The sequence below is a fragment of the Ochotona princeps genome, chromosome 16 (genome assembly GCF_030435755.1).
Source record: "Ochotona princeps isolate mOchPri1 chromosome 16, mOchPri1.hap1, whole genome shotgun sequence".
Lineage (NCBI taxonomy): Eukaryota > Metazoa > Chordata > Mammalia > Lagomorpha > Ochotonidae > Ochotona > Ochotona princeps.
Window position 1 is genome coordinate 21,213,320 of NC_080847.1, and position 70,654 is coordinate 21,283,973.

General features: G+C 46.8%; 2 protein-coding genes across 6 annotated transcripts; one reads left to right on the top strand and one right to left on the bottom strand.

Annotated features, from left to right (window-relative positions):
* Window positions 1-18,196: 18,196 nt before the first annotated feature.
* PRSS54 (serine protease 54) lies at window positions 18,197-34,240 on the top strand. Of its 4 annotated transcripts, none has more exons than XM_058674951.1 (6): window positions 18,197-18,332; window positions 19,118-19,209; window positions 19,941-20,116; window positions 28,544-28,798; window positions 29,721-29,852; window positions 33,468-34,240. In XM_058674951.1, exons 2-6 carry the CDS (start codon window positions 19,152-19,154, stop codon window positions 33,975-33,977), a joined length of 1,131 nt encoding a protein of 376 aa, XP_058530934.1. In that variant the 5' UTR covers window positions 18,197-18,332; window positions 19,118-19,151; the 3' UTR covers window positions 33,978-34,240. The 4 variants fall into 4 exon arrangements, with proteins under 4 accessions (XP_058530934.1, XP_058530932.1, XP_058530931.1 ...); XM_058674949.1 differs by having other exon boundaries at window positions 18,198-18,332; window positions 19,938-20,116; XM_058674948.1 differs by lacking the exon at window positions 18,197-18,332 and adding an exon at window positions 18,860-18,992 and having other exon boundaries at window positions 19,938-20,116.
* Window positions 34,241-34,374: 134 nt separating this feature from the next.
* On the bottom strand, window positions 34,375-59,317 carry CCDC113 (coiled-coil domain containing 113). Of its 2 annotated transcripts, none has more exons than XM_058674953.1 (9): window positions 59,053-59,317; window positions 52,393-52,519; window positions 51,442-51,603; window positions 47,749-47,904; window positions 46,893-46,973; window positions 44,843-44,998; window positions 39,749-39,856; window positions 35,497-35,652; window positions 34,375-34,518 (listed from the first exon to the last, which is right to left on the bottom strand). In XM_058674953.1, exons 2-9 carry the CDS (start codon window positions 52,483-52,485, stop codon window positions 34,462-34,464), a joined length of 969 nt encoding a protein of 322 aa, XP_058530936.1. In that variant the 5' UTR covers window positions 52,486-52,519; window positions 59,053-59,317; the 3' UTR covers window positions 34,375-34,461. The 2 variants fall into 2 exon arrangements, with proteins under 2 accessions (XP_058530936.1, XP_058530935.1); XM_058674952.1 differs by lacking the exon at window positions 59,053-59,317 and adding an exon at window positions 53,855-54,050.
* Between the last annotated feature and the right edge of the window lie 11,337 nt (window positions 59,318-70,654).

A 70,654-nucleotide genomic window follows, 5' to 3' on the forward strand; every position in this document is an offset into this window, starting at 1 on the left:
TCCTACATGGGAACAGGTACCCAAGCACTTAGGTCATCCTCCTTTGCTTTCCCAGGCCATTGGCAGGGAACTAGACTGGAAGCAGAGCAGCTGGGACTTGAACCAGCGCTCATATGGGATGCTGGCCCTGCAGACAGTTGTTTAAGCTGCTGTGCCTCGTGAACTTCTTGAAGCACTCCTGCACCATGTATGCACAAAATACCACCTTGTTCCCTTCCTTTGTACTTCATTTTGTGTCAGTTTCCTTCCAACATCTCTCCCAGCTGTGCCTCCTACAGCCCTGAGCCTTTTGTGTCTACAGATTGCTTCCTCCCGGGATCTACTGCTAGCCCCAGTGAGCCCAGATTCAGCGCATGCTCATTGAACCCTTCCTCAGTGCCAAGCCCACCCTACACATGGCCATGTTTCATCTGTATAACAGTAGTCTGCAGCGGGTACTACTACTTCTTTCCCTTTACAAATTAAAAGCTTACCCAGGATCTCATCCAACCAGAGGCTGATCTCAGACTCAGAACTCAAGTTGCTTGGGTTTCATTCCTTGTGCTCTTAACCACTAATCCATCCTGCCACCTGCTTTTTAAAGAACAATGAATGCTTGAGCCAGAAATTGAATTAATACTTTTTTTTTTTCTACAGAAGCTTAGATTTGGAAAGGTTTTCCATATCTACTAATTGATTTTTCACTATCTCAAAACATTTGCCAATCTAATACAAGTTCTCAAAGTTCCCACACAGGGAAATGCAACTTCCACAGCCCCGGGATGTTCTGCTAGCTGTATTTCTATACTGCTGTGTCATCTTTCACCTCTCTGTTTGACAATGCATTGGCGCTGCTTCATAATATAGCAGTGCACGTGGCTCTGTGTCAGCATTTCTGAGTCACAGCCGTGTACCTATAACAACCCAAATGACATATGCTCCAGTGGGGTCTGACTCACTTATCTAAGCTTCATTAACTTGACGAAATGGATTTTATAATGCTAAGGAGGCCTCTGAGCTTTGATTTTTGTTCCCCTTCTATTTATATAACCATAAGTTGAAAATTATTCTTATGATTTCATATGACCTAGATCATTGCCTAACTCTTCTTCTTTCACCTTGAAATTTCTCCCAAGTGTAGTCTTCCCTTGCTGTCTTCCCCTCCTACTTCTCTGCCCTCTAGGCCTTCTCTCTGGCTTCCGTTCCCTCTGTGACCCATCATCTCCTGCAGCCTTTCTGGATCTTGCCTTGCTGACCTGTCTGAAGTACGCATTGTTGGGTACAGCTCCACTCTTCGTGATGTCTTCTCTCTTCTTGCATTCCAGGATAGCATTTTCCTTTGCTTTTAGCCATTAGCTTTTAGTCCCTCTTGCTGGCCACATGTTTACCCCTCTCCTCCCATGGGATATATTGTCCTTGCTTTCCCTTTCCTCTCTAGCTCACACACCCTCTTGGGCTTATCTAGCGCCCTGGCTTCCAACTTGCCCCACCGAGGGGGTCACTCCTAGGTTGATGTCTCCTGAGCTCACACTCATTCCAGTCACCTGTCAAGCACTCCCAAGTGGACAGCCATGTACATTTAAACTCTACCTAGTCCCCAGTGTAAATTAATTAACTTCCTTTATTCTTGTCTCTATCAAAGTGCTATCTCCCTATTGCTCAAATGGTATTTAAATATTTTTCATCCTTTAAGTCTCAACATTCAGCCAGTCACTATGTCTTGCTGTTTCTAATTTCTAAACATTACAAAATCCATCTTCTCCCTGAGTATTAATCATTTCTTGCTTGAAATACTGAGTTAGTCTCCTAAATATTCCCCTAGTTGAACTTAACATCTGTTTCCTATTCCATGAGTCTATTCTTCACCCCACTGTGTAATGTAATGAGAATAGATCTTAGAATCCCTCATGTCCACCTTTATTTGATGTGGCATTCAAGGAAACATACCCTATGGACCAAAAGTAATTTAAAACACTTTCAAAAATTGCTTCTAGGCCTGGCTTTTGGGTCTTGAACATGCTGGGATGCCATATGGGCACCAGTCCATATCCGGCGGCCCCACTTCCCATCCAGCTCCCTGCTTGTGGCCTGGGAAAGCAGTGGAGGATGGCCCAGAGCTTTGGAACCCTGCACCCAAGTGGGAGACCAGGAAGAGGCTCCTGGCTTCAAATGGGCTCAGCTCCAGTCATTGCAGCAGCTTGGGCAGTGAATCATCGGATGGAAGATCTTCCTCGCTGTCTCTCCTTCTCTCTGTATATCTGCCTTTACAATAAAAATAAAATAAAATCTAAAAAAAATGACATTCAAGGAGGAACAATAGCCATTAGTGGGCAACAAAGCAAAAATGCACCCTCTCCTCAGTCCTCATCAACACTATACTGGAAGCCCTAGCCAATGTAAAAGAAAAGTAAGTAAAGCAAATACTTATAGAGAAGGAAGAAATACTACTTTGCTGGTTTGTAATGATGTAACTACCTATGCAAAAAATATGAAAGAAGATACCCCAAAATTCCGGAAAATTAATGAGTGACTGTTATGATAGGATACAAGTATGTCAGTACAAAACATGAAAGCCAATCATTTTTCTATGAACCAACAAGGAAAAAGTATAATATGAACAAAAACATAATACTTAATATTAATCTCAAAAGTGAAATAGGTATAAATATAACAAAATACATGTAAGATCAATATGAGGAAAACTGTAAACTCAGATGAAAGAAATTAGAGAAGAATAAACAATTGGAAAGAAATTCCATGTTCATGGATACAGGCTTGATATCATCAGGAAGTCAGTTCTCCCCAACTCTATCTACATATTCAAGACAATCATAGCCAAAATGCCAGCAGGTTAGTTTGTACATATGTGCAAACTGATTCCAAAATTTATATGGAAAAATAAAAGATACAGAATAGGCAACACAATATTAAAGAACAAGTCAGAGAACAGACTTTGGAAGTTATTATAAAGCTAAGGTAATTAAGGCTGAATTTTTGGTGAAAATAGACAAATGTGGGCCTGAAGCAGTAGCCTAGTGGCTAAAGTTCTTACCTTGTATGCGCATGGATCCTGTAGGGTGATGGTTCGTTTCCTGGCTGCTCCACTTCCCATCTAGCTCCATGTTTGTGGCCTGGGAAAGCAGTAGAGGATAGCCCAAAGCCTTGGGACTCTGCATCTGTGTGGGAGACCAGGAAGAGGCTCCTGGCTCCTGCCTTCAAATTGGCTCAGCTCCAGTCATTGGGGCCATTTGGGGAGTGAACCAGTGGATGGAAAATCTTTCTCTCTGTCTTTCCGTCTCTCTGTAAAATTTGATTTTGCAATAAGAATAATTAAATCTTACAAAAAATAGGCAAATATATTAATGGAACAGGATAGAGATCACAGAAACAGACCTACATAAATAGATGCTAGGAATAAATTCATCTTTTGACTAATTGTTGACAAAGGAGGAAAGGTAAAACAATGCAAATGAAGACAGTGCTTTCAACAAATTATGTTAGAACAACTGAGCATCCATATGAAAAAATTAATCTAGGCACAGACCTTACACTCTTCAGAAACGTTAACCCAAAATGGTTCACAGACCTAAACGTAAAATGAAAAACTAGAAAACTTTTATAGTAAAGGAAAAAACCCATCTGACTTGGGGAATAAAAGTGACAGTAACAGTAGGCGACAACAAGGACAGAAAACACTAGGTTATAGTTATAGTGCTGATGGTGAACGATCCAGTCACTGTTTTGTCTCCTTCTTTCCTCCCCTCTTCTGGAATGTGCTTGTCTGTCTCAGCCAGCCATGTGATTTAAAGCAGAGCTGACAGCTAGACTCCCTGACTCCTGGCTGTGAGTAACTGGGCTGCGGGCAGCTCCCTGTTCTTTATCCTCCTGCATCTGGGTAAGTCATGCTGCCCCCATCCTGTTCACTGCTGACTGGGCCAGGAGTGGACATTTCTAAGGTGAGGTCAGTCGGGACCCTTTCTGGGATTTATCAATGTGCAGCGAAGGATGCTGAAAGATGTGCAGAAGGCTCACTCCTCTGATAGTTTCTATTTGTTTATGATAAAATACACATCACACAAAATTTACCATTGAACTCATTTGAAGTTTAACAAGCCTCAGGACATTCACACTGTGGAGTAAGTAATTTCTGGAATGCTTTCATATGGTGCGATCATGGAGGATGCACACTATTTTTTTTTTTTTATTGGAAAGTCAAATATACAGAGAGAAGGAGAGACAGAGAAGAAGGTCTTCTATCCACTGATTCACTCACCAAGTGGCCGCAGAGGTTGGTGCTGGGCCGATCCGAACTTAGGAGCCAGGAGCTCTTCTGGGTCTCCCATGTGGGTGCAGGGCCCCAAGGTTTTGAGCTGTCCTCCACTGCTTTCCCAGGCCACAAGCATGGAGTTGGATGGGAAGCAGGGCTGCCAGGATTAGAATCGGCTCCCACATGAGATCCCGGTGCATGCAAGCCAAGGACATTAGCCGCTAGGTTACCGCACCAGGCCCAGGATGCATGCTATTAAAATCTCTTCTGCATGAAGGTCAGCTCAATGGCTCAACTGGCTAAAACTCCACCACCCAGCGCAGGCATCCTATATGGGTGCCGGTTCATAACCCAGCTGCTCCACTTCCACCTGTGGCCTGGAAAAGCAGTGGGGGGTGGCCCAAAGTCTTGGGACCCTGCACACACATGGGCGATTGGAATAAGCTCCTGGCATTGGATTAGCTAAACTCTGGCCATGTGGCCTTTGAGAAGTAAACAAGCAAACGAAAGACCTTTCTCTCCTCAAGTTTGTCTTTAAAATAAAAATAAGTCATTTTTAAAAACTCTTCTGCATGGACTCAAAAAATGTTTTTGCACCAAAATAAGCTTATCTTTAAATTCCATTTATCTCACAAGCTTTTTGAAACATTCTGTATAGCCAAAAACAAGACAAAGTGAAAGAAATTCTTGGATTGCTTCATTTTCTAGCACTTAAAATGTCGAGTGTTAGGATGCTTTATTTCCTTGGTCCTGCCTCGTGCACTCCTATGACTTAGTGAGGTCAGTGTGGCTAGTCCTTTCTCCAGGGGGAAGAAAACAAAACCCCGGGTGGCTTGTGAAGGTTCTCACTTCACTCCAGGACAGAAACCCAACTAGATCGCAAAGTTGTCAGGTTTCTGTCCTGCGCTTATAAACCTATTCTGTGGGTTTATTTCTTAGTAGGATTAATTCAGCTGCTTCTTCAGCAGGAAAGAATCTGCCGGTCAGATGCCTGGCAGGTGTTTCTACTCCTTGGGATGCAACTTGAGGGCCTTATTTCCAGAACTGATGAAGGACACGGAGGATGACAAAGACATCAGTAACCTGCACTAGACCTTCATCTCTACAAAATCAGGAAACCCTCAGTGAAGCAGAGGGAACACAAAAGTCTTGGAAGAGGGCCCGGCGCGATAGCGTAACGGTTAAAGTCCTCGCCTTGAACGCGCCAGAATCCCATATAGGCACCAGTTCTAATCCCAGCAGTCCCGTTTCCCATCCAGTTCCCTGCCTGTGGCCTGGGAAAGCAGAGGAGGACGGCCCAAAACTTTGGGACCCTGCACCAGCATGGGGGACCCAGAAGAAGTTCCAGGCTCCTGGCTTTGGATTGGCTCAGCTCCAGCCTTTGTGGCCTTTGGGGAGTGAACCATTGGACAGAAGATCTTCCTCTCTGTCTCTGCTCCTCTCCATATCTGCCTTTCCAATTAAAAAAAAAAAAAAAAAAAAAGTCTTGGAAGAGACGCAGGCTCTGGCCTTGGTTCTGATAGGGCAGGGCTCTAAGCAGAAGTGGCCATGGGCTCCCAGGCAGCCAGGTTTGGGGAAGTAAGCAGCTTGCCTTGCGTTTTCTCAGGGGTTAAAGTCTTGCTAAAAGGTGCTGGGTGCATCCAGCCCTTGTGATTTGTTGGGTGGTACTCTGAAAATTGCTTGTCTCTGTTCCTAATTTTAGAGCCAGCAGCTGTCATTGCTTTGTTCTAACAACTCAGTAATTTTCCATTTCCCATGCTTACACGCGTCCCTTTGTGCACAGACTCGCTCCGCAAAAACGTAGACCTCAGCCTCATCACCTTTCCCACCCCAAGGAAGGACGTGCATGTCACCTGCTCTGTCATTTAGCTTTTTTTCTTTTTCAGTTCTGTAGTGTAGTGATCACTTTGAAGAAAGAAAATTTCACCTGCATACACTCTACCTTTGCAACATAAACCTTTTTACACGAGGCCACACAGAGGGGGAAGGATTCAGTGCTTTCCAGCTCCATAGCAGGAGTGGACTTCTGTTGTTTCTATCTGTCCAATTACTTTTTAGGACTCATGGATGTTACTAGAATCCCTTGCAGGTATTTTCTAAATCATGTCATAACTTTTTAATTTTGATTTTGCATTAGCCTTTTTAATTTTGATTTTGCATTACTCCAAAATAATCTACACAGTGGTGAAGGGGTTAAAGTGAACAAAACAGGACTGGCCCTGTGGTAACTGCTGAAGTGGTTCCTGGGACCATGATAGGTCTTTAGGCTACTCTCTCCACCTTTCTGTATGCTTGCAATTCTCCACAACACTTTAAAATACAATTATTAAAAATACACTTATCTTGGGGCTGGCACATTGGCCCAGTAGGCTTTGGGTCATCCTCAACTGCCTTCCCAGGCCACAAACAGGGAGCTGGATGGGAAACGGGACCACCGGGATTAGAATCAGTGCCAATGTGGGATCCTGGTGCATGCAAGGTGACCACATTAGTCACTAGGCTATCGAACTGGGCCCTAACCCTGCATGTGTTGTTAAAAATTTCTATTACAGGGCCTAAGGCAATAGCCTAGTGGTTATATCCTTGCCTTGCAACCACCGGGATCCCATATGGGTGCTGGTTAGTGTCCTGGCTGCCCTACTTCCCTTCCATCTCCCTGCTTGTGGCCTGGGAAAGCAATCAAGGATGGTCCAAGGCCTTGGGACCCTGGCACCTGCGTGGGAGACCCAGGGGAAGCTCCTGGGTTCAGACTGGCTCAGCTCCAGCCATATCAGGCACTTAGGGAGCGAACCAGCAGATGGATCTTCCTCTCTGTCTCTCCTCTCTGTATATCTGCCTTTCCAATAAAAACAAATAATTTTTTTTAAGTTTTATTCATTTTATTACAGCCAGATATACACAGAGGAGGAGAGACAGAGAGGAAGATCTTCCGTCCGATGATTCACTCCCCAAGTGAGCCGCAACGGGCTGATGCGCGCTGATCCGAAGCCGGGAACCTGGAACCTCTTCTGGGTCTCCCACGCAGGTGCAGTGTCCCAATGCATTGGGCCGTCCTCGACTGCTTTCCCAGGCCACAAGCAGGGAGCTGGATGGGAAGTGGAGCTGCCGGGATTAGAACCGGCGCCCATATGGGATCCCGGGGCGTTCAAGGCGAGGACTTTAGCCACTAGGCCACGCCGCCGGGCCCAAAACAAATAAATTTTTTAAAAAAATCTCTATTGTATAAATCAGTAAAACTAATGCTTCATAAAGTCAAATTACACGCTACTGTAAAGACTTGAATTTTTTTAATACTTCACCAAAGTTCAAACCAAAAAGACCTTAATTTACTGAGAGTATAGACAGCAGCTGTAAATAATAATCTAATGGAAAAAAATGACCATTTCACATATACACAGTCAATTTGAAAGCAAACATGAAGAGTCAGGATTTTAAAAAACTTGCAAATTACAAACTACCCCATAATAAAAACTGTGTTTGGGGGCTGAAAATGTTAACTTGTGTAGACACAAGTAACTTTATGGACGCCATGAATAAAGGACAAGCATATGAATACTTTGGGGGTTAAGCAGAATGTTCAGGAAATTGTTCTGGAACCTTCTGCTAGCTCTGCCAGCAGGCTTAACACAATGCTGCCATCCATGTTTCCAGTCCTCTCTCCTGGTCACATGCTCCCTTCCTAGGCTTTTGCTTTCCAGAGTACAAACTACGTGCTCTAAGGCGTGATGGAAGCCTCTGTAGCCTGTTAAAATCCCAAGAGTAACAATCTGATCCGAGATGACCTTGCCCAACACCGCTTCCTTTTTCTCATGAATCATGCTGGTAGCACCATGTCTGCCCCTTGACTTCAATCCAGGTATTCTGAGGACACAGGGTCACCCCGCAACAGGGACATCAACCCTGCAGGGTCTGCTGAGTAGCCAGGGTCAGGACATCCAGGGTCATGTCTCCTGGGAATATTTATGTCACTCAGGCTCTTGTATTCCTCATCAGAGCAAAACACAGATACTACCCAACAATTACAATGCAGTTTCTCATCAAATACTACACTTAGCAATCCAATTCATCTCAGCGTTTAATGTAACAGTCACATTTCCTGCTTGAAAAGGATGTAGGATTTCTTTTTTTTTAAAGATTTACTTATTTATATAAGAAATTCAGATTTACAGAGAGAGGGAAACACAGATTAAAAAAAAATTCTTTCATCTGTTGGTTTATTTCCCAAATGGCCACAACAGCCAGAGCTGAGGTGACCTGAAGCCAGGAGCCAGAAACTTCTTCCTGGTCTCCTGCACAACTGCAGGGTCCCAAGGCTTTGTTCTGACTTCAACTGCTTTCCCAGGCCACAGGCAGGGAGCTGGATGGGAAGTGGGGCAGACAGGATATAAACCTGTGCCTATATTGGATCCTGGCACATGCAAGGTGAGGACTTTAGCCATTAGGCTATCACACCAGGCCCAGATGTAGGATTCCTAATCCATCAGATGGAAAACCCATTTTAGGGGACTATATTGCGCTGTCAGATTGTCAGGCTGCTTTTGGATATGACACAAAAAAACACAAGTAACAAGAAAAATTTGGGAAAACTGGACTGCAATGAGCATTTCAGATTTCTGTCTCAACAGACACTGACAAGACTGAAAAGACAACTCATGGGATGGGAGAGATTATTTCTAAATTATACATCTGAAAAGGGTGCAACAGCCAGAATACCTGGAGAACCCCTACAGCGCAACAAATGAAAACTGCAACTAGCTGGATTTTAAAATGAGCCATGGGATCAGTAGGGTGGCATAATATACTAACCTTCCGCCTGCAGCACTGGCATCCCATACAGGCACCACCAGTCCATGTCTCGGTTGCTCCACTTCCAATCCAGCTTCCTGTTTATGACCCGGGAGAATAGCAGAGGATTGCTCATGCCTCTGGGTCCCTGTACTCAAGTGGAAGACCAGGATGGCACCATGGAGGCAGTGTCTTAACCTGATAAGCCACAACACTGGCCTTGAAAGATGCTTTTACAACCTTAAAATGGAAAAGTTTCCCAAAGTAGACTCTTACAGCACTCTTGCAGGAAAAAAAAAAAAAAAGATAAGGTTTGTGTTATACAGGTTAAAAGACACATGGAAAACATATTTCATTGTATGTTTTAAAAAATGACAAGTTGGGAAAAACAGATCTAACTTAAAGAATTTATTTACTACATGATTAATGAGAAGCCCAACAAATCCATAGAAAAATGGGCAAAAAAGAACAAGAGGCAGGCCCAGGAAAAGAAGCAAAAATGGCTCATGAGATCTTTACTGAAACAGCTTGTGAGCCCTTCCTGAGAGGGAAGCATCCACACTCATTCTTTCATGTGTCAGAGTGGCAGACACAGGGAGAGATCATCACATTTTGACTCTTTCGGGAGAAAGTTATCGAACTTGGGTTCTAGGCCAGGAAAGCAGGCAGGACTAACACAATTCTCAATATTGACAGAGCTTTGGGCCGAGGGAAAGTTACGGAGGGGCAGGCAGAGCGAAGACAACCGTAAGAGCTAGGTTAAGGGAGGGGGGGCTTCGTGGCAGGCAAGACGGAGTGAATGCTGGGGGCAGCGCTGGGGGGGGGGGGGACCCTGTGGTGTGGAACATCCAATCAGATGCCTGGCATTTAAAAAATGTCAGAGCTGGACTGATCTGAAGCCGGGGTCCAGCAGCCCCTTCCGGTTCTCCCACACTGATGCAGAGGCCCAAGCACTTGGTCATCCTTGTTACTTTTCCTGACACATTAGCAGGGAACTAGATTGGAGGTGGAGCAGCTGGGACCCAACCCGCGCCCTGTGGGAACCTGGTGCCAGAGGTAGAGGCTTAAAGTGCAACACTACGGCGCCGGTTCCAAGGTCCACATTTCCACCCGTGAGACAGGCTGTGATGCGGAAAGAGCCTTCAACTAAATAGTCCAGACATGAAAATTCTGGAAATTCACCAGTCCTTTGGTTTTCAGATCTAAGTTCTGTCAGTGCCCAGAGAAAAAAAAGAACTCTGCAGACGGGGTCTTTAGACACCGTGTTCTGCTCCACGGAGCTGGCCTCTGTCCCTCCCGCAGCGAGCTCTGCCGCTGCGAACCCCACCCGTGCCCGCAACGGTGACCGGCGGCCAGGTCCCCCGCTTCCCACTGCACGTCAGCTCTGTCCCTTCCAACTCCAACGTGGACCCTGGCAGCTCCCACCCACCTGTCCTCAGGGCTAGCACGCAGAAACACCGGGCGCCGGCGGCCCGGGAGGGTTCGCCTCACACCGCGTCCGGCTTTGCGAGGCGCTGAGGCGAACGCAAACCCAGTAAAGCCCCAACGCTCTCCACAGCCGGCCAGGGACAGGCCCGCTCCCTCCGTCCGGTTTAAACAAGCGCTGCGCGCCTTCCCGCCGGCTCGCGTCACGGGGCACGACCGCCGCCTGGCGGCCGAGAGCATCATCGCACGGAGCACCGGGGTGGTGCCCGACTGGCCGGGGAGAAGGAGTGAATGAGCGTGAAGGGGGACTTTCCGTTCCTCCTTCAGATTTACTCCTGCAAATTTGGGCGGCTGCCCTGCATTCTCTGAGATGGGAGTCACCTGGCGGTTGAGCTTCCACGCCTTCGCCGCCATGCTGTGGTTCATTGGCTCAGGGCAGGGGTGGAGGCCACTGCTGACCCTAAGGATCTGCGGGAATCAGAAGGGGGCTTGGCGGCTCTAGAACTGGCATCCTGCTCATCTGCCAGCCCCTGGGGGAGGCGATGTGCCCTCCCTCTCGCCGGCAGGAAGATGTTTTCAGGAGGAAAGGGGCACAGAGGGCTAACAGACGCCTGCGCCCCAGGTTTGGGGTTTTCAGCGTTCTTGCTCTGCTTCCGACCCCGTTTGCTGCTGCTGCCGCCCTGCGCTTGGCTCCCCAGCACCCACATTGGAGACCTGGATGGCATTCCTGGCTCCTGGCTTTGGCTTGGCTTGGCCTGGCCTAGTGGCCATTTGGAGAGCGAACCACTGAAAAGAGGATCTCTGCTACACTTTCAAAAAAATAAAATCTCCCCCTCCCCCACTGTCCCCAAAATGGGAAAGACTTGTCGTTAATCTGTTAAAAGAGCTGGGGGAAGCCAGGTGGGGAACCCGGGTCCCCAGCCTCGCCACAGCGGCTCAGATAACTGCGTTTTGAAATGCAACGCTGTGTCTTGTGTTTATAGCTGAGACAGTTTTAACTCCATATGTTTGTTTTGTCTAAATCATACCTTGCTGTTGAAGAAACATGGTGCTGTATCTCTTTGTTTTGGTTAAACAAGCTTAAATATTTGTTTCGAGTGATACTTGACTCGTTATGTCTGCTGTTTTTCTTAAAACAATGTGACACACAAAAAAATTCATTTAAATATTCATAACTAATTGCTAAATCTCGACCTGTCCAGTGGTTTCACAATTATGGGCTTCCCTTGGTTTGGATCTTTAAAATTATTATGGTAAAAGAAGCATAACATGAAATTGATGGTGTTAGGGATTTCATTATTCAAGATTTATTTGAAAGGAAGAAAGAGAAAGAGCTTCCATTCTATGGTTCACTCACCAAACTGCTGCAGTGGCTGGAGCTGGCTGGGCCAGGCCCAAGGCACAAGGCTTCGCAGCATCCAAGTCTCTCCAGTGGGTGGCAGCAGCCAATTCCTACAGCTTTCCCAGGCACATTAGCAGGGAGCTTGGATCAGAAGCAGAGCAGCCAGGACTCTAACAGGTGACCATATGGGCAACAGTCACTGCAGGTGGCATCTTACCTTGTGGTGCCATGGCATCAGCCCCTTTGGGTGAAGGTGGAATTGGTGACTTAAGGCACAGATTTTTAAAAATCATAAACAGACAGAGAATTCACCAAGACAGGGACGGAGGGGTAGGGATGGGGCAGGGGGGCCATCCAGAGGAGAAAGGGGTGGTCATGTCTGGGGTCTGTGGCACAGTGAGCTGTGGAGAGCTGAGTGACCGAGCTGGAGGAGGACCAGGATGATGCTGGTCAGGGTGGCAAGAGGCAGATGGCAGAGGAGGGCGTGGTTTGGCCAAACTGCCAAGGGGCTTCTAACCTGTGGGCAGGAGGAGGAGACCTCGCCAAAGCTTCAGAGTCTGATTCTGGGCAGCCGGAGGCAAGACAGTGAAGGACAGGTTGTCATGGTGGGGTGGGGTGGAGAACAGAGGTGGGGTTGGGGAAGCATCCTGCACGGGCAGGGAGCCCCCGTGCTGGGCAGAGATCTAGCAGGATGATGACCACACGCTTCTAGCTTCTCCCCAGCCCACCCCCACCTCCTTCATGCAAATGTCAGTTGAGGTCATTGCAGCCTGCAGCTTCCTGTCCCTCCTGGCTGGCTAAGTGAGGTGAGGGTACCCCGAGCCGCCTGTGTCTACAAGGAGGGTCTCAACAGTGGGACAGATGGGTCCCTCAGTGCTTGCATTTATTTTGCCCTCCCTTTGTCACGGGGTAGGTTTAGAAACACCACATTCTAAGCCCTTCCCCAGCAGGTGCTCCTTGGCTGGCCAACGTTACAGAAAGTGTGTGTTTTCTGAACCAAGATCATCTCTGTTATTATTTAGAGTGAGAGTGTTCTTACACCATGCTGTGTGCCTCAGAGCGCCGGCACAGCCTGCGTTCTGCACGGGTTTCCTATAGAGAAGGAACACACTGGCTGTCCATGACCAAGTACCAAACTGAATGAAGTCGAGAGGAAAAGATTCTTCTCCCCTCCTCATCACCCCCACATTCCTCTCGCTCCCTCAAGGTGCGGCTGCTCCTCGGATGTTCTCTGCAAGCTTCTTTTTCCAGGACGTGATTTAGAACATCAGAAACAAGCTCCTCCTCTAGGGCTGTTTCCTGGCTGGCTTACCCCCAGGCAGACCCCCTCTTAGAGGTCCTGCTTGGGGCTGCGAGGACTCCATCCTTGGGTTGGGCAGCAAGCAATGCATCCTTCCTGGGATCCGTAGCTGTAAGCCCGGCTTTCTCTGAAACAAAAGGCAGGTCTCAAAGCCATCGACTTCATGGGCAAAGGGGCTTCTTGGGAAACAAGAGAGTTTTTGTCCTTTGTCAAGGACACTCCCTCCCAAGGTAAAGAACTTGCAGAATAAGTTGTTAGTTTGTTAGTTGTTTTACTAAAGCCTTCTCTATCTCCCCACCTTCAGCTTCTGGGTGACCTGGGAAGTAATGAGTATAGAAGTAATCTTTTTCTTTTTCTTAAGAGCCATAATCAAGAGATCATGGCCATTGGAGATGCCCTGGTGGGGCTGGCTGTGGCATGGTGGGTAAAGCCTCTGCCAGGGACACTGGCATCCCCTACGGGCACCGGTTCACAGCGCCCAGCTGCTCCACTCCCACAGCTGCTCCACCCGCACAGCTGCTCCACTCCCACAGGCCACTGCTCTCCAGGGCCTGTTGTTACTGCTGAAGAGACCTGGTTGGCACCTCTCATGGATCAGACATGGAATCGGATTCTTAGACAAAAAAGATATTCGGAGCACAAGAGCAGTCCAGGAGATTGTTTGTTTTTCTGGTCAGAAGGGACAGACACTACCTCTGACACACAGACCAGGAGTTTTCTGGAGGATTCCGGTGGCCGATGGGCAGAAGAATTGGTCCGACCTTGGACGGGACAGCTGAGGCGACACTGCCTGCTGCTGGCCTGGCTTGCCAGCTCCAAATGTTCTTTGGCTCAAGACTCAAGTTCCAGGGGGTGAGGCACCTGCAAGTCCAAGTGGATAGAGAATCCTCTGGTCCTGATGTACTAAAACAAAGGGAGACACAAAGAGGTACACTGAAGTGCAGAAACAGTGGTGCCAAGTGGAGGCGTCCTGCAGAAGTGTGGCTGGAGCTCCAGAGTGCCGCCCTCGGGCTGGACAGGGTTGGATCCAGGAGAAAGATCAGTTCTAGAAAGCAGCCCCGCACCCAGGGGAGTGAAACCCAAACTACAGCGACTCCCTATCCCACAGCGCAGAAGGGACGCGGGCAAGCCCTTTCGGCTTTGAGCATAGCTGTAGGTAGACCAGGTGGCTGGAGAAGCTTACTGCCAAACAGCGTGGACGATGCACCCTAGGGGTTACCTGTTTCTGAATGCCTCAAAACGTTGGTCAGAACGTTGCTCAGAAATCTGGGTCAGAACTGCCAAGACGACTGGTTGCCTGGAGCTCCCGCAGTGCTCAAGGCTGGGGGTGAAAAGCCCTGGCGAATGGCGCCCTCTGGTGACCAGAAGTGGAAAGTGCAAATTCTCTTGAGCAAAGTGTATTCCAGCTAAATCGCTAAGATACCATACAGAAAAAAAAAAAAAAAAAAAAAACCAAAGCAAAACAAAAAAAGCCACCTCACAGCTGAGAAAGTGTGCGTCCAGGGAAGCCACTCTGTGAGTTAACAGAAAAAGAAAAAACACATTTAGAACAGTTCCGGGCCCGACGCGAAGTCTCAATGGCTAAATCCTCACCTAGCAGGCACCAGGACCCCATATGGATACCAGTTTGTGTCCTGGCTGCTGTACTCCCCATCCAGCTCTCCCTGTTTGTGGCCTGGGAAAGCAGTAGAGCAAGACCCCAAACCTTGGGACCCTGCACCCACGTGGGAGACCCGGAAGAAGCTCCTGACTTCAGAGTGGCTCAGTCCCAGCCACTGTGGCCGTTTGGGGAGTGAATCAGCAGATGAAAGCTCTTCTTCTGTGTGTCTCCTCTCTATATATCTGCCTTTCCTATAAAAATAAATAAATCTTTTAAAAATATCTCCAGGATGTTCAGTGAATGTAAAATTAGACACACATGTTTAAGAAACTGGAAGATATATCACAGTAATCAGACTACAGAATGTAATGCAGAGTGGTTAAAAAGATGTTTTAAATGCTTATACAATGGAGATTTACAGGGGAACTATGACAGCCAGTCGACCTCAGAAGTATTTCCTCATTCTTGGGGCAGGGCTATTGGCAGCATCTCAGAACTATGGAAAACACATGAACAGAACCCTCAGAAAATGCTCCATAACAGGGACCCTGGGGTGACATCTGGTGGCAGTTCATCACCCCTTCCCCCTGGTAACGCAGCGGTTGGGAGGCTGGGCGTAGTTTCTCCTCTTGTACCTCCTCTCTCCCACATACAGGAAAAAGAAAAAGAAAATGTTTAAACAATGGTCTCACCCACTGTTCCCTGATCCTTGACCCTTCCCACCCTGATCAGCTATTTAGTCATCACTAATAAAGTTTTTTTTTTTTAATATGAAAGTGATGATAAGAGACAAGAAGGAAAGGATGAGGAAGTCTGACCTTGTCTGTTTGGATGTCCCAGAAATAAAAACTAAAACAGCTACAGCTGTGGCAACGTTGAAAAGACAAATGGCTAAGACTGTTCCAGAACCTATAAAAATATGAACACACAAATCTAGGAGATGGAATATATCCTCAGTGAAATTAAATAAAAATTATGCTTCAACTGACTATAGTGAAATCATAGCATGGCAAAACTGAAAATTCCTAAAAGGGGGCCAGAGATACAGGGAAAGTCAAAGTAAACAATCCTTATAGTCGAAGAATCCTAAAAAAAAAAAAAAAAATGCAAGTGGTGGTTAGGAATCACCAGATATAAGGTGGGTTGTTTTCAAGTAAATTCCCCAAGTTTTCAGGGAGCAAGCCACTTCCTTCTCTCCGACTCATCCTCCAAGACATGTGAGACAGAAGACAGGAAAGGAACAGAACAACCTGATTCCGGAGCCTCTATGTGAAACACCAGCAGGTATCAGTGTATTAAAAACAGGACATTAATCACTGAAATTCAAGAGTGGCTTGACTTGAGAAAGTATGCAAGTTTCATTAATCACATTAGCAAATTAAAAAGAAAAGCCATATAATATTTCAAAACATGCTAAAGAAGTAGGACAAAATTAAAACAAAATCTAGAAATAAGTTACTTAACCTGATTAAGCATATCTATTTAGAAATCTATATATTACTTTATTAATTTTTTTATTTTAAAAAGCAGAGAGAGAGATATCTTCCTTGGTTGGTTTAATTGCCAATAATAATTTGCTGGTACTAGTCATTATACCTGCCCCAAGCTACTGTCGATTATGACAAAAATAATAAGTAGCTAAAAAGCATGATAAGAAAACACATCATTTATTTGAAACCAAAAGGTGAACAATATCTATAAATAAATTCTTTTTTTAAAGATTTATTTATTTTTATTGGAAAAGCAGGTCAGATTTACCAAGAGAAGGAGAGACAGAAAGATCTTCCATTCGCTGGTTCACTCGCCAAGTGGCCACAACAGCTGGAGCTGAGCAGATCCAAAGCCAGAAGCCAGGAACTCCCATGTGGGTGCAGGGTTCCTAGGCTTTGGGCCATCCTCTACTGCTTTCCCAGGCCACAGGCAGGAAGCTGGATGGAAAGTGGAGGAGTTGGGACATGAACCAGTGCCCATATGGGATCCTGGCACTTGAAGGGGGCAGATTAGCCAATTGAGCCACTGTGCCCTTAGGAGCAGATTCTATCAAAAGATATATGTGATTTTGGGCCCAGCATGATGGCTCAGTGGGAAGTGAACCTGCAGATGGAAGATCTTTCTCTTCATCTTTCCTCTGAAAATCTGATCTGCCTTTCCAACAACAACAACAAGAAAAACAAACAAAAAACCCAACTATCTTCTACAGGCCACTGTTGTATATCACTGAGTTAAGCTGCTTCCTGCAATGGCAGTAGTCTATATTGGAATATTGGTTTGAATTCCAGCTGCTCCACTTCCCATCTAACTTCCTGTTCAAAGGCCTGGGGTGGGGGCGGGGAGGATAGAAACAACAGAAGGAAGATGGTCTAAGTGCTTAGGTCCTGCCACCCATGTGGAAGACCCAAAGCAATTCTGGGCTCCTGGTTGTGTTCTGGCCCAGCCCTGGGTATTTTGGGGGTAAAGGTGGGAAGTTCACCAGCAGATGGGCATTCAGAGGAAGTTAAGGTCTTGTGTGGTAACCTCACCCTCACCACTCTTCAAAGAACAGCCCCTGGCTTTCCCGAGTCATCATTCCCATTTCCATTCCACATAAAAAGGCAGAGTGGAGTCCAGGCTGAGAAATGCAGAGGTGGTCATGGTACCCACCCTGTGGACGGCAGCATCTGGCTAGATCCACCCCTGCCACTTCCAAGGCTAGGCAGGTTGCCTCCCTACTCAGAATACATATTCTCATCTAGAGAGCAGGTGTGTGTGTGTGTGTGTGTGGGTGGGTGGGTGGGTGGGTGGGTGTTGAATGAAATGAGAGACATGAAAGCTCTTTGAGGCCACGATGTGGAATCAAAGCATCAACTCTCTCACTTCTGTGTTCCAGCAGCAGCCAGCTGTGTCTCAGACTGCAGGTGGAGGAGGAGGATGAGATGTGCAGGTTTTGGAAGCATCATATGGGAAAGGAGACAGCAGCTCCTCTCTGTCCAGCAAGTGTCTTAGGAGCTCCTGGGCCAGGCCGCCTGTGGCCCCACAGACCTATGGCCTACTGCAAGACACTGGCCATCCAGCATCTGGGGCCCTGGCATCTCTGCGAAAACCAAAGCTGCTCCTAGTGGCTGGAGCCCAGAGCCTGGCTGGTCCTGCAGGCTGCTATCGTGGCTTGGACTCACAGGCTCAGAGGCTGAAGTAAGCCAGGCTGAATCTCAGAGAAACCACACTGGGAGCAGAAGATGCTGACAACAGATGGGAATCCCAAACCCACCCTAACTGCGGGTTTCCTGAGTCCGCCAGAGGAACTTGCATAGACGCAAGGGGTGGGGGTGCCAATGGGAGGTAGACTGACCGTGACCATGATGAAGAGAGGACTCTGATCTAGTAAAAGGGATGTCTTCTTCACCACACCTGGGGGAGGGTTGAGTAACAAGCCGGCTTTTCATCCTAGTTCCTCCTAAGCCCCCCAAGTCCCCTAGATGTTTGCTTGGAGACGCCATGGCAACCTTGATGCCACAATGCAACATTCTTCTCCAGGTGGTAGGAGAACTTCCTCTGTGGAGCTCTGCTGTGTTAAGGCCAGAGGAAGTTCATTTCTCCTTCAGTAGGAGAAGTTCAACAGAAGAACTCGGAGGACCATCCTGAGGACGAGAAACATCCGGTATCAAGCACGGAACACTGTGACTTGAAACTGTGCATAGGAGTTCCTCAGACCAGGGTGCATGGTGGCAGAGAATGGTGTCAGCTTGGGGACACTAGGGGCGGGGAGGGGCAATGAGATGCCCGTGGGTTTTGGATTTAGGTGTATTTGAACTCCCATTCCAGCACCACTGCTTGGCAGCTATGTGACCTCTGACTGGCTCCTTGATGTCCCTGGGGTGGTGGTTTAGGAGAAGGGCTACCTCCTAGGATGGGTGTGTGGATGAACTGAGCTCCATACTGGGACTATTATTAGTCCAAAGTAAGCCCAGCATCACTGAGGCCAGCAGAGTTTAGCCAGAGGGGCTCAACTCAGACATTAAACCCCGGGACCCACTTCTACTAATACTCTGCCGTTCCTTTCAACAGCAGTTTACGGCCACAGAATTAAGGCAAGGGTTCAAGTTCCACCTGTCCAACACTCACCCATTTCAAAAACTCAACTCTCTGGGACACCAGGGATCAGACTGGATTGAGAAAGGAAGAAAAAAAAAAACCACTAACCATTGCAAGCTTCCCTCTCTCCCTGTGCTAACTGACGGATCGCTCTGGGGGCTATTGGTGCTGGCTGGCTGCTTCACGCCACTCTACTGCACTGAACCAAGCACTAGGGATGTGACAGGTGAGTTCCCCATGGCCCTACTCATGGGAGAACAGCAGCCCCACCCCCGATGCTGTGGGGAGGAGAGGGGAATATCCTGTATGTTGGACATGGAAGGAGTCAGCGAGTGTTGCGTGTTCTCACAGCTGCCCATGGTGTCTCCTGTGGCTTGCCTTGGGGATGGCGGAGTTGCGAGGGGTGCTCTTGCTGCTGTTCAGTGTCTCCCTCTCCTCTGCTGGTGAGTGTGCACACTTTGAGCTTTGGGGGCAGCAGGGAAGGGAGTTGCCCTGGCAACTGAAGTGGTCTGTACTGTCCAGGGCAACATGCATTGGTGGTGGGGTTCAGGCAAAGCAGTGAATTGTGGGGAGTGGATGGAGACATCAGTGGCTTCTGCAGCCTGTCAGGACTGATCCTCAGGGAGCGAGCGTGATTAGGAAAGTCAGCCACAGGCTATGGACCTGTCTGGACAGAGAAGCTGGCTCAAGGGGAGACCTCCCCTGCTCCCAGCCCCAACCTGCCCTTCAGGGGATATGCCACTCTTTTGTAAGCTCTAATTGCTCATTGCAGGGCTGGTCCCAGGTGTCTTGGAGGCATTAGATGAATGTGCAGTGTCTCCTCTAAACTCTAGGCTACTCAGGATGGTGAATTCTGGACTAAAAAGGGGCAAGTGGTGACTGCTGACTAAAGTAATCTGCCCAGCCCCGCTGCTCTCCCAGCTGGCTTTGGAGTTCAAGGGGTTCCAGGTGCAAAGGTCAATAGTCTAACGGGGTTTTCAGGTTCAAAGACATCACCGTGTGTCTGTTTTTGATGGAAGACTGTCTAGCACCCTAAGGCCTCCTGTGTAGTTAGTAACAAGAACACTGGTGGCCCAGCTAGCCGGGTGGCAGGGGAGGGAGTGCCCTGAGAGCTGGTGGGGAGTTGGTGCCCATAGGCAAATACCAGAAGTGAGGCTCTGTACCACTTCAGCAGACTGTGGCATCCAGAAATCCTCCTTTACGGACAAGTCCGAGGAGAACGTGGTCAGCAGCACGGAGTTCCCGTGGGTGGTGTCAGTGCAGGACACGCACTACGCCCACCTGGCTTTCGGCTGCATCCTCAGCGAGTTCTGGATCCTCAGCATCGCATCGGTCCTTCAGAACAGGCCAGTGCCCCTGTGGGTGGGGTGGTGCCCTGCTTCCTACTTGGATACACCCAGCTCAGCTCTTGCTCCCTTCCACAAGCTTTGGCATCCTAAACTCTGGGCCTGCAGCCCAAGACCCTGCCAAGCGGTTGGGGTTGAATACCCCTGCGCTCTGAGCAGCAAGGAGACTCTCTGTGGTTTCCCAGCACGTACAGGGCCACAGTGTCTCAGCCCTCCAGACCTGCTGCTTTGGTTGTGAAGCCCGTCCACCCTGGGGCCTTCAGCCCCACTGCTGCCCAAATACTAGTGCATGTAGTTAGAGGAGAGACTTGAAGGATGTACACTTATTTCTGGCTGCTCAGAACACATGCCTTCTTATTTCTTCTTGCACATCTCTCAGTAGTCTCCAGATTCTGTAGCACAAATATATATCATCTTAAATCGGGGTGTAGGGGGAGGAACATCAGTGTTACTAAAAGAGTAGATGTTTTGATAAATATTTACACACATTTTTGGTAACTATTTGACCCAATGATTTCACTTTTGGGAAATGAACATTAGGGTTACAATTTCAAACACCTGAAAAGTTTTATGTACAACATTGTTCTTAGGCTAGTTAATTACATACAAAACTCTGGAAAGAAACCTAATGTTTAATGATCATGGAAAATTGGGTGTGATTTCTCATATAGGTAATAGTACATGTAAGCACTAATGTGTGTATATGCATGTATATGGTGTGTGGGAGATTATATAGCATATATAGACAAGCTGAATTATAAATCATTGGTGGGATTGTACTCCTGCTGAATTTAACATATGATTTATATTTTTAAGCAAAAAAATTCATGGAAAATGCACATTATGAAAAAGTATGCATTGATTTCAAAAAGTTTTTCACATCCAAATTAACTTGGCTTTTAACTCCACTTTCCACAAACTTTGTGAAGTACCTTGCTACACGTACCCAGGCTAATGTTCCCGAGGAGCCGAGGGGTCAGAACAGAAAGCAGTTCTTCCTCTCCCCCACTCTTTGTCACCAATTTCCCTCCCTAGATAATTTTTAAGATAATTTATTTGAAAGAGCAATATAGAGACAGAGAGAGACGTGTGCACACACACACACACACACACACACACAATTTTCTATCCACTGTTCACTCTCCCAATACCTTCGACAGCTGGGGCTGGGCCAGGCTGAAGCCTAGAGCAAGGACTCCAGGTCTCCCATGTGGGTGGCAGGGGTCCAAAGACTTGGGCCATCCTCTGTTGCCTCCCTGGACACGCAGGAGCAGGAAGCAGCATTGAAAGCAGACCAGCCAGGACTCAAAACCAGCCCTCCAATATGGGTGCCAGTGTTGCAAGCAGTGGCTCGCTCAACCAGCTCTGCCACAGTGCTGCGTCTTACTTTTCAGCTTCTTGGATAATTTTCCTTAAATACAAAGCATTTATTCATATCCGTATGCCTATAGGTCTATCTGGGTCAGTGTTCCTGTCCATGGAGAGAGAATTTTCTTTACCCCTGTGCTATTCAGCTCAACCTGCCATGACAAGATACAACTTGTACAGAAGTCTCTTTCTCACAATTTTGAAGGCAAAAGTGTAAGGTCAAGGTGTTGACAGGCTTGTTTCCTGTGAGGTCCTCCTTGGCTTGCAGATGACTATCTTGCAGCTGTGTGCTCACACAGCCTTTCCTTGAGTGTGTTCTCTCCCGAGGTCTCTACTTTGTCTTAGGAGGTCACCAGTCCTGTTGGATTAGGAGCCCCACCCTCCTGGTTTGACCTTCTCTAGCTCTATGTCCAAATATGGCCACATCGTGGGAAGAGCTTCTACCGGTAAATTGGGGAGAGCCACTGTTCAATTGTTTGTGAGGATCTAGGGCTTTGCCAAAATTCATGTCCTTCTGGCATGCAAAATCATCTACCCTGTCCTGCCATTCTGACAGCTCTAAATGTCTGAATCCAGATCAGCATCAACTCCAAGTTGAAAACCTGATTGAAATGTCATCTAGGTCATTGGTTAGGGAGGTTCCAGTGTGATTCATCCTGAGGTACAATTCCTCTCTGGCCAGGAAACCAGACCATAGCAACATGCTTCCAAGATACAAGAGGACGCAGTCACAGGGCATTCCCATTCCAAAAAGGACAAATCGGAAGGCTCAATTCAGACCCAGCAAGGTCAATGCCAGCAGATCTTAGGGCTCAAGAGTCACCCTCTGAGGGCTGCTGCTGTCTGCTGGGAGACCACTGCAGTTGGCATCACTGCTCTCGCCAGCCTGAGCAGCGGTCCCTCCGCTGCAGCTCCAGGTGACCTTGGTCCTCTGAAGCTGACCAGAGGAGGACCTTCTCCCTGCGGCCTGTGTGCTTGGGGCCTGCTTGGGCCAGCAGCCCCGATGCTCCCTGAACCACCTGCAGGATTATCTTCCCTTGCGCTACTGCCCTCTCCTAGGGAGTCCAGGGAGCCCAGCAAGCTTCTTTCATTTTGTTCTGTTCCTACTTCCAATTTTGGCAGTGTTTCTGCTGGCATACATGCCGTCATCGTTAGGTAAAGACCAGCCACACCCTCACTGTTCTCTCCAGCACATTCTTTCCAGCTCTGCAATACAGACAGGTTGAGAATGTTCCAGATTTTAGGTTCTTGTTTCTTTTTGGCCTCACAATTCCTTCTTTAATTTCATATCTTTTCCCCCCCTTGCATTTTACCATAAGCATTAAGGAAAAATCAGACTGTATCATCAACAAAGTTGCTTAGAAACCTCCTCAGCTAAATATCCAAGTTCATCGCTTACCACTTCTTTTCTTTTCTTTTAAGATGTATTTATTTTTATTACAAAGTCAGATATACAGAGAGGAGGAAAGACAGAGAGGAAGATCTTCCGTCCGATGATTCACTCCCCAAGTGAGCCGCAACAGCCAGTGCTGTGCTGATGCGAAGCCAGGAGCCAGGAACCTCTTCCAGGTCTCCCATGCAGGTGCAGGGTCCCAAAGCCTTGGGCCGTCCTCGACTGCTTTCCCAGGCCACAAGCAGGGAGCTGGATGGGAAGTGGAGCTGCCAGGATTAGAACCGGCGCCAATATGGGATCCCGGGGCGTTCAAGGCGAGGACTTTAGCCGCTAGGCCACGCCGCCAGGCCCACCACTTCTTTTCTGCAAAACGCTACAACACAATTCAACTCAAAATTTTTACATTGTTTTGTTTGGATAGAAGAGATAATTTTATAACTAGGATCTCCTTTCTTTCTGTTTCCTCATTTTTACCTTATATACAGAATTATCTTTCATACTTTTATTTAAAAAATTTATTTTAGGGCCCGGTGCGATAGCATAGTGGTTAACATCCTTGCTTTGCATGTGTCAGGATCCCACCAGCCCTGCTTCCCATGCAGCTCCCTACCTGTGGCCTGGGAAAGCAATCGAGGATGGCCCAAAGCCTTTGGGACCCTGCACCCAAGTGGGAGACCCAAAAGAAGCTCCTGGCTCCTGGATTCAGATTGGCTCAGCTCCAGTCATTGCAGCCACTTGGGGAGTGAATCATCGGACGGAAGATCTTCCTCTCTGTCTCTCCTCCTCTCTGTATATCTGACTTTGCAATAAAAATAAATAAATCTTTTTTAAAAATTTACTTTATGTGAAAGGCAGAGTTATGGAAAGACAGAAACAGATCTTCCATGTGCTGGTTCACTCCCCAAATGACCTCAAACAGCCAAGTCTGGGTCAGGCCAAAGACAGGAGCCAGGAACCCCATCATGGTCTCCCATGTGTGAGTCGCAACACCTCAAGTACTTGGGCCATCTTCCTCTGCTTTTCTAGACTCATTAGCAGGGAGCTGGATCAGAAGTGGAGCAACCAGGACTTGATCCAGCACTCAGAATGCTGGCATCACAAGGCATCATATTGTGCCAAACACCAGCTCCTCACTTTTATATCCGTCATAATGACCCTTTATTGCAATCTAGGTTTTTTTCTAGATTCTTCCAGCTTCTACCCATTATCCAGTTCTAAAACCACTTCTACTTTTATTTTGACCCAGGCGGGGAGGGAGCATTTGTTATGGCAGCAGATACCATAATGTTCAGCAGCAACATCTGTGAGAGTCTTCCAAGAGTGATAACAGAAATAGATTTCTCAGTCTGGAGGCCAGACTCCCTACCTGCGGGCTGGTCCCTGAGGCTTCTTTCTCTGAGACTTGTAGACGGCTGCCTTCTGGCTGTGTCCTCTCATGGCCTGTCCTTATAGGTGTCCATCCTGTGAGCTCTTGCTCTTCTTAAAAGCACTGCAGTCCTGCTGTATGACACACACACACTCTTAAACTCTGCTCAGAGGTAACCACTGACTTCATAGATTCCCAAATGTGGTCACATTGGGGATAGGGCTTCCACCTGTGAATCTGGGGGGACCCAAATTCCATAGCATTCTCCAATTCAGTCAGTAACATACCAAACACATTATTCCACTGTTAGCTTTTTTCCCCCAACTCTATCATTAATTTGGAGATCTTTCCTTACCAATATATAGATTAGCCACATTCATTTAGAGAGCTGGACGCTGACCCATTGTGGGATTAGGTACCATAATTACACAGTCCTGTAACAATGGAAATCAGTGCTCTTTCCAGTATTTTACTAGTATTCAAAAAGTTGCAATAGGCTTGTGTATACATTATTTCACACATGTGTTGTGAAAGGCATGTATCATTTCGATAACTACTGACACTTAGCTGTGCATGAAGCTCTGCTTTCTTTATTTTAAAGATTTGTTATTAATTTTTTTTAATTGGAAAGGCAGATATACAGAAAGTAGGAGATACAGAAAGATCTTCTGTCCGTTGGTTCACCCACCAAGTGGCCACAATGGCCGGAAATGAGCCAGGAGCTAGGAGCCAAGAACTTCGTCCGAGTCTCCCAAGCAGGTGCAGGGTCCCAAGGCTTTAGGCCATAAATAAGGAGCTGGATGGGAAGTGGAGCAGCTGAGACATGAAGTGGCACGCCACAGTTGCAAGGCAAGGATTTAGCTTTGGGCCCTGATTCTGCTTTCTATGTAGTGTTTTCATTATCACTACTTTCCATGTTGTCTGCTGGTTTGCTTCTGATTTCCTCTTTGACTCAAGAGCTTTATTAGAGTTTTTGCATATCTGGATGGCCAGGTTGCTCGTTTTTGTTTCCTTTAAGTGATCTCTGTAAGAATTTGTTGGTATTGTCAGTGTAATGGCTCAGCCAACTGATCCTCCACCTGCAAGGATCAGCATTCCATATACATGCCAGTTCAAGTACTGACTGCTCCATTTCCAATTCTGTTCCCTGTTTATGGACTGAGAAAGTGGCAGAGGATGGCCCAAAGCCTTGGACCCCTGCACCCATATGCGGGGCCTACAGGGGAGCTCTTGTCTCCTGGCCTCAGATTGGCTTAGCTCCAGTCATTGTGGCCATTTGGGGAGTGAACTAGCAGATGCAGCATCTCTCACTGTCTCCTTCTCTCTGAAATCTGCCTTTCAAATAAAAAATACATAAATCTTAAAACAAGAGGGTTTTTTGTGGTCTATTATGTGTGATCTCCTACGTTGAGGTTTTCTGAGGTCTACTATGTGTGGTCCATGAGGTCACTTTTCAGAGGTAAATTTAAAAATTCATTTTCTGTCTTTGGTGTATAATTTACTACGCATAACTGGGGAAGCGTGTCCCGTAAACCTGTCCTAGGTTGGTAGAGATGATTAAAGTCTCCTGCCAAGAACATACTTCTAGCTGTTGCTCCATTTCCTGTGGTGCTTTGCTTTGGAAACACTACAGTACAGACGGAATGTATTTATTGTGATGAGGGCTTCACTACAGACTGAATTCTTTTTCATCTTTATGAAGCTTTCTTTGTCTTGCTTAATACTCTTCTGCCTGAATTAAGAGATGCCTTCTGCTTGTTGTTTTGGTTTAGGATTTGTTTCTTATTTTTATTGCTTCTAGCTAATCTTTCCACTGTAGGATGTTTCTTTTGTTTTATCTGTCTCTTTGGACAAACTTGGAAAACTTGTATTTTCACCCCAGTTTCCACCTTAGAATTGTAATTCCAGGTAAATTTCAAAATCCTCTACTACTTTCTGGAAAGTTTTCTCTAGACTCTTTACTATGGCCCATCCCAGAACCTATCTCCCAATTTTACACCTACTACCCCAGCCTCCTACTGTAAGCACCTCCCTTCATTTTCACAGGTTCCCCAGGATTAGACAAAATAGTTAAGATGACATCAGTTATGTCAGTGTAGATGCTCAGGGAGTCCTTCCTTGTCACTCAAGTCCGGCAGCTTTACAAGTGATGCCAGTTCTTTCCCATTTGTCCCCTTTAGACCCTTCTCCACCCTGCCAGGTCCCAGGAAACTGATCGATGTGGGTTCTACCAATGATCTCTCCTGACTTTGGGGCTCCGGTTGGGTTTGAACAAGCAAGTGCTGACAAAAGGTCAGAAGTGAGGAGAATAAGGTCCGGTCCTTATTTCTCTGTGGGGTCAAGGGGGCGGGTGGTCCTACACTAGCTGCCTCCTCCAGCTAAGGAAGAGTTCTTGTCTAGAACCTAGGCACCAACACCCTGTTGTGACTTCTTCAGTCCATGCCTTATAGTACCCAGAATGCTGTTCTTGTACTTTCTCCTCACGCTGCCAAAATGTTTACCTTTTCCTAAACTCTCTCCTTCTTACTGTATTTGAGAGTGCCATGCGTGTGTCAGGATACATCTCCACTCATTATTCTGCATAATTTTTCTCCTGGGATAGAATATTCTTCCAAATTGTGGATTCAAATCTTATTTTTGGAAAACCTTTTGTTATTCAGAGTCATCTATTTATGTAAAATTCAGAATCATACAGAGAGAGAGAGAAAGGGATGAGGGGGGCGGAGAGAGAGAGAATTTTCACTTGCTGATTCATTCCCAGCTGGCCACCATAGCTAGGACTAGGCTAGGAGGAAGCCAAGAACTGGGAACTTCATTTAAATCTCCCACATGTGGCAGGGATCCAAACATTTGGGCCACATTCTGCTGCTTTTCCCAGGTCATTAGAAGGGAGTTGAATGGGAAGTAAAACACTGGGACACAAAATAGTACCTATATGGGATGTCATTGCAGGCAGGGACTTAACCCATAGTGTCACAATGCCAGCCCCTGAAAAGATGTATTTTATATATATATATATATTATATATATATATATATATAAATATATATATATATATAATATATATATATTATATATATATATATATATACATACACACACACACACACACACACACACACACACATATTAACATTTCCTCTACTTTTTGGTTACCTTCCTTGTGATTTGATGATTTTCCTTGAATTGCCATATTTGTCATTTACTATTTTTCGGAGGCCGGCACAGTGATGCAGCAAGCCAACTTTCTGCTTCTGACACTGTCTTTCCTTATGGACACCAGTTCGAGACACAAACCAGGCTGTCCCGCTTCCCAGCCAGCTCCCTGCTTGTAGCATGGGAAAGCAGCAGAGGATGAGCCAAAGCCATAGGACCCTGCACCCGTGTAGGAGTCTCAGGAAAACGTCCTGGCTTCCAGATTCAGAGCAGCTCAGCTCTGGCTGATGTGGCCATTTGGGGAGTGAACCAAGAGGATGGAAAAGCTGTCTGTCTGTTCCTCCATTCCTCTGTAACTCTTTCTTTCAAGTAACTAAATAAATCCTTTAAAAAATTACTATTCTTTATTTAGTTTTGGTTATTTTTCTCAGTCTTTTTCGTCCCTAATTGTGTTTTCTGGTGGTCCTGATCTCCTTTATGCATTTTCCAACTTGGTCTTCGTTTTGGTGGTGGTTTTCTTCCCAGGGCTCTGGTATTTTCTGACTGGAAATCGCTGTCAGCAAGCACTCAATTTCTCCTACCTTCTGTCATTGCTTCCGTCAGCCCTTCCTGATTCTAGTGCCAGGGTTCTCCAGCACCCCCTGGCTTCATGGTCTAGCATTTCTTTCTCCTTTTTACAATTTCCTGGGAGACTCCTGAGAGAAAAAAGGGCGAGGCTCAGCTTCACTTCACTGTTGTTAAAACAGAAACTTCTGCAAAGCATATTTACAGAGCATGTCATGTGGAAAGATGCTAGTGTTAAAAGGCGTGAGGGAAGAGTACCCTTCTCAATATAACTACAGCTTCATTTTTTAAAAAAAATGGAAAATCTACACAGAGATAAGGAATTAATCAGCAATGTCATGCTAACAGATGATCTTGGGGTGGCAGAACACGTGGTGTTAAAGCACTAGAATCTCAGGACACTCTGGCTTCTAGGGAGCAGAACACAAGCCTGGGGATTGAGACACGACTTCCTGGAGACCAAGCACAAAGACAGAGGCAGAGGAACCCAGGGAGGATTAGTTGGACAAGCACTGAAAAAACTAAACATGTAAAGCTCCCTTGGTTCCTTGACTTCTGAAAACTCTTACTGTCTCTCCAGGAAGGATATTATCATTGTCGTCGGTTTAGGTAACATGGACTCCAGAAGAACTACTCACACAGAATATCCTATCAACAGCATCATCGTCCATGAGGACTTCGACAACTACTCCATGAACAACAACATCGCCCTCCTGAAAACAGACTCGGAGATATCTTTTAATGAACTGGTCCAATCCATCTGCTTCCTCGGCAGAAAGCTGCACTTGCCGCCGGTCTTGAAGAACTGCTGGGTGTCAGGATGGAATCCCACGTCTGCAGTTAATGCATTCTTTCTCCTAGAGGAGGCTGTGTGTGTGTGTGTGTGTGTGTGTGTGTGTGTGTGTGTGTGTGTGTGATGTATGATGTGGATGAAATGATCTAGGCTTAGTTTAACCATTCAGAATACTTGAGGTTCTAAAGATCAGGCTGGAACCTTTGCCCACCCAATTGGTCAAGATTCCTAGTGCCTGCCCTTCTGCAATCATTCTAAAGATTTGTTGTTGGAAAGGCAGATTTGCAGAAACAAGAAGAATCAGAAAGATCTTCCATGTGCTGGTTCACTCTTCAAATGGCCACAACAGCCAGAGCTGAGCTGATCTGAAGCCAGGAGCCAGGAGTTTCTTTAGGGTCTCCCACGTGGGTGGTGCAGGGTCCCAAGGCTTTGGGCTGTCCTTGACTGCTTTCCCAGGCCACAAGCAGGGAAATGGATGAGAAATAGAGCATCCGGGACACAAACTGGCACCCAAATGGGATCCTGGTGCTTGGAGGTGGAAGACTAGCCAATGCAGCCATTGTGCGGGGTCCCCATCCTGCAAACACGTTGGTCCTTGTACCTCTAGCCTTCCCCCAACCCCACTGGGAGTGTGTAACGAGCGGATGGGCACAGGCTTCCAAAGGGATGAGGAGGTTTATCCCCTCACCTGGAGCTGACTGCTCTCTTGTTCAAGCTGCCCTTGCTTTCTTTCATTCTTGGGAAAGAAACAAGGAAATGGATACTGTCTAGATGTGAAGGAAGGCTGATCTATTCTCTGCTTGTTGACACATTCAAGTTCAAAGCAAAGGTAGTTTTCATAAAAACACAGACACAGAAAAGGGATTTATAAGAACATCTTCTACTTCCCTTGGGATAGGTAAACTGCAGATGTGTTGCCTAGGGATGACCTCCTTGTTAATTCTTGGGCTCTCTGTTGCATGGTCCAGACAGGAAATCAAATGACGATGAGTATCCTGAGGAAAATCTCCGTGAAAGACATCGAGCGGTGTTTCTCACGAAAACTGCGGAAAACGGGATGTGGCCGGCACATAGAGCAGGAAACAGAGGCAGTCTGCTTGGTAAGAACACGATGGAGCAGACACTGGATGGGGGTTATGGGGGGAAACACACTGGTTCCACCAAAGAGGAGCTGGCTGCAGGCCTCCCTCTCCCTGGATGGGGAACTCCCTGCAAGGAGATTCTCACTTGGATTCATGACTGTCTCTGGGGTGAGCAGCACTTGGCAGGTTGCAGGTGCTCAATAAAAACAGGCTGTCTGGACTAACCAGTTCCATACTCCCTGAAATGTGCGTCGGCACGTGTAAATTGCAAGCAGAGGTGTGACCCACATTTGTCATTTGTGATCAGTTTCTCTGTAGCCTGCCTCCCCTCTGAGGACATGGCTCATCAGATAAGAGATCTTCCTTCCGGAAGCCCTGTCATGCAGCCAGCCGAAGGTTGCACTGTCTCAGGAAATTGTGCAGACTTCACAAACACCTGGTGCAACCCAGAGAAAGCGTGGCTAAGCAGCATCAGCCAGCTAACAAATGCTGGCGCAAAGAACCTGGGTCGACCAGATCTCCAGGCAGAGTTTCTCTCCTCAAACATGTTTTAAGATTTAGTTATTTTTATTTGAAAGGCAGATTCAGAGAGAGAAGGAGAAACAGAGAGAAAGAGAGAGAGATTTTTTTTTAAAAGATTCATTTTTTTTTTAATTGGAAAGGCAGATATACAGAGAGAAGAGACACTCCCCAAGTGGCCGCAATGACTGGTGCTGAGCCAATCCAAAGCCAGAAGCCTCCTCCGGGTCTCCCACGCTGGTGCATGGGTTGTCTTGGGCAGTCCTCCACTGCCTTCCCAGGCTACGGGCAGGGAGCTGGAAGCGGGGCTGCCAGGATTAGAACCGGTGTCCATATGGGATCCTGGCACATTCAAGGCGAGGATCTTAACCATTACGCTATCACGCCAGGCCCAAGAGAGAGAGATAATTTCCATGTGTTGGTTCACTCTGGTTCACTAAATGACTTGTTCATGAAATGGTCGCAATGGCTACAGCTGAGCTGATTTGAAGCGAGGAGCTTCTTCCAGGTCTCCCACATGGATGCAGAGGCCTGAGGCTTTGAGCCATCCTGTGCTGCTTTCCCAGGTCATAAGCAAGAAGCCAAATAGGAAGTAGAGCAGTCAGGACATGAACTGGTACCCATAAGGGATGGCGGCACTGCAGGCAGAGGATTAACTTGCTATGCCACCATGCCCTAAAACTATCTTTTTAAGATGCTGATTCTCATTCTCCCCCAGTCAGGATTCCTTGGTATAAAAAATCTTTTTTTTTTTTCCAGAGAATCTAGAAGAGTAGTTTTAGAGTAAAGAGAATGCATGAATATAGATGACCCTTTCTGAAATCCATTTTATTGTGAAAGCATGGACCACCTCTCATTAGGCAGTTTGCCCTTCCAGAGTGAGTTCAACATTAACTGAGTACTTATTCTCTACCAGGTGCTCTGCCAGGTGGAGTACTCAGTGACTTCTTCAGCTAGATGATGTGTTAAAATACAGTAGAGGAGACCTGACTGATAAAATCCTGCCATCACTGAACTCATTAGTACAGTATTATGCTTCATCAGATCCTATATACCACCAATGATAGAATGCACTGCTATTTATGTAATACCAACATTGAAAAAAAGTTGCCAGTTAAACTCCGATATCAACTGATTCAAAGACACATCATAGTTTCAAAGTCATTTTTTTTCTTCCGTCCGATGATTCACTCCCCAAGTGAGCGCAACAGGCCGATGCGCGCCGATCCGAAGCCAGGAACCTGGAACCTCTTCCGGGTCTCCCTCACGGGTGCAGGGTCCCAAAGCATTGGGCCGTTCCTCGACTGCTTTCCCAGGCCACAAGCAGGGAGCTAAATGGGAAGTGGAGTTGCCGGGATTAGAACCGGCGCCCATATGGGATCCCGGGGCGTTCAAGGCGAGGACTTTAGCCGCTAGGCCACACCGCCGGGCCCAAATAAATATTTTAAAAAATCATTACCCTCTACTGTTCAGCAATGCAGTTCCTGGCATTTCACAAGAGGCATGGAGCTAAACCCAGAATGTCTTCCTTGAGTGTCTGGCCTTGGCCTTCTGCAGAGCTACCAGGGAGCAGTGGAGGCACTCCTGGGTGCCCTGGGTGCCCTGTGGACAGAGTATGCCTCTTGGGTGCCCTGTGGACAGAGCTGCTGCTTTCCTCTCCCATTCACCTGCACCCCTACTCTATGTGGCTGCCACAGCACAGGTTGGGTCACTGGGAAAGAAGACCCAAGACAAAACTACCACTCCAGCCTCCAAGGGGCCACTCTTCAGCCTTGCTGCATCTCTGTGTCGAGTCTATTTAGAAGGTTTCCTGCTGCCCGTTGCTGATCTTTTGTGTCTTGGGCCAAGCAATGAGAACAACATGCCACTGCCCAGCTCCTCCAGGCCACACGGGTCAGGAACAGCTGGTGACCCTCTGGAAGGTTAACCCTTCAAAGACAAGGTGAGGTATGGGATGGGGTTTTCCTTTAAAAGCAGCCCTGGAGTGCAGAATGGGCAGAACAGGCAAGGTAAATCATACCTAGAAGTTGTCTCATTCCTTATCCCATTTTTCTCAACTTTTCACAGAAAAAGCATGTTTCAGCAGCATTAAGATGACAGAAACTAATACTCTTCTGAGTACCTAACAAATCCCAGGCACTGTGCTAGGTGTTCTGCCCATATTTGGGGCATCAACTGTACCCCTGCTTTGGCCCACCAGGTCACTTGCCTAGAGTCACATATCTAGCTAACAGTGCCAACCTTCTATCCACTCTCCTTACATGCAATAAAGTATGTGTACCAGGATTCCTGGGACCCAAGGGGACTGCTCCCTTGGGGACAGGGAAGGCTTGAGCATGGCAACACTGGTAAGCAGGTAGAGTAATGGGCAGCTGCCAAGTGGAAAAGCTGGGAATTTTGCTTAGTTCCCTGGGAACCTGGGCTGTTCCCCTCAGCCTTCAGGACTTCAGGTGGGAGACAGCAGCATAGACCAGGGACAGGAGCAGAAACCAAGTGTAGAGGAGGGAAAACGTGAGGTTTCCAGGCCAGAGAAAAATACCAATCTGTGCTGGGGAAGTAGTCACCGGGGAAGGGGATTTAGTCTAAGTCCTGGAAAGGCACAGGAAAATATGAACCAAGAGATTATGGGCCATTTGCAGAACTCACAAATAATTTGTATAATAAAAGTCAAAGTCATCTTGTTGGAATGTGTGGTGGTGACCGCCTAGATTTGAAATAGTATTTGCAGATTTGCCCCATTTCAAGCAAGAACCAGTATGAAACACTTGTAGAACAAACAGTAAATTTTCTCTTTTTAGTGAGCCGCAACGGCCGGTGCACGCCAATCCGATGCCAGGAACCAGGAACCTCTTCCGGGTCTCCCACATGGGTGCAGGGTCCCAAAGCATTGGGCCATCCTCGACTGCTTTCCCAGGCCACAAGCAGGGAGCTGGATGGGAAGTGGAGCTGCCGGGATTACAACCGGCGCCCATATGGGATCCCAGGGCGTTCAAGGCGAGGACTTTAGCCGCTAGACCACACCGCCAGGCCCCAAACAGTAAATTTTCCTAAGGATGTATTTTAAAAAGAAAATAGATTTTCCTAAGACCTAAAGCCTTTTGTCCTTTGTCCCAGGGAGAACCAGGAAACCCAGTTATGTGCCAGCTGCAGCAATCGGATCTATGGGTCCTGCGGGGACTCTTAACCGAAGGTGTCGAGCCATGCCCTGGCCTCTTTCTGTACATCAGGGTGGAAGACTACAGCGACTGGATCACGTTCAAGACCAGGAGGGTCGGCCCTCCCCTGTCTTCACTCCACCACTGGGAAGAGTTGATGCCTCACCCCCATCGCCAGTCACAACATGACCTCATAGTGACACAGAGTGTACGCACTCAACTGGACCATGTCATGTGGTCCCAAGGAGAGACCACCACGCATTTGTTGCCAACAAACAGCTCTAGAGACAGTCTAGACTTCAGGGAAAAGAACCCAGGGGAGTCAGACAGTTCTGATCAGGCCGCGTACTATGACTATTATGCGGAGGCTGGGCAGGGTGGGTATGCGGCAGGTCAGAACAGGTTGCATCAGCCCCAAGAAATGATCTCTGTTCTCTTTGTGCTTGCTTTCTTTTGGAGCGGTGTCTAGGGGCTAACGCATCAAACTGAAGGATAAGCTCAGAATGCTGAGTGCCAGGCATTCACCAAGCTGTTTGGGTGTCTGTTTTTGATAGTTGCACACTTGTGTGCCATGGATTTGGCCCAAGGCACACACCGAGCTGACTCGCTCGCTCTCCTCTGTCCCACTCTCACCTGCGGGAAGGTCACTTTCATTTGTGCTTGTGAACTAAATGTGGGCTTACAAGTGCCAAACCATTAGAGTGCCCTGTGGTTCTTTCAATGTTAATGGTTTCAGGGACCAGGCTGTGAAAATATTCTGGCAAGGTGGTGCGGTGGGGAGATACCACAGATGTGATCCAGGTTGTGATGGTTAGATCGTGGGGGGCACCAGCCAGCACAGGGAACAGTGAGAGGACCCCCATGGCTAAAAAGAGCTTATGACTTTAATGGATCACTTCTTAGTCTGCCAGCCAGGGCCTGCCTCTGGCTACTTCCCAGAGGCCAAACTGTGACTACTCATTGGTTGCTTTCATTTTATTCCAAGATTTGCGGTAGCCTTTTAAGGACATCTGCAAAAACGAAAGAGAGGGGAGAGGAGAGAGGGGAGAAGGTCACTTGGGAAAAGCTGAATATGGCTATTCAGAATGCAACCCTCCTCCAGCCCTGCTTGACAATACAGACAACCCTGTGTGTGGCAGTGTTGTGTCCATGTGCTGTGCAGCTGGGCAGGGCCACTAAGGGGCGGGGCCCATGGGCAAGGGTTCTATCAGGAGTGTGCTACTCTTTGGGGAAGGGACAAGTGGCAGGTTCCTGCTGTGACCCCCCCCCCCCCCCCCGCTGCCTCTCAGCTCCAGATTTGATGGGCCCAAGTTTAGATGCTAGAGAGAGTAGCATAGCACACGTGAAAACATTGAGCTCCTGGTTTTCTAAGTGACCTGTTTGGGTTTTCAAGGCACTCTAGCCAAGTCTGCTAAGTGACCACAGTCTGCAGCTGCCATGGTAGATGCAGCGGTCAACATGGTGTTTCCGTGTGGTCCGTGTCTGTTCCGCAGCTCACAAGGAGCAGGAGTGCTGCCCATGCACAGTGCTCCACATCCAGAGACCACAGAGACCCAGGGCATCCATGTAAGTGCTTGCAATCAAGTTCTGAGTGATATTAAAAATTCATTATTACCTTATGTGTTAAAAAAAACAAACACTGGCTTTTCCATGTATAAAACAGAAATCACTAAATTATCTGTGGTGTGGAAGAAGTCTATGCTTTATTGGAAAAACAAGCAACTATGAAACACTATTCCACCAGGCTCTCTCCTCACAATAAAAAGGGAGATTTTTTTTGTTTTTGTTTTTGTTGTTTTTTTTTTTTTTTAGAATCAAATAGTCATTTGGGGTTAACAGGTAGAGCCCTGGCTGAGATTCGTTTATAGGTGCTACATGTCCAAGTAGCTGCCTTCCTAAGCCGCACTATTGAGGGAATATGAGACGCAGCCATCTTCTGGCAATGCCAACTCAACAAGATGCAACACTTGGGGTTCTCTGGGACTCACCTCTGCGATTTCCACTTTTCTCTCCCACATCTTGATGCTCTTCTCCAGGTCCCCATTGAGAATCTTCTCCCGAACGTACACCATCACCCGGGGTGCCCGGAACTCTGACAGCTGCCTCCGCAATCTCTTGTTCATAGCCTCAGCTTTGGCCCGATCCTGGGGGGGAGGGGGTGTGGGAATGGAGGCACAAGGGAAGACCAATCACACACAGGGGATCCTGGTGGTTCCTGCTCTGTGAATTCCTCCCTCGGCCCTGACCGCTCTCATCCAAATTTCAACAAAATTCTAAAAAAAAATTTAAAAAAAATTTCAACACAATCCTAAAAACATTTTTTCAAAGATTGTAGGGGGAGGAGAATCACAGGATTGTGATTTTGTAAGGGTGGAGATGTTTGAATTCAGTTTACAAACTCCAGTCTAAAACAGTCCTCTCCTTTCTCCTCCTTCCTAGATTAGGAAGATTTTTTTCCTTATCTGGATTCCTTAAATTTTTCTTCTCTGTGTATGAGAAAGATGTATTTTAAGTTTTCATCAGTTTCAATTCACTTTCCTTTTTTTTTTTTTTTTTTTGGTCAAATACATATAGCAAAATGTTTACAACTGTAACCATTTTAAAAGCACACAGAGCAGCAGCACTACCCTGAGTACATTCACAATGTTGTGCAACTCCTACTGTCATCCATCTCCAGGACTTGGTCAGCTTCCCAGCTGTAACTCTGAACCCATTAAACTCAAATTTCCCATTCCATCCTCTGGGCCCTGGAGACCGAGACATTCCGTCTCAATGAATCCAACTCCTCGCAACGCCTCTTCTACGTGGAGTACTACAGTATTTGTCCTGCTGTGAATGTCTAATTTCACATAGCATAATGACTCCAAGGGTCACTCATGTTGTAGCATATTATCAGAATTTCCTTCCTTTTTAAAGCTATATATTTTTCCATCATGTACATACGAGGGCACTTCAAAAGGCTCGTGGAAAAATGGCATGAAAACATAGGTGCTGCGCCAGGCGGTGTGGCCTAGCAACTAAAGTCCTCGCCTTGAACGCCCTGGGATCCCATATGGGCGCCGGTTCTAATCCCGGCAGCTCCACTTCCCATCCAGCTCCCTGCTTGTGGCCTGGGAAAGCAGTCGAGGATGGCCAAAGGCTTTGGGACACTGTGCCCGCGTGGGAGACCTGGAAGAGGTTCCTGGTTCCTGGCATTGGATTGGCGCGCATCGGCCCGTTGCGGCTCACTTGGGGAGTGAAACATCGGATGGAAGATCTTCCTCTCTGTCTCTCCTCCTCTCTGTATATCCGGCTTTCCAATAATAATAATAAATCTTTAAAAAAAAAAAAAAAAGAAAAAGAAAACATAGGTGCTAGGTGTTTACCTATATAAGATACCCAACTTTCACATCGGGGTACCTGAGTTCAATTCCTGACTCCAGATTCTGATTCCAGCAACATGGGGGGCAGCAGTGATGGTTCAAGTACTTGAGCCCTTTCCAAGTTCCCAGCCTCCCATCTTTGGCCCAGACCCAGCCTGAGCCACTGTCAGAAGCTAGCCAGTAACCTAATGGATAGGAAGTTTTTCTGGATCTCAACTTTTTTTTTTTTAATACATTTATCTTAGTGCCAAAAATTTTTTGAAATGCAGCCTTTTCATAACGCACATTTCCCATGAACTTTTTTGAACAGATTTATTTTTATTGGAAAGGCAGATATAAAGAGAGGAAGAAAGACAGCAGCAGATCTTCCATCTGATGGTTCACTCCCCAAGTGACCGCAATGGCCAGAGCTGAGCTAATCCAAAGCCAGGAGCCAGGAGTTTCCTCCGGGTCTCCCATGTGGGTGCAGGATCCCAAGGCTTTGTGGCCATCCTCGACTGCTTTCCCAGGCCACAATCAGGGAGCTAGATGGGAAGCAGGGCTAGTGGAATTAGAACTGATGCCCAGGGCCTGGCGGCGTGGGTAGCGGCTAAAGTCCTCACCTTGAACGCCATGGGATCCCATATGGGCGCCGGTTCTAATCCTGGTAGCTTCATCTCCCATCCAGCTTCCTGCTTGTAACCTGGGAAAGCAGTCGAGGACGGCCCAGTGCTTTAGGACCCTGCACCCGCATGGGAGACCTGGAGGAAGAGGTTCCTGGGTCCCGGCATCGGATCGGCACAGCACAAGACGTTGCGCTCACTTGGGGAGTGAATCATCGGACGGAAGATCTTCCTCTCTGTCTCTCCTCTTTTCTGTATATCTGACTTTGTAATAAAAATAAATAAATCTTTAAAAATAATGAAGATAAAAAAGAACAGATGCCCATATGGGATCCTGGTGTGTACAAGGTGAGGACTTAAGCTGTTAGGCCACCGCACCGGGCCCTCCCATGAACTTTTAAAGACATCTTATATATACATGGATTTAAAAATTTCTTTCAACAAAACAAACTTTTAATTTCCCATCAAGTTTTTGAAGTACCACATTGGTGGTGTGATTTTTAAGTTGCCATTTGAGATACCCACATTCCTTATCCGTGTGCCTGGTCTAAATTCCAGCCACTCCTTTTCCAATCCAACTTCCTGTTGATGAGCACTGTAGGAGGCATCAGATGATACCTGGCTCACTCTGAGTCCTTGATACGCACATGGGAAACTTGGACTGAATTCCAGGCACCTCGCTTTGATCTGGTCCAGCCCTGGCTGTTGTAGTAAGTTTGGGGGCTGTTGTGGAATTCTGGATTAAGCCACCAACTACAACATCAACATCCCATATCAGAATGTCATTTGAAGTCCCAGGAAAACTGTGGAAGATGGTCCAAGGCCGTGGGCCCTGCTAGTCATGTGAGAGTACTGGATGTGGTCTAGAGTTCCTGGCTTCAGCCCAGCCCAGCCCTGGATGTTGTAGCCATTTGGGAAGTGAACCAGCAGATAAAAAAATCTCTTGGGCTAGGCATTATAACCTAGTGGCAAAATCCTTGCCTTGCACGTGCTGGGATCCCATATGGGTGCCAAATTGCATCCTGGCTGCTTCACTTCCTTTCCAGCTCCCTGCTTGTGCCCTAGGAAAGCAGTAGAAGATGGCCCAACACCTTGGACCCTGTGCCCATGTTAGAGACTCAGAAGAGGCTCCTGACTTCTGGCTTCAGATCAGCTCAGCTCCAGCCATTACAGCCATTTGAGGAGTATACCAGCATATAGTAGACCTTTCTGTCTGTCCTTCTCTCTGGAAACCCAACTTTCCAATAAAAATAAATAAATCTGTAAAAACAAAACTTCAGGCCTAGCGCAGTGGCCTGGCAGCTGTAAGTCTTCACCTTGCATGCGCTGGGATTTCATATGGGCGCCAATTCTAATCCTGTCTGCTCTATTTCCCATCCAGTTCCCTGCTTGTGGCCTTGGAAAGCAGTCAAGGATGGCCTAAAGCCTTGAGACCTTGCGTGGGAGACCCAAAGAAGCTCCTGGCTCTTGGCTTTGAATCGGCTCAGCTCTAGCTATTGCAGCCACTTGGATAGTGAACCAGCAGATGGACAATCTTCCTCTCTGTCTCTCCTCCTCTCTATATATCTGACTTTCCAATGAAAATAAAATAAATCTTTTTTTAAAAATCTGACAACTCCCCCCATAACTTTATCTTTCAAACAAATCTTCAAAACACAAGTATTCTTACATATACATAATAAAGGGCCCAGCGCGGTGGCCTAGTGGTTAAAGTCCTCACCTTGCACGCACCAGGATCCCATATGGGCAACGATTCTAATCCCTGCACTCCACTTTCCATCCAGTTCCCTGCTTGTGGACTGGGAAAGCAGTCAAGCATAGCCCAAAGCCTTGAGATCCTGCACTCACGTGGGAGACTTGGAAGAGCTCCTGGCTCCTGGCTTTGGATTAGCTCAGCTCTGGCCACTGCGGTCACTTGGGGAGTGAATCATCGGAAGGAAGATCTTCCTCTCTGTCTTTCCTCTTCTTTCTATATATCTGACTTTGCAATAAAAAGAAAAAAAGAATTAAGGAATTCTGGAGTGTTACTGAATTCCAGGAGTGTTTTATTTTGCCTGCTATCTCTAGAATATAGTCCAGCAGTAAAATCCAACACCACAAATCTGTAAGTCATCAAGTGCTACTTTCTACTTTGGTGGCCCAGAGCTATTGAGACTTTTATGATTCAGGCTTTGCTAGATGAGTAGCCATGGTGGCTTGCATGGTTGGGGATACTGACTCAGTCCCTTGCAGACAGGAGAGGAACACCAGACACAGCACATTTTGTTCTCTCCTACCTCCTCCGCTTGTAGGGTTTCCTTTTGAATTTTGTCAAGTAGCTCACTTCTCAGCAAGATCTCTTTGTCCAGATTGATGTACGTTTCCATTGCTCGTTGAAGTTTGCTCTGAAATACAACACAGCAAGTTTTGAGCTAGGAAGACCTCTCAGAATGGCAAGAAGAATGGATAGCCCTTTGTTAAGCAGGAGCGAAGCAAGAGCAAAGCAGTAGCATCTTGGCCCTTTGGGCCTGCCAGCTTCAGAAAACTGCTATCTGGGAGATGCGTAGGGTAGGACAGGACCTAGGGGGTCTTGCCCTCAGCCAGAGAGGCCAAGTACTCAGGTATACCAGCACTCAAATCCTGCCCCACTACTTTAGGCAAGTCCCAGAACCTCCCCAAATGTAGCATAGTCCCCTTGCAGGATTGTGGAGGAAGCTAAAAGATTTCCCGGTGGAGTGCTGAACACAGCACTGGGTATGTGTGGAACCCTCAGCAAGCAGCCGCCTTGGCTATCTCACATGCATGCAGAGGGAGGACCACTCTACACAAAACGGTCACTACTGTCACACCCACTCTCAGGTGAGGAAACTGAACCCTGGGGGAGAAGAAGCAATTTGTTCACATCCACACAGATGGAGGAGTCAGGACTTGAACCCAGGCAACGTGATTCCACAGCCCACGGGATCTACCACTGGATGAGGCTGGGCCTGCTAACTTCCCAGACTTCCCTCATAGCATTTCCCTTTCACCAACTCCCACAGGCCCCTGCTTCTGAGACTGGCCCCTTTTGAACCACTCTCTTTACCAGAATGAGCCAAAGGAGCTGGGTTACTCTCCATGTGGCTGAAGACTGGGCAAGGGAAGCAGTCAGGAGTTTCAGGGGGTTCACTCAACAAACCCCAAGATGTAGCCAGCCTGTACCAGGCACTGGTCAGACAGACCACCTCTGTCCTACTACCAGGAGGCTGGCTCACAGCTGGGATGGAGCAGGAGAGTCAAATCACTGCAAACAAACAATGCCAAACTACAGGTGCGCCAGGCTGTAACAATGCCAGGACAGCAGCCAGGAAGTGCAGGATTTCCCCTGCAGAAGGAATGAGGGAAAGACAGCTGAAAAGTTCAGTCAGGTATGTGCCAAGCTAAGGAAACAGCTTGAGAAGGCCTAAAAGGAGCTGAAAGAGTGGGTGAGAGAGAGACACAGAGTGAAAGATGAGAGAAACGGGAACAGGACCACTGCCATCCGTGTCACAAGTTAGATGGGGCACAAGAGTGTGGAGCCACCTGCCTGGGGACAGGAAAACATCTGGGAGGACATTCCTTTTCCCATTCCTTTTCCAGCCCTCACTATAAAAACAAACAAACGGTCTGGCCAGTCTAGTGGCTAAAATCCTCACCTTGTATGTGCCGGAATCCCATATGGGAGCCGGTTCTAATCCCAGCAGCCCCGCTTCCCACCCAGCTCCCTGACTGTGGCCTTGGAAAGCAGTCAAGGAAGGCCCAAAGCCTTGGGACCCTGCACCCATGTGGGAGACCTGGAAGAGGCTCTGGCTCCTAGCTTTGGATCGGCTCAGCTCTGGCCGTTGCAGCCACTTGGGGAGTGAATCATCGGACGGAAGATCTTCCTCTTTGTCTATCCTACTCTCTGTATATCTGTCTTTCCAATAAAAATAAAGAAATCTTTAAAAAAAAAAAAGTAAATGAAATATTTAAGCAGTTTCATTAAAAAAAGATCTTCCTCTTCTCTCTGTATATCTGACTTTCCAATAAAAATAAATAAATCTTAAAAAGAAAAACCAACAGAAAATATCTTTATTTATTTGAAAGGCAGAGACACAGAGGGAAGGACAGTGATCTTCCATCTACTGGAATGGCCAAGGATGAGCCAGGCTGAAGCTAAGAGCCCCGAGCTTCATCTGGGCCTCCCACGTGGGCATGAGGAAGCCAAGCACGTGGGTCAGCTTCTGCTCCTTCTCTCAGGCCGTTAGCAGGGAGCTGGATCAGAAGTGGGGCAGCCAGGATACAAACCAGCACCCATTTGGGATGCCAGTCACAGAAAGCTTTACTCAATATGCCACAATCCCAGTCCAATCCCTTACTATTTTGAGGTTCATATCCCACGCCTCCCCCATCACAACCACTCTACATTAGAAATAAGAGACCAGGCTGAGGGGGTTCAGCTGCCAGGTAGGGAGGTAGAGACAGGATTCTGCTGGGTGGGAAGGAGAAGATGTTCATCCAACAACTTAGAAAAGCGGGACAGGAACAGATGGACTCGCCAGGGCAACAGGAAGGCAGTCAGGGACTCAGCTTGGGGCAGGGTCCTTACACAAATGTGATAAGCTAACTGGGGCTATGCTGATATGATGTCATCCAGTGAAGGAGGCTGCTTCGGAGAGGTAAGCATTGGCTTTCCAGGGCTTTGGCATAAGTGGCCGCAGGCTCTGTGCCCACAGCAATCCCCATTTACTGTTAAATGGTTTTTGGAGATCATAGACCCCAGCACAGTGAGGCTGCACTTCCTGTCCTGGGCCCCGCCAGGATGAACCCAAGGCATTGGGTTCTCCTCTGGGGCTTGGTATTCTTCTCCAAACCACCCGGAGCTGGTGGAATGCATTTCCTTAAGGTTGTGCAACCGGAGGCCCCCCTCTGTCTGTAACCTAGCAGCGGGGAATTCTTCAACTAACAAATGGCCTTGGGCTTCACATCTCTGACCTCCCTTCCAGAGGTGTTCTGCTTTCAGGGGGCTCACATGACCAGGTCAGGCCCACAGCAATGATAGTTTACTGCCCTGCCTTTCAGTCAACTGTGCCATATCAGAAAACCTAGCCACAGAGCAGAAGAGAACCGTCCTATTCACTGCCCTGGCTGGGACCTTACAAAGGCTGTGTACACCCAGGGGGAGAGCTTTGGGAAACTTTGGAACCCTACCTACCACAAGGCACCCAGTCACTAGTTTACAGAGGTGAGGGATTCCCTGCAGCTGTAATGAGTCACATTTTGGCACTTTGATAGTGAAGTTATTCTGTGTGTTTGTAGCAAGTTCTCACACACAGGTGCCCCAGAGTTATCTCTAAATGGTCCCTCCTGCCATCTCCTGCTGCAGCCAAACACGTTTCAATTGTGAGCAGCTCAAGCGACTGGCTGCGGGCCTGCTCGTGCAGGTCACACTGCCTCCCATACTGGGGACATAGCACAGACCAGACAGGACCACATCCTGGCACACACAAAACACCACCTAGAGGTGAGGTGTTGCCCCCAGCCTACCCCCATTCAAACCAACTGAGGTCTGACTCCACAACTCCAAGTTGTTCTGCCTCCTTCCCAGCAGGACCCCTGAAGATGGAGACCTAGAGTTGAGACAGCAGGACTGCTTCTCCTGGTGTTCCCTGTCCACCTCCACCCTGCCTATGGTGTGCCTGCTGCAAAACGCTGCCCTCTGGTTAGCATTACACGCAATGGGCCTCTAAGCAGACACAGGCCACTTGCATCTGGATCCCAGCGGCTCCCATGCTGCCTGCTCAGGCCTGTGTCACTGCCGCCCAGCTAATGCCAACAGTCTCCACCTGTGTGTTTAGAAGCATCCAGAAGAGCTCAGGTCCTGGCACCCAGCAGTTTCTTTTTATACAGCAGTAGTCCCCTCTTCCATACTCCACAAGACCAGATGGGCCCTTGTGCTATTTCATGGATTGCACAGGCTAAGTCCAAGGTCCGATGTGGTTAAAGCACAGATGAGTCATGTGTCCGGGCACTGAAGGACTGGGACTCAGGAGGTTGGCTTCCTACTGAGACAAGTGATCAGGTGCGTGATCTGCGGGGTGTGCCTCGGGCATGAATTCCCGACTGCCACTGTAAGATTTTCCACACATTTACACTAGGGGATGGCTGCTGGATGGGGCACACACTAGACCAGGGGTCCCACCTCTGTCATGAACATGAGGCTTGAATTTGACAAAAATTTTGCATTGCTGAGCCTCAGTTTTTTTTTCAATTGTTAAAACTCCAGTCAGACAAACACAAGCCTGCATTAAACATACTTGAATTCACATTTTTTTTTTCCTCAGTGACACTGTATGGGCCAAATGAAGCCCACTTATGAGCTAGGTAAACCCACAGCCACCACTGCCACGTAAGCAGCAGGCCAAAGCCTTCAGACTTTCTCTGTGAAAAAACACATAGTAAATATTTTACACTTTGCAAATCCAGAGGCAAAATTGTAGATGCTATGTAGTAACTCATGTTAACAGAGGGAAAAAAGAAAAAACCTCCCACAAAAGCTTTTATTGATGAAACCCAAATTATAAAACTGAGTATAATATTTTAAAATAGAGGTCTATATGAGGAAGAATGGAATTTCTTGGAAAGTAATGGATTTTGATTAATTGGGCTTCAAAGTTATTATTCTCCTATCTAATTGATTCCAAATAATCTTCTCTAAGGGCCAGTTTTAGTTCACAAGCTGACAGCTGCAATTAGATGGTCACTAATAGACTGACCAGATGGTCTGGTCCGTGGAGGGCAGCCTACAGACCCTCCTTAATTATTTCTTTTCCTCTTTAATTATTAATAGTGCCTGTTTTCCCTCCCTCAAAGGGTTGCATTTGGTTGATAAATTATTCAGCAGTTTTCTGATTTATAGCTAAACCTGCTTTGCAGCACAGGGTTTTAAGTGAAGTGCTTACTACACACCTCAATGAAACAGGGCCCTGAATGCAGTTAGCTCTTTTTTATTTATTTATTCATTAATTACATTGTATTATGTGACACAGTTTCATAGGTACTGGGATTCTCCCCACCCCTCCCCAATGCAGTTAGCTCTCAAATCATGCTGCATAAAAATCACCTGGAGAGTAAAAAAAAAAAAAGCCAGCTGCACAATCTCCACTCCTTAACATAAAGGTGGGACTAGGGCACTGCTATATTTTTTAAAAAGTAAAAGCTCCCAGGTGGTTCTCAGAGGCAGTCAGGGTTGTGGGCCCATTCAAGGAATTTTAGGAGCCATGGCTTTGTTGAGGCAACAGAACCCAGGGGGCAGTGGCTCAGCGAGGGACATGTAAGTGCTAAGTGACAGTGGTGCCAGAGCTTGGGGTGGAAGCCCTGGGGCCAGGTCTTACCTTGTACGTGTTGAGGATCTGCAGGGTGTTTCCAGATGCCATCTTCAACTGGATCAGTTCTTGATTCCTTGCTTCAATCGTCTCTAAAAACTGAGCATTCTCGATCTTCAGCTGCTGAAAATCAACATTGTGGAGGGCCTCGCCCACCTCTTCCTTCTACAGCTCGGAATGGGAGAAGATGGCACAGTCAGCTGTGGCTTCCGAAGATCTGGCCCACGTCCTGCACACTTGCTTGGTGACACCGGGAGCTTGGTCACGTTCAGTCACCCAGCGAAAGTACTGGCAGCTGCTTGGTGCCACGAGTGACATCGGGCACTGGGGATGGAAGTTTGAGCAATTGCAATGCCCTCAGCCTCAATGAGCACATACTGGGAGGGAGGAAGGGTATCTAAGTAAGTGGAAATGCAGCCATTTAAACATTTTGAAGCCTGGAGATCCCATAAAAAGCAGATAATTTTTCCTTCTTTGATTAGGTGACATTTCTGCCCTGTGGGTGGGTTACTGAGCTGGCTTGGCCTCCTCCTAACTGCCTGCAGGGTCTAAGCCATCTTCTACTTGTGGTAGGCCCCACATTCTACCCATACTGTGCTAGTTCCTGGAATGCCTCTTCCCTGCCTTCCTCCAAACAAAACAATAATTACTTTAAGCCCCTCTATGACCCACCCTCCTCCAGCTCCAGGGCTCTACCTGTGAGCCACATCTGAAGGTCATCTCTCTTTGCTGAGTTCTAGAAGCTTTTAGCTGATAGGGTCCTGGTTCATGCTGCCTCTGTATAGCAGTTAGGACCTCTGCCTTCTCTCATAACACCACTGCCCACACGTCTGTGAGAACAGAGGCCGTATCCCTGTCATCTCTGTGCAGCAGTGGCTCTAGGTTAAGGGTCATCCATCCATTCCCCATCTCTGCTGAAAGCCCCGCTTTAAGACACCTGAGCTTGCATAAAGCCCTGAACCAGGAACCTAGGAGGTGCAAGATGTTCCACAGGGGCACCATTTGTCTTACAATGAACTCAAATCTCCTTCTCTGACAACTCCAACCTCATCACCCTTGCACTCCTCCTCTGCCCTTGGCACCCTTCCAGTCCATATGTTGTCTCTTCCCACTGCAGCCTTGAGACCTTGAACTAGCTCATCAGTCCTCAGTCTACCAATGTGGTTTCTATTCCCCTTTCCACTGGGCTTGCTCTCCTGTGTCAACTCCAGTTTACCAACTCTTGCAAGGGTGGAGCTTACACTGGGCACACCATTGCAGATAAGGACCACTCAGAACAGAACAAGGCTAGCCCTTTCTTGGCCTGGGCAAGCCTCCAGCTAATTTATCAGATCCTCCATGGGGGTCATCCTACAACAGTAGATACTGCTAGAGGATCCAAGAGGAGAGTCTCATGTTTCCCATTAGTCATTTTATGTCATTAAAGCCATTTGGGACTGGCATAACGGCTCAATGGCTAAATCCTTATCTTGCACATGCTGGGATCCCATATGGGCACCAGTTTGCATCCTGGCTATTCCACTTCCCATTCAGCTCCCTACTTGTGGCCTGGGAAAGTAGCAGAGAACAGCCCAAAGCCTTGGGACCCTGTACCCTTGTGGGAAACCCAGAAGAAGCTCCTGGCTCCTGGCTTCGGATTTGTTCAGCTCTGACCGTTGCAGCCATTTGGGGAGTGAACCAGTGTATGCAAGATCTTTCTCTGTTTCCTTTTCTCTCTGTAAATCTACCTTTCCAACACAAATAAATAAATCCTTTTAAAAAAGATTGAGTATATCAGGCCCACCTAATCCAGGATTCACCCTCCATCTGAATATCCTCCTTAAATGAGCAACAGCTCAAAATCCTTCTGCCATGTAAATTAGCCATTTGTACAGATTCCAGGAACTATGACATGGACATATCTGGGGGCCCAGGATTCAGTCCATCACAGTAATCTTAAAAAGGCAAAGAGAGAGAGAATCCAGAGGCCCGGATGGGCATTCCTCCCTCTCAGCTAGGTAAACAATATTAAAAACAAAATTTAAAAAATAAAAATAAATTTAAAAAGAGAATCACATACCTGCCTTAATTGCAAAAGCATTTTTTTCCTTTGAACTTTGAGAGAAACATTTTTCAAGCGTAATTTATCCTTCATATTATCCTAAAAAAAGAGAGGCATATTTTAATCCATTTCTGTTTTACCTCCCTGCAGGTTTGAACTACTGCTGGCTTGGGGCTGTGAGCCAGAACTCGAGCTCTATTATGCAGTCACTCATTTGCAGGTCCTTTGCCTTCGATCTAAGCTGGTGTTGCGATGGAATTTCACTTCGGACCACAGAACACAAATCAGGTCTGCTCCATGAAAATCTTCTATTGCTTTCAAAGTCAAACTGTTTGGAGTATAGCCCTACTGGAGGGGCCTTTCCCGACAAAGTCATCTCAAAAGTCTTTGGCCTTTTAGTCTCAAGGTAGCCTATAAAAATGTTAATTAACACAACAAGGTTAGGAATCCCAAGTAAATACCTCTGGGATCCAAAACCTTCCATTCTACAAAATCTCTGGGAATGAAGGAGCAGCCTCCTCTCCCAAATTCTCTTTCGCCTTTGCCAGTCCCCAGTCCCTCTCAGAAATGGGGAATGCAAAGTGGCTGAGATGTTCTTGCCTCACTCCATGAACCAGCCCAACCTCACACCTGTCCCCAAGAAAATACATCAGATTTTGAAGCAACCATAAAAGAAGTCAATTTGATACACTGTTAACATCCATCCTGTCTGATTTTAGCTATGATAAATATGCCCTGAAAATACAAACACACGCTGAGTTTCATACTCCCAGGGATCCACAGGGAGTCAGGCTGGCTCACAGAGATCTTATTCTCAGTCATTCCCACAGGATCCTTTCCTCCCTGCCAAAGCTCTAAGCACCGATCAACTCACCCTCCGACGGTTCATGTCATCGATATATTTCATCACTTTCTGAGTGGCCAGAATACTCCCCTTCTTCTTGGATATGGTTTGCAGGATATCTTTTTCAAAGTCATGCACTGCTTTCTGAACTTCAGTCTCTCGAATTTCAGCTTCCTCAATGATAGCCTAGAAGAACCAGCACACAGGGAGGAGAAAGTTTCCAGAATTTCTCAAGGACCTATGCTAGAAGGATACATAAGTTTCCAGGCCTCCTGGTGTCTTTAAACACACACACACACAGTTCTCAGATCTGTGGATGTTATGATCTGGCCCAGCCTGACCCACCCCCAGACCTGAGCCACACATTTGCCAGTGGGCACCATAACCTGACCTAGTCTGAGTTGCTCCCTATCGTGATTCTTGCGCTCACCTGCAGGGACTGTCCTGACAGTCTCTTCCCAGTGGCAGATCTTGTGCAGATCTGTGGGTTTTTGGCCCAGCCTTAGTATACCTCCTATCCTAGTAGGAATAGTGGCCTTGCCCAATGGGTCCACACCCATTCTGGTTCTTACTGTTGGTCACCACAGCCCAATTATACCTGGTCCACGTCCAGACCCAGCTCTCATGTGGTTCAGCAGGGGCACAGACTTAGCCCAGGCCATCCTACACCCACCCTGACTCTCATGAGCACCAGTAGGTGCTGAAGTCCAGCCCAGTCTGGAGCACCCCCATGCCAGACACAGTCTACACCCATGCCAAGGGACAGCGCAGTCATGCCCAGTTCAGATCATATTCCCCATTCCAGCTCTCACGTTCACCAGTGGGAACCACAACCTAACCGGAACATTCCCTTAACTCACCAACCAGACCTGGTCCCAGTCACAGCTCTTGTGTGTGCAGTGGTTGCTCTGACCCATCCCCTGTCTTGACCTTTGCCATTGGACACTGCAGCCTGGCTTGGCCCAACCTGTCCCAATCTTGCTGATGGGGGCTGCAGCCTAGCCCTGCCCAGTCTGCTTTCATCCCTGGCTCATGCTTTCATCACTGGTAGGTGTGATAGCCTGGCCCTGCATGACCTACACACCAGCCTAGCTCCTGCACTTCCCAGCCCTGCTTGGTCTACCCCTCTCCAGAACGAACCCACATACTTGCCAACGGTTTGAGCTACCTTGCCTGGCCCAACCAACACCCAGGCCAGAATCACTTGCTCACCAGAAGGAATTATGGCCCACCAGGGGAGCTGCCCAAGTTTCCCCAGACACATTCCCAGACCCAAGTCATACATGTGCCAGCAGGTGTTAGGCCCTTACCTGGAATAGTCGACCCCCTATATCCAGGTCTTTGTATGAGCTGGTGGATGTTGCAGGCCAGCCTAACTCACATTGTTTTTGGGGACACCTGTAGGGGCTATAGCCTCAACCTGTCTAGCCTGTTCCCAACCTCAGTACCCATGAGTGTCAGAGGGATCAATGGTCAGGCCTAGCTCAGCTGGTCACCGCCCTCAGCTCTTAAGCTAAACAGAAGAAATTGCAGTTCCACAGGGGTGAGCCCACATATCTCTCCACAGAATCTGCCCCCAGACCTGGTTTTCTCACATGCTGGTTAGTGTCATGACCCAGCCTAACGTGACACATCCCCTGTTACAACACTCATTGGCATATACTATGATCTAACCCTGCCAGGGATGCCCCCAGCCCTAGCTTTAGTGTACACCAGTGAGTAGTAGTCTGCTGTGGTACACGTTAATTAGCCCAACTCAGGTCTTCCACGTGGGCTGGTGTATCTTTCTGACCCATAAAGGTCCTCTGGCCTCTCCCCTCCAAACTGCCTAGTCTCAGCCCCCTCACTTAACTACAAGTACAGTGGCCTTGTTGTTGGGTGTTCCTCAGAAGCCATTCCTCATCTGCAACACACTCCCTCAGTGGTCCTCCTTCCCCCTCATACCTCTACCCCTTACTTGACCAATCCACAGTCCCTGAGCCCAGGCTCATGGCATATGTGCTGGACTGAGACTTTATCCCTCCACATACTCAAGATACAGACCCAGTCAAAGTTCCCCAAGCCTGGAAACCAGCCCACCACACCAGCATGCTAACCTGTGGCTCTCCCCTCCCCGCCTCCTACGCTGCCTGGAACCAATCATGTGGGGAAATCCCCAGGCTTGCGCCACCTACGTGGGTTTGAGCCCTCAGGTCCCCATACAGCCCAGCAGGCGCTATCTTCCTGGCCCTGCAAGCCCACACCCCCAGGCCTTTATGAGCCAGCCACCCCAATGGTGGCCCAGGAACCAGAGGGCTCCCCACCACCTCTGAGTGGGAATAATCTGAAGTTTTACACTTAAACACAGCTCAATACAAGTTGCCAAAAAGCAATGAGTTATTGTTGGTGTGAACCTGATGACAACTAGTTAGTCATCTTCATTTATCTCCTGAACCTCCATGCAGCTTTCCATCAGCACTTTCAGTTCTTCCAAAGCATTGGGCTTTTCTGGGTTCCAGATAGTATGAATCTTTCATGATCCTTGGCTGCAGAGTAGCTCTCTGCTCAGGAAGGCCTGAGAGCCACAGGGCTCAGTGTTCAGGAGAACAAGCCCAAACACCCACTCCATCCTCTTGCTCCACCATTCCTAGGACCTGTCACACCTGAGCCACCGTCTCTCAGCAGTTGGCATCAGGATTTAGCAACTTCTTGGCCTTTGAAGGGGTCAACCCATGTCCCACCTTAAGGTCCAATTCTTCACAAATTCCTTTTTGATCACTATTGCCCACCCTGATCTCTCTGCACTTGACATTTACGTCACACACTGTATCAAGCCAGAACAACCGACGGGAATGGTTCATGGTTGTGAGTGCTGTGTCTAAAGGATGCCTTAAGGATTTTCCACCCCATACACCAACTTAAACTTCAACCTCTTTTGGTATTAAAGATTTGTTGTAAATGTTTATGGGTATTGGGCCCAGCGGCGTGGCCTAGCGGGATCCCATATGAGCGCCGGGATCCTATATGGGCGCTGGTTCTAATCCTGGCAGCTCCACTTCCCATCCAGCTCCCCGCTTGTGGCCTGGGAAAGAAGCAGTCAAGGACAGCCCAAAGCTTTGGGACCTGCACCCGCATGGGAGACCTGGAAGAGGTTCCTGGTTCCCGGCATTGGATTGGCGTGCACTGGCCCGTTGCGGCTCACTTAGGGAGTGAATCATTGGATGGAAGATCTTCCTCTCTGTCTCTTCTCCTCTCTGTATATCTGACTTTGTAATAAAATAAATAAATCTTTAAAAAATAAATAAATAAATCTTTAAAAAAATGTTTATGGGTATTGATGGATATTGTGTTTAAGTTTTTTCTAAAAGATTTCATATCTTAGAAACACACTGAAATATTTACAGAACACTGATATGTCTAGGATTTAGTTCATAATAACTCAATGGGAAGAAGGAAAATGGAGACATCAATGAACAGGAGTGGCTGCATGTGGGTGACAGTTGTATTTCAGGCTTGAGAACACAGCAATTTGTTTGTGCTCCACCTCTCCATATTTGTGCATTTTTGAAAACTTTCCATTAATAAATAAGTTTGAAATTTATTGCCTACCTGGGTAGGTGATAAGTTCCTTAAAGGAAGGCCCTCAATTTGGTGCTGCTAATGTCTGCCAACATGACACGGACATACTAAGGGTACTTCCCATTGAGGTGGTAGTGGGAACCTAGGGAGCAGAGACAGGAATACCTCATGGTGTTGAAGGTCCCGTTCTGCATTTGCCCTCATGTGACTTATCTCTTCCTTTGTGTCTTCCAGTTCCTTCTGTACAAGCTCAAGTTTCTGGTCAACACTGAGGCCTACCACACGGTCCATACCAGTGCGGGTCCTGGATTTTCGCCTGCCTCGTAACTGCAAACCAAAAAAAACAAAGCCACAGTCAAAGAGGAATTAGTAGTTAAACATGCTAGGCTGGGCATCACAATAATCCCTCAGACCTAGAGATCACCCTAAATGACTGTCATGGAGGCCATACCCTTAGCATGAAAGGGGACTAGGATATTTGGCTGAGGTGACATGTACTTCACAAGTCACTGTAAAGCTCTGTAAGGGCTTGAATTTGACAATGACCTGAAAATAAGTAAGGGAGGCATGTCTCAAGGGTAGAAATGCCATGAAGCCTCTGCAGACCAGCGTTCAAGTAAAAGTCAGGAGCTTGGTGCTTCCTAAACTGAACACAGAGGAGAAACTGAGTGCAGTGGAGGTACAGTGCTCAACAAAACCAATAAATAAACAAAACCCTTGATTTCCTATGTCTCTAAGGCAAAAGCCACAAGTGGTACAAGGAATGTAGGGCCTCAAGGAAGATTCGCTTAATCCCCAGAGGACAGATGCACACAGCATGGCCATGTCCATTTTACCCCTTTATGTGGCTGGCTGGGTATTATAAACTGTCAAGTCTCCTAATTTAAGAAAATGCTTTCAAATAAACTAAGTTATTTGGGGGAGGGTCAATCTACTATGAATTATTTCCCTTTACACTCACATGAAAGAAAAATGTTGGAGGGGAAGATAGAATTCAAAATAGAATAGTCCATTGGTCACCGAGTCAAAGAGGGTATACCCAAGACAGATGCACAAACAACACTTGCATTTAGGTGGACAAAAAACAAAATCATCACCAGACCTTCATTTGTGTACCTGTGCAAATTCTGCTGCCGATAATTTAATATCTGATAATCGTGGAGGGTGTTGATCCCTGGGCTCCAATTTAGTGTAATATTTCTCAAACATCTCTGTCTCAGTTTTGAGAGCAGAGTTTCCATAGCTGCAAGACAAAGGGATACTTGAGTAAGTTCTGATAGGAGTTTAAATCTCAAATATCTAGCACTTAACACTTATTAGTAACATACAATCTTCCTCCAGATACTGAATTTCTTGGTGCCTTAGTTTCTTCCACTATAAAATGGGAACAACAACCATGTCCATCTTTTAAAGCCTATACGCCCGCTCCTGGTTTGCAATAATTTCTGTTGAAGCATTTTTAATTTTTATTAATATATTTAATGAGCCACAAGTTTTTTTTGAAAGATGTATTTTTATTAGGATAACAAATTTATAGAAAGGAGAGACAGAGCTTCCATCTGCTGGTTTTTGATTCTCTCACTTGTGTGATATCAAGCACCCTTTATACGAAAATATCCAGAGGGAGCTTATTATAATCTATGTAAAACTTCACATGAAGGTTTTTAAACGCCTAATTTACCTTATGCATGCCATGATAACAACCTTAATGTCTCATATATTACATGTTATGTATATATGTGTATAAATACACATGCATGTAAATATGTGTGTGTGGAGAGAGAGAACAAAGAACTCTGATGTTTTCATATAGTCTTAACTCCTATGCAACTGACTTTTCAGATTACCAGGAAAGGTTGAACAGGAAGTACTTCATGGCAGTGGCTGGCTTTTTCAGCCCTGGGTAGTCTGTGGAGCTGGACCTGCATCCAAATCCCAGTGCTACCACTATCTGTGGGAAGACAGGGAAGTGACCTAACCTTCCTGTCATTGTTTCTCACGCATCTCCTGAGATTTCTGGGTTATGCTATAAGGTCACACATATGTAAAATGCATTGACATATAGTAAGTACTACAAAGCAGTAGCTATCAGTCATATTACCTCACTTTTGACATCAACCCTTTATGGATATATAGAGGTACTGTCCACTCAGCTGTCAGACCCAGGATCTTGCGTCAGACCAAAGTTGCAGCTCAACATCAAGAGATCTTAATACGTAACTTGCTTGATACAGTCATTCTTAAACAGGCTGATAAAGAATTTGGGGGCATTCTTCAGTCTCCATGTTTACACCTGGTTCACCCCTACGGTCACTCATACTGAAGTCAGTCCAATAACTTCTTTCCCAGTCTATTGCCCCATTAATTTCATCGCACAATTTTAGTATTGGAAAGGGGTCACCCGGTCTAACCCTGCAGGCCAGCAGCTAAGCAGTCTGCGCCAGATACCCCCCACCACACTCACACGTCCTGCCCTGCCCCGGCCAGGCCCTCTGGGTAATGGAGGAGCGCCCCTGGCTGCTCTGGGCAGAGGATCCACTGTAAAGACCGGCGGCCCCAGCAGCCGGCTGACGGGTACCTGAGTTCCTCCACCAGCCCACACAGCTGGATAACAGGAAGCTCGCTCTCCTCCACTGCCTGAGAGTCGGTGAGGACGTTCTCGGAGTCTTCCTCACTCGTCATTCTGCTAAAGCAGTCCCTGCCCAGGCCGAGTGTGCCTATGAGAGCCTAGCACTCACGATCCCACGTCACACACGCTGCGACCAGAGCCTCTCCGCGTTGCCCGGACGACAGACGCGGCTGTAGGGGTGAGGCTTCAGGCGGTCCCGCCCCGTTTTCCCCAGCCAATCCAACCACTGGCCAGAGAGCATGGAATGTAGCTGGGTAGCCTCCGATAACGCATGCTCAGCTTCACTTCTATGGCACTATTTAAATATTCACTTTTTTTTTTTAATGACAGACATCATTCATCTGCTGGTTTACTCCCCCAAATGCCCACACAGCAGGGCTGGACTAGGCCAAGGCCAAAAGCTATGAACTCCACCGCGCTGCTGTGCCATGTGGGTGGTAGGAACCCAAAGACTTGAGCCATCACTTGGTCCGCCTCCCAGGGTGCCTATCAGCAGCAAGCTGGAACCAGAGGCGGAGCAGATACTTGGAATAGGTCCTCCTACAAGGACTGCAGGTATCCTTAGCAACTTAGAGAAAAGTGGGTAAGACTGTTATCATATTCTCTTTTTTCCTTCTTGTATCTGGGGGAAGGGGAGAGATAAGGGGAAAAGCGACATCCAGCCTCCCAATCATCGTGGAGTCCCCAAAGTGGGGTCTGCTCCGAGGGCTCCACTTAAGTGCTTATGATAGTTCAACAGTTTTCAATTACTGCCGATCTCACCACTCCAAGCACAATGAAATCTCTCCAGACTCCATTGGCTGACATAGTCGACCTTAGAGTCTCCATTTGCCTAGATTTTCACTGCCAACCCTTGGCTGGGATAGTTGATCAATCTGTTCTGTCCTCCATCCTCTGTTCTGGTACTAGGTGTCCTCTGCAGGCTCTAGTCTACTGCCATATCCTCCATGTGCAACTGGCCATGCTGTCCACTGTTTCATCTAAGCCACTGGGGAGGCCCAGCTCTGACACAAGCATTCCATGGTTAGACCATGGAACCTGCAATTTCTTCCATGGTTGGAGTTCTGAGTCCAGCATCTCAATTGGGGGATCTCTGAAGAAAACTCATCTGAGGCAATCCCAGATCTGATTCTTGTGGGTGAATACCGATATAGAGCCCGGCACAGTCCAGTGCCCCAGTCAGCTTACACGCTCACTGGTGATTGTGATTCCTTAGCAACTTTGTTTTGTTTTTTCTTTTTTTAATCTTATTATTATTATTATTATTTTAGTAAATTCTTAACTCTGGAGCAACTCTTACCCTGTTTTCTCTCCTTGATTGACTACAGATTTTTCCCGATAAATAAATCTCTTCATGTACTATTCCAGCTTGTCTTGGAAGACCCAAACCAACAGAGAGAAACTGAATTTCTTTCTTGGGGCCTGGCGACATGGCCTAGCGGCTAAAGTCCTCGCCTTGAACATGCCAGGATGCCATATGGGCGCCGGTTCTAATCCTGGCAACTCCAAGTGGCCGTTGCGGTCACCTGGGGAGGAAGATCTTCGGATGGAAGATCTTCCTTCCTCTCTGTCTCTCCTCCTCTCTGTATATCTGACTTTGTAATAAAAGTTAATAAATCTTTTTTAAAAATTATATTTCTTTCTTATTCCAACAGCTGATTCACCCTCCAAAGAGCCACGGCTGGGCCAGGCCAAACCAAGTAAATTTCAGTCTTAAAGATATTCAGAGCCCAGTGCAGTGGCCTAGCAACTAAAGTCCTCACCTGGGATGCTCCAGGATCCCATACGGGTGCTGGTTCTAATCCCAGCAGCCCCGCTTCCCATCCAGCTCCCTGCATGTGGCCTGGGAAAGAAGTCAAGGACAGCCCAAAGCCTTGGGACCCTGCACCCGTGTGGGAGATCCGGAAGAGCTTCTGGCTCCTGGCTTCGGATCGGCAAGGCTCCAACTGTTGTGGCCATTTGGGGAATGAATCATCGGACGAAAGATCTTCCTCTCTGTCTCTCTTCATATATATATATATATTTCAAATATCTGATTTTGCAATTAAAAAAAATACTCAGGACCAGTGTTGTGGAGTAGCAAGTAAAGCACGCTGCCTGTAACACCAGCAACCCATATGGGCACTGGATGTGTGTCCTGGCATTCCACTTCAACCCAGCTCCCTGCAAATGGCTAGGTAAGCAGCAGAGGACGGCCTGAGCATCTGGAACCCTTTGTTACCCACATGGGACACACAAAAGAACTCCTGCCTGCTGGTTTCAACCTGGTCCAGACTCAGCTCTTGTGCCCATTTGGGTAGTGAACCAGCAGATGAACTATCTCTCTTCTTTGTCTCTCCCTCTTTCTCTGTAACTTGACTTTCAAATAAATAAATAAATCTCTAAAAATTGTTTATCAATACTTTTTAAATTGTGGTCTAAAATCATATAAAAGCTAGTATCTCAACTACTTCTATTTTATTTACTAAATCTTAAAAATAATTCTTACTCTTTTTTTATACTTATCTCTTCTATTTTCCTTTATAAATCCTTGTGTCAGGGGCTTTCAATAGATGGCAGCAAGGTCAACTACTTCGAAGTGTGTACTTCAGTAACATCAAATCTACACTGTTGTAGAGCCAATATCCAAAACTTTTCTAACTTGCCAAACTCAAACTCTATTTGTAGTATACAACTTGATACCCAATAGTCCTTTCCCCAGCCTCTGCAAACCATCACTCTACTTCATTCTCTATAAAGCGGACTATCCCAGGTAGCTGGTTTGATCTGTCCTTTTCTGATTGGTTCATTTCACTTTAGCACAGTGTCCTCAAGGTCCGGCCAAGTGGAAGCGTATGTCAGAAAGTCTTGCATTTTTGAGGCTGGATAACATTCCATTACATGAGTATGTGTAGCCCTTTACGGTCAGAAGATCTGAAGAAAAATAAAAAGAAAAAAGATAAAAGAAGTCCACACCAAAAATGAAGTCAAACTGGGTTTATTAACAGGTACATGACTATATATGTATAAAGCCTAATTAATTTTACCAAAAAACTACTATAACTACCAATTTTATCAAAAGCTTACAAAAATTACAAGATACAAAATCAACATATAGAACTCAATTACATTGCTATACATAATAGCAATTGGAACAACTGAAAAATAATATTAAAAATCGATCACTTTTTCAATAGTATCACATGGTATGAGGGGTGGGTATTTGGCCTAGCAGTAGAGTTGCTGTTTAAGATACCTGTATGCCCTATTAGAGCCGCAGGTTTGTCTCTCGGGCCCTGAGGCCAGCTTCCTACTAGTGTGGACCCCAGAAGTTGTGGTGATGGCTCAAGCAACTGGGCTCCTGCCACCTGCTGTGGGGACCTAGCTCCTTCTTTGACTCTGCAGCCACGGGGAGCATTGGATCCCATATGGGCACCGGTCCATATCCGGCAGCCCCATTTCCCATCCAGCTCCCTGCTTGTGGACTGGGAAAGCAGTTGAGGATGGCCCAAAGCCTTGGGAACCTGCAACTGCGTGGGATACCTGGAAGAGCTCCTGGCTCCTGGCTTCGGATTGGCGCAGCACTGGCCACTGCAGTCACTTGGGGCGTGAATCATCAGATGGAAGATATTTCTCTCTGATTCTCTCCTCCTCTCTCTATATATCTGACTGTAAAAAAAAAAGAGAAAAGTATAGGTGGAACAATATAAAACCTTCTGAGAAAAACTTAAGACTCTCATCAATGAAGAGATAAACAACGATCATGATTTGAAGGATTCAACATATTAAGATATCAGTTCTAAAGTTAATCCATAGATTCAATGTTACTAGAGTTAAAACTTCATCAAACTTTTTAAAAGAAACTTATTAGATGATTCTAATATTCATAGAGAAATGCAAAGAACTAAATAATAACCAAAACAGTTTTGAAAAAGAGAATAACACTAAAGGACATAGCATTACCTCTGGGACATACTATAAAGTTACAGTAGTTAACACAAGATAGCATAGCACCAGTGTTACAGAAATAGAGCAATGAAGCAAAATAGAATCCAGAAATAGATCCACACATATGAGTCAATGATTTTTTTTTTCTTTAAAAATGCATTTATTTATTTGAAAGGCAGTTTGAGAGAGGGGAAGAGACAGAGAGATCACTTCCCAAGTGGCCACCAAGGCCTGGTTCTGGGCCAGGCTGAAGTTAGGAGCCAGGACCTTAATTCAGATTTCTCATGGGGGTGACAGAGAACCAAGTCTTTGGGCCATCCTCCACTGATTTCCCAGGAGCATTAGCAGGGTGTCAGATAGAAAATGAAGTAGTAAGAACTCAAAGCAATGCTCATGTTGGATGCTGGGGCTGCAGGCAGCAGGTAAATAAGCTGAGCCACAACACCAGCCCCAGTCAAGCAATTTGTGACAAAGGTGGAAAAGCAATCAGTATAGAAAAGATAATGGTGCTGGAACAGTTGTATATCTATATTCAAAAAATTCAATATCTCATGCCATGTGCACTAATTGAAAATAAATTATAGACCTACACATAAAACATAATATTAAAAACTTTTGGAAGGAAAAGTAAAAGAAAACTCTGATACTTTTAGGTAAAGATATCTTAGTTACACTATGAAAAAAAAAAGCACATCCATAAGAGACCAAAAGAGCAATAGAATTTCTACTCTTCAAGACATTAAGAGAATGAAGAAACAAGTTTCAGACCAGAAGAAAAATATTTACATATTGCATATTTGAAAAATGACTTGTACCCTGAATAAGGAAAGAATTCTCCAAACACAGTCAGAAGAACAAGAAAAATACGCACACACACAATTTTTAAAAATGGGTAAGCGAGATGAGCAAACACCTCAAGACAAATAGATGACAAACACACACAAGAAGATGCTAAACATCCTTGGTCCTTCGAGAAATAGACAAAAAGACCATAAAGTTGTGTTAGTGAAAATGTTCACTGTTGTTAGAGATACAAAAAGGACGTGGAGGGTGGTGGGAGTAGGGGATAACTCCAGCTCTCCAGGGCCCATCCCCCCTGTCGTCACACCTCCTCTAGCATGTGCTCTACACACCAGCCCTCCCCAGCACAGAACCGCTCCCTGGCTTCCCTCAGACGCACAGCGCCACCTCACCGCCTCCTCTCCGACTTCACCTCTTACCCGAGCCTTTTCTTGCTTCTTTCTAGTCACGCTGGTCTCCCTGTGGTCTCTCAGACACGCCAGCCCACACTCTGTGCCTTTATCCAGGCAACTCTCCTCAATGTCTCCTCTCCCCCGTCCCTTTCTCCAGGCTGCGAACACAAGGGACCGAATCATGCATTTTCAGGCCGCCCATAAACTGCGGGGGAGTTCACACCAACGGAGCCCCTAGCATCACTCGTGCTACTGTTTCTCCCTTAGCCACGTCCAACCACCGCCCTATCCCTCCTCGGCTTCCTAAACCTTCCCCTCACCTGCGTAATTCGGCGTGTTCGACACCGTGCGCGGCCGGTCCTTGTGAACTACATTTCCCATACGCCTTTGAGGCTGACTTCCGGTTGAGTTCAGCCAATGACCGAAGACGTGACGGTGTGGGCGGAAAGGAGTGTTTCCAGGCTCCCAGGGTAAGTCTTTCTTCACTTGTGGTTGGCATGGCTTTTCTGACTGACGTAGACCCTGTACCACTACACACACTCATCTCGCGCCCCCCGCTTCTTCTGGCGGCCCCTCACTCTGAGACCAGCCTTCCCCTACGCTTTCTTACCTAAAATGCTGTAGTATCTAGGTGCCTCACCATCTGTTTTGGTTCTCTTAGGCATGTCCACGTGGGTGTAAATGGTCTCTGCACTAAAGTCTTTCTGGTAGAACTGCGTGGAATCCTGCTCCCTGTAGGACCTGGTCTCGGAAATACCTAGAAACCCACCTACCTACCTGGAACTTCGCCTAGGCTCCTGGACACTCCCGAGGGGCTTACTGTGTGGATGTTCCTGGGAAACAGAGGGAGCTGTTGAATAGAAAGTCCCCCTGAATCTCAGCTGGTTGGCTGATTCTTTAGAATCAGGCTTCTTTAGGGGGGTGGATCAGGAGGACACGAGGACATGGAGGTCGGGGGCAGCAGATTGTGCTTCGATGGAACGCTGGCTTGAAAACCAGGTTTTTAAACTTAGGTAAAGTCCTTCAATGTTTTGATCCCTCAGTTTCCACCTCTGTCAAATGGTAGCAACACATTTTAAGAAAGTATGCTATGCACCTCACAAGGTCACCATCAGGCTCAGATGGGAAGGAGAGACAGAAAACAGGAGTTTGCAAAGTATGACACTGAGCTAAGGCACCCCAACACCCCATCTGGGAGGAGGCACCGCCCTAGTTTGACAGTAATTCCTAGTCAATGATTACGTGAAGAAGTGAGTCAGCTTGCAGGCTTTGAATAATGTTCATGATAATCACCATTGTTATTTATTGATATACTTATTTCAGATCAGGTAATTTTGTTATTGCTTAACAAAAACACGACAAGTATTTCTTCAGAAACCATTTGCTGAGTACTCACCGTGGGTCTGACACTGTACTAAGCACGTTCTGTGCATTGTTTCACCAGCACGGTGGGATTGGCAAACCCAGGCACCCTGAGGAGTTCCCATTTCATTCAGGAGGAGGAGACTGAAGTTCAGAAAAGTGAAGCAACATGCCCAAGGTCACGTAGCAATACCTGGGTGAGGTTGAAATTCTAGGCCAAGTTCATCCCAGTTCTGCTGTGCCTTTTCATCCTATTGGGCTAAGTGCATGATGGCCCACGTACCTGGCCTCCAGCCAGCAACATCAGTTCCAGGCTCCTGATTTCAACCTGGCCTAGTCCCACCTTTGTGGCCATTTGGGGATGAACCAGTAGGTGGAAGATTGTGTGTGTGTGTCCTCCTCTCTCGGTCATGCTACCTTTCAAATGCATTAATTTTTTTAAAAGAGTCTGTTTGAAAGTCACATAAAGAAGTTCAGACTTCCAGGCAAGTGATGCAAAAGGGAAGAATGGTGTCTGGAAAATGAAGAGCTTCTCAGAAGGATCAGAGGCAGAGAGTAGTACAAAGCTCAGCCTGTGTCTCACCTTTCATAGGAACAAAGCACAGAAGGTCATTACTGATACCCACCTTCCAGATTTCCTCTCTGTCCTCTGAGTGCTCCCTCTTTTATTTTTATTTATTGAAGAGGTAGATAGCAAGAAGATCCTCTATCTGCCAGTTCACTCTCCAAATGGCTGCAATGGCTGGAGCTCAGCTTATCCAAAGCCAGGAGCCAGAAACCTCGTCTTCTGGGTCTCCCACCTGGGTGCAGGTCCCAGCGTTTGGGGTCATGCTCTGCTGCTTTTCCAGGCCACAAGCAGGGAACTGGATGGGAAGTGGAGCAGCTGGGACACAAACCAGTGCCCAAATGGGATCCTGATGCTTGGAGGTAGCAGATTAGCCAGTGGAGGTGTCACACCGGGTCCTGGGGGTACCCTTCTACCTCTCTTGCTAGCATGAGTAATTTGGATGTTTTCTGTTCATCTGTCTTCAACATGATTCCTCTCATCTCAGAGCTAAAGGGACCACTGCCTAGTCCTGATCTCCAGGCCAGGACAAGGTCTTTTGAATCATTCAGAAGCATAGGGAGCTTTGGACATGACCTAACATCTTTGGTTTCTAGAAATTTCTTTGTCCCAGCTGAGGGTAAGTCAGAAGCAGAAGGTGTCCAAAGAGCACCATGGTTGGGAGCTGTTTACTGACAAGGTGCTCTCATTTGAAAATCCAGGGTGGGAAGCACATACAATCTCAAAGCCACAGTCCCGCTTACCTGTGTCTTCTGCTCCCTCCAGAGCATAAAAGCACAAAGAAGTTAAGAGCCTGGTCTACGGCCATACCACCCTGAACACACCCAATCTCATTTGATTTTGGAAACTAAGCAGGGTCGGGCTTAGTTAGTACTTGGATGGGAGAAGTTAAGACCCTGAGTACTAGAGTCAGTAAGCCTGGGTTCAAATGCTACCCTAGCTGTTGACTAGGAAAAAGTCACCTCACTTTTCAGGGCCCTATTCCTCCTAATCTTAATGCTGCCTTCTTGAGGATGAAATGTATGTGTTCAACAAAAGCATCTGAGACCATTCCCATGGGCTTTTGCCCAAAGAGGCCTTGGTCATATGGACCTATTTATTTTTCACCTTTGGCCATGAACCCAGGTCCAGCTTTTATCTAGTTTCCAGGGAAGCTCTCTGGGCTGGGATTAAGCAGAAAATGCAGAAAGAAAGCAGTCCTTCCATTAGGGTTTTCACATATTATTAAAGAATTATATACCAAAATTCACAAATCATAAACATGTGGCTTAGCACAATTTCAAAGCTGGAATGCATGGGTCCGGCATGGTAGCATAGTGGCTAAAGCCCTGCCCTTGCATGTGTCAGGATCCCATTGGATGCCAGGTTGCCGTTGCTGCACTTTCCATCCAGCTCCCTGCTTGTGGCCTGGGAAAGCAGTCAAAGACAGCCCAAAGCGTAGGGACCCTGCACCCGTGTGGGAGACCCAGAAGAGGAGGCTCCTGGCTCCTACTTTTGGATTGACTCAGCTCTGGCCATTGCAGTCTCCTGGAAAGTAACCAGTGGATGGAGGAGCTGTAGGCCCCGGTCTCCCAAGGGTTAACTCCACAGCTTAGCTTGTTTCTAAGGGGTAACAGGATGGGCAATCTTGGCCTGATACATTTAGCCCCTGGCTTGACAGGAAGTTCCCTCTTCCCTGCTTCCCCTTTTTTAAGATGCCCCCAGGGGAGCTTAGGAGTTGCTTGAGCATTGGGAAAATACTGGGAAGAACTGGGCAGACTATGAAAGAGGCAGGCTAACTTCAAATAAATGGCATTCTCTTTACAAGAATGACCCACTGTGTGTTGTCTTTTTTGTAACCCTAGTCCCTCTGTAAATCTGCCTTTCCAATAAAAATAAATACACTATATTTTTTTAAGTGGAACACATGGACCTGGTGTTGTAGCCTAGCAGCTAAAGTCCTCTCCTTGCATGCCTGGGATTCCAAATGAGCACAGGTTCTAACCCCACCAGCCCCGCTTCCCATCTAGCTCCCTGCTTGTGTCCTGAGAAAGCAGTCGAGGACTTCCCAAAGCCTTGGGACCCTGCATCCACTGGGAGACCTGGAAGAGGCTCTCAGCTCTTGGCTTCAGATCAGCTCAGCTCCAACTGTAGCTACCACTTGGGGAGTGAATCAACAGATGGGAGATCTTCCTCTGTGTCTCTCCTCTGTACACCTGATTTTCCAATGAAAATTGAATAAATATTTTTTAAAAAGTGGAACACACCTGCATAACCAGCGCATGATTAAAGAGAACAAGACCAGCCACTAGCTGTGATGAGTAATAAATACGGTATAGACAAGAAAGGACTCTTTCATGGGGGTGTGTGGGTTCTCAGTTACAGTGGCAGCCAAGGGCATTGTGACCCACCACTCTCTCCAAGGGTACTCATGACCCTGACTTGGTCAGCCCGACAGTGGTGGAACCTGTTTTTCTATTTATGATAAGTGGAATCATGCTGCACTCATTCCTCTGTGTCTGGCTTCTTTCACTCAGCACTCTGCTGATGAATCTCACCCACACTCATGTGGGTAATTATAGATCATTCACTCGTGCCACTGTGCTGTGTTCCATTGTGGTCACCCATCCCACTGCTGATGAGTATCCAGGGAGTTTCCAGTTTATGGCCATAGTGAGAAGGGCAGTGATGAATATTCTAGGATATGCCTTTTAGTAGAAACACATACGCGTTCCTGTGAGGTAGACCAGCATGAGTAGAATTGTTGCATCATGGTATTTTCAACCTTCTGCATACTACCAACTAATTTTCCGGAGTAATTACACTTGATCCATGACATAGGGCCCTAGACCCTCCCTCCCTAGTGGCCAAACATTTGTTTACCTGCATCTAGAAGCCCAGATCTGTGCCAAGCATGCCATGAGCCATTAGAATGTCAAGGTGGAAAGACCATGGACTGTGCTGGCCCTGCGTACACTGGCGTCCTTCCCTTTATTTATGTGCACGTGATGGGAATGAGGTGCTGTGGGGTGGTCCTGAGGTGCTGGTTGACTCCTCAAATGGATACAATGGCTGGGGCTGTGTCAGGCTAAGGCCAGGAGCCTGAAGCTTCTTCCAGGTCTTCCATGTAGATGCAGTGGCCCAAGTACTTGGGAAGCCTTCCACTGCTTTCTCAGATGCATTACAGACATGGACTGGAAGTGGAAGTGGACTAAGGGATCTCATACCAGTACCCGTTTGGTATGCCAGCATCACAGGCAGTGGCTTAACCCACTACATTGCAACACCAGCCCTATTCATGTATTTACTTATGTGTGGTTTACAACAGACTAAAAACAAGTCATGGGCCCGGCGGCGTGGTCTAGCGGCTAAAGTCCTCGCCTTGAAAGCCCCGGGATCCCATGTGGGCGCCGGTTCTAATCCCGGCAGCTCCACTTCCCATCCAGCTCCCTGCTTGTGGCCTGGGAAAGCAGGAGAGGACGGCCCAAGGCTTTGGGACCCTGCACCCGCGTGGGAGACCTGGAAGAGGTTCCTGGTCCCGGAAGAGGTTTGGCGCGTACCGGTCCGTTGCGGCTCACTTGGGGAGTGAAACATTGGATGGAAGATCTTCCTCTCTGTCTGTCCTCCTCTCTGTATATCCGGCTTTTCAGTAATAATAAAATCTTTAAAAAAAAAAAAAAAAAAAAAAAAAAAAAAAACAAGTCATAACCTTCAAATTTAGCAAACCAACAATTGTTGGAGTCCATGCAGTGGATGTGGGGGACACGAAGGTGTGAAGAGTATTGTTCCACTGCAGGCAGGGCCTCAAGGAACTTCCCACTGTATGGCAGGGCCGGGAGGATGTCTCTACAACTACCTGAATGCAGCTCCACCTTCCTTTACAGGGACACTGGACCACCCTGCATAAGAATTCTGATCCATTCAGGCATTGTTTGCTGCTGTGGAGTTGGCTTTTTTCACTCAATGTGAGCTTGGAGGTTAATGTCAATAATAATGTTTTGCAAAAGGACCTTTTATTATTCATACTGTCTTGGCTGTCCCCACTGACCTTATGCTAATCATTCTTTCCTTGATCTTTAAGTTCTCCTTTTCTTTTTTCTTTTAAACATTTCTTTTTTGTTGTTGTTGTTGTTTTCTTTAATATTTATTTATTTTTATTAAAAAGTCAGACATACAGAGAGGAGGAGAGACAGAGAGGAAGATCTTCCATCCGATGATTCACTCCCCAAGTGAGCCCAAGTTCTCCTTTTCTTTGTGATACAAGATTGAGTTGTAGGGCCCAGCGCCGTGGCCTAGCAACTAAAGTCCTCGCTTTGAATGCCCCGGGATCCCATATGGGCACCGGCTCTAATCCCGGCAGCTCCACTTCCCATCTAGCTCCCTGCTTGTGGCCTGGGAAAGCAGTTGAGGACGGCCCAAAGCTTTGGGACCCTGCACCCGCGTGGGAGACCCGGAGGAGGTCCCAGGTTCCCAGCTTCAGATCGACGTAGCACCGGCCGTTGCGGCTCACGTGGGGAGTGAATCATCGGATGGAAGAGGAAGATCTTCCTCTCTGTCTCTCCTGTATATCTGACTTTGTAATAAAAATAAATAAATCTTAAAAAAAAAAAAAAAGATTGAGTTATAGAATAAGAATTGTAGCAGGAACTTCTAGAGTTTTTAGGTGAAACAAATGGCAGAATTATCCTTGGAAACACCCACTTGGCCATGAGGTAAAAAGTCTGAGCCAGAGTTTGACTGTTTCTGTATAAATAAAGCAGACAGCTTTCCTGCATTGTCCCTTATGATCATGAAATCTTAGTGGTGCATTTCTTTGCTCTTTATGCCTCATCCACGCATCCTTCTCAAGTTCCCGAACTCAGCTGGAGCTGGACTCCAGCAAACAATTGGTTGATTTTGTCTGATAAAATACTACCTGTGATAAATGTGTATGTTGTTCTATACACTGGCCTTAGGTTAGAAATTTCCCTTTTATTGCAAAGTCAGAGATACGGAGAGGAGAGACAGAAAGGAAGATCTTCCATCTGATGATTCACTCCCCAGGTGGCCACAATGGCTGGAACTAAGTTGATCCAAAGTCAGGAGCCAGGAACTTCTTAAAGGTCTCCCACACGGGTGCAGGGTCCCCAAGGCTTCGGGCCATCCTAGACTGCTCTCCCAGGCCACAAACAGGGAGCTGGATGGGAAGTGGAGCTGCTGGGATTAGAACCTGTGCCCATATGGGATTGAAAGGGAACATTTGGGATTGGAAGGACAGTGAAGGTAAAGGACAGTGAGTAGTTGAACGAACATTTCATGATAGAGCCTGGGAGCCTGAGAGGTAAGGGGCACCTGCAACTAGCCTCCACCCCTAATTGCATGGCCCCCTCCCTGTTTATATTTAGGGTTCCCCCTCCCTGTTTATGTTTAGGGTTCCCCTCCCTGTTTATATTTAGGGTTCGCCCTCCCTGTTCATGGTTATGGTTTTATGGCTTTAGCCTTGGTTTAGCCTTTAAAAATCATACTATACCATGACTAGAGGTCGATGCCTACCTCCTGCGTGAGGAACTGGCCCCGGCCCCAGCGCGCTGGTAATTGAATAAAGCCTCTTGCTTTTGCATCAAGCCTTGTCTTCGGTGGTCATTGGGAAAACTCACTCTCTCGAGACAGATGCTAAGGTGTTCCCTGTTGGGGGGGCCTTACAGGATTCCAGCGCATTCAAGGCGAGGACTTTAGCCACCATGCTACCACGCCAGGCCCCCTTTGGGAAATTAAGAATTCTAACATGCTTATACTTCTTTGAAAAAAAAAAAAAGATATGTTTTATTTATTTATTTATTTGAAAAAATAAGATTACACACAGAGAGATCCTCCGTTCACTAGTGCACTCCCTGAACAGTGGCAATAACCAGAGGTGGGCCAGTCCAAAGCCAGGAGCTTCATCCAGGTCTCCTGTGTGGGTATGTGGGTGACTGGGGCCAAAGCACTTTAGCCATCCTCTGCTGCTTGTCCAGGCCCCTGGCAGGGAGCTGGATAAGAAGTGGAGCAGCTGGTGTGCTGATGGGTTTCTGGCATAAGCATTAGCAGGCAGCATCCCATAGCAGCTTAATTATTTATACCACAACCCTGGCTCCTATGAGGTATATCTTAAGACTGAACTATTTTAAGCTTTAAATTTGAAATATTTTAGCTGTAAAATACAATAAGACATTGCCATACACCCTTAATGCAGATTCCCCAAATCCCCCAAATGTGTTTTATTAATTTCCTTACCCTTCTCTCTCTGTCTCTATATATTTTGTGTGTGAACCATTTGAAAGTAACTTAGAGGGCCTGGCAGCGTGGCCTAGCAGCTAAAGTCCTCGCCTTGAACATGCCGGGATCCCATATGGGCGCCGGTTCTAATTCCAGCAGCTCCACTTCCCATCCAGCTCCCTGCTTGTGGCCTGGGAAAGCAGTCTAGAATGGCCCAATGCCTTTGGACCCTGCACCCGCGTGGGAGACCCGGAAGAGGTTCCTGGTTCCCAGCTTCGGGTCAGCACAGCACCGGCTGTTGTGCTCACTTGGGGAGTGAAACATCGGATGGAAGATCTTCCTCTCTGTCTCTCCTCCTCTCTGTATTTCTGACTTTCCAATAAAAATGAATAAATGTTTTTTTTTAAAAAAGAAAGTAAATTAGAAATGTGGTACAGCTTTATCGCTGACTACTTTGTGTCTTTTCTGGAAACAGGATGCTTTCTTACAAGGTTATAAAAAGCAAGAAATTACTTTGCTATAATATCATAATCTGTTATAGAGACCTTATATAGATTATATCAGCTGGGTTTTTTTTAAAATATTTGCTTATTTTATTGGCAAGGCAGATCCATAGAGAGAAGGAGAGGCAGAGAGAAAGATCTTGAACTTGCTGGTTCATTCACCAAATGGCCAACGACCAGAGCTAAGCTGTGCTGAAGCTAAGAGATAGGAGCTTCCTCTGGGTCTCCCACATGGGTGCAGGGTCCCAAGGCTTTGGGCTGTCCTTGACTGCTTTCCCAGGCCACAAGCAAGGAGCTGGAAGGGAAGTGCAGCAGGTAAAACATGAACCAGCGCCCATATGGGATCTGGGCACTTCAAGGGGGAGGTTAGCCAATCAAGCCATTGTGCTGAGCCCTAAATAATGTCAGTTGTTCCACTAGTAACTTCTATAGTAAAATAACAAACTGAACTTTTTTGTTATAGGATTTCATGTAGTGGTCATGTCTCTTCATTGTTCTTTGATCTGGAATAGTTCTTTTGTCTTTGCCTTTGGCAACCTTGATTTTTAAAAAAAGGGTTTTGTTTGTTTGTTTTATTTGAAAAGCAGCGTGACAAAGAGAAGCAGAGAAAGATGATTCTATTTTGTGATTTTTTTTTTCCCAGATGGTTGCAATGGCTGGGGCTGAGTCATACTGAAGCCAGGTGCCTGGCATTCTGTCTAGGTATCCTGCCTGAGTGTCAAGGTCCCAAACACTTGAGCCATTTACTGCTGCTTTCCCAGGCACGTTACCAGAAAGCTGGATTGAAAGTGGAGCAGCTGAGGCCCCATGTGATAGTCTAGTGACTTATTTCCTTGCCTTGCACGTGCAGGATCCTATATGGGTGCCAGTTCGTGTCCCAACAGCCCATTTCCCATCCAGCTCCCTGCTTGTGGCCTGGAGTGGCGGTCAGGCATGGCCCGAAGCCTTGGGGACCCTGTACCCACGTGGGAGACCTAGAAGAAGCTCCTGGTTTCTGATTTCAGATTAGCTCAATTTCAGCCATTTTGGCCACTTGGGGAATCAGTGGATGGAAAATCTTGCTCTCTCCTCCTCCTCCGTCTATATTTGCCTTTCCAATAAAAATAAATAAATCATTAAAAAGAAAGACAGAGAGAGAGAGAGAGAGAGAGAGAGAGAGAGAGAGAGAGAGAGAAGAAAGGAAGGAAGGAAGGAAGGAAGGAAGGAAGGAAGGAAGGAAGGAAGAAAGAAAGAAAGAAAGAAAGAAAGAAAGAAAGAAAGAAAGAAAGAAAAAGAAAGTGGAGCAACTGAAACTTGAACTGTACCAGTCCTCATTAGGGATGCTGGTGTCCCAGGCAGTGGCTTAACCCACTGTGCCACAGGCCAGCACTGGTGACCTTAACTGATTTTTGAACAGTGCCTCTCCATTTTGATATGTCTGGTACTATCTTGTGGATTTTTTGTTTTGTTTTGTTGTTGCTGTTGCTGCTGCTGCTATTTTTAGGTTCTTCATGTTGGACAGGAATATCAGGGAAGTATTGTTCTTGAAGTAGCATAGCACTGAACATTTATTATCTACATGGTGATTTTTATCTTGGTCCTCTTCTTTGCTATGCATTTGCTGTGTTTCCCTTTGTGATTATAAGTATCCCAGCAAGATACTTGGGGTCTTGTCAATATATTGCTTCTCATCATACTTTCACTGACCAGTTTCAGTTTTTTTAGGAGGTGCTTGCCTAAAAAAAAAAAAAAAAAAAAAAAAATTGCTACTATGACAGCTGTCAAAAGGTGATTTTTAAAAAATTCTATCGTCCCTTTTTTTTTTTCTTTTGTCTACTTGCTCACTTTCTGGCAAACTGTCTATATTTCCCTGACTCAAATCTGGAATGAGCCATTTCTCCAAACAGCTCTTAGTCTCTTATTCTTTTTAATGGAGAATTCATTCCTCAACTTTATTTATTTATTTTTTCATTCCTCAGCTTTAAAAGGAGGAAGTGAGAGAAGGGGGAAAGGAGGAAAAGTAGAAGAATGGGAACAAAAAAGTTACAAGTATTGTAGTATGTTTCAAGTATTTATATTTAATAAGCTAATGATGCAAATACATTATATTTCCTGTAAGATAGTTACATCAAAAATCTGTATTTGAGATTTTTCTTAACTGTGGTTCCATATAATCCCTTTTACTGCCCTACTACATACCATAATAAAGCCTGTACTACAGGTTAAGCCTCCCTAGCCTGAAAATCTGAAATCCCACATGCTTCAGGATCCGTCAAAAGTCTTTTCATTGCTGACACGATACCAAAACTAAATTCCCACATTTTATACACACATACAGATACAGAGAGAGAGAAAAGCAAAGCTGTTTACGCTTCTGCGAAGGCCAGAACTGAGACACCCTAAAGAAGGCAGCTCTCTCAGCTAATTTACAGGAATCCAGCTGAGCCCTCGCAGCTGCCTCCCAGGGCTGCATGAGCAGGAAGCTGCGGGCAGGAGTGTGAGACAGACATCAAACCCAGGTACTTGGTTGTGGGACTCACGCCAAATGTCCTATTGGAAAAAAAAAATCCTTGTTTGACCTCATGTGCTCAGTCACAATAAAAACACAGACACCTGAAAACGTTGCATAAAATTACCTACCGGCTATAAGGTATATGTGAACCACAAGTGAATTTCGTTTTTAGGCTTAGGTCCCATCCTAAGTTGTTGTACTTTGTGTGTCCACATAATTCTAAATCTGAAAAACTTCAAAAGCCCAAAATACTTCTGTTCCTACTTGGTTTAGATAGGAACATCTTCATGAGTCAGTGGATGGAGCAATCTCTGTCTCTTGTCTGACTTTCTACTTTTCAAATAAAAACAAAATACACAAATACAAATATTATGGAGAGGTGAGAATAGGGTTACAAAAATTGCCCAAATGGGCCTGGCACAATAGGTCAGTGGCTAAATCCTCACTTTGAATGTGCCAGGATTCCATCTGGGTGCTGGTTTGTGTCCTAGTTGC

What these genes read in the sequence shown, in the direction of transcription:
- PRSS54 (XM_058674949.1), top strand. Translation starts at nt 19,152, where the DNA reads ATGGCGGAGTTGCGAGGGGTGCTCTTGCTGCTGTTCAGTGTCTCCCTC. An exon ending in GATGGAATCCCACGTCTGCA is followed by an intron (nt 28,799 to 29,720) that starts GTTAATGCATTC and finishes TGCATGGTCCAG; the next exon opens with ACAGGAAATCAAATGACGAT. An exon ending in AAACAGAGGCAGTCTGCTTG is followed by an intron (nt 29,853 to 33,467) that starts GTAAGAACACGA and finishes CCTTTGTCCCAG; the next exon opens with GGAGAACCAGGAAACCCAGT.
- CCDC113 (XM_058674952.1), bottom strand. Translation starts at nt 53,958, where the DNA reads ATGACGAGTGAGGAAGACTCCGAGAACGTCCTCACCGACTCTCAGGCA. An exon ending in GGGCTGGTGGAGGAACTCAG is followed by an intron (nt 52,520 to 53,854) that starts GTACCCGTCAGC and finishes TTTGTCTTGCAG; the next exon opens with CTATGGAAACTCTGCTCTCA. An exon ending in AGATCCTCAACACGTACAAG is followed by an intron (nt 39,857 to 44,842) that starts GTAAGACCTGGC and finishes GTTGTATTTCAG; the next exon opens with AGCAAACTTCAACGAGCAAT.